This window comes from Triturus cristatus, chromosome 1_1 (assembly GCF_964204655.1).
Source record: "Triturus cristatus chromosome 1_1, aTriCri1.1, whole genome shotgun sequence".
NCBI lineage: Eukaryota > Metazoa > Chordata > Amphibia > Caudata > Salamandridae > Triturus > Triturus cristatus.
The window spans coordinates 899,296,953-899,369,041 of record NC_140579.1 but is presented as its reverse complement, the minus strand read 5'-3'; positions in this window follow the sequence as shown (position 1 = coordinate 899,369,041).

The following is a 72,089-nucleotide window of genomic DNA, read 5'->3' as shown; positions in this document are numbered from 1 at the left end:
ACCCTCATGGGAACCAAGAATGTCCACACAGATGTCAGCACACACAGACCAAACTACGTAGCATCTGGAGCACACACCGGTGCCAAAAATGGATGAGCAGGAAACATGTCTTTTAACTTTTGCCACATGCTGCAAAGCACAAACATTACACCCTGCACAACATGCCTGAATCACTGCACATTGAGTGTCTGTCCAGACAATTATCACACACAGGTCAGACCTGGCAAGGAGACATAAGGTTTGGACATGTAGGCCTTGCCTGCACAAACCCCCCCTACCGGAGACAATGTGATTGAGACAGAGCAAGTAGTTACACCTCTTAATCTGGGATTACTAAAATGTGCATCAAGAACTCCTAAATGTACTCAACATCACCTCGTGAGGCTGACCACACATATTTGTGACAAACAACCACCAACAGATAGTTGTACATAGACACACAGGCACTGGCCAGTGTGAGGATGCACAAGCCTAATGGGGTCACCATGGACAGTGGACACATGTAGCACACTTTACGTAAATAAAAATGAGGCCATGGAACAATGCCACAGAGGCCAACCTATGCTGAACACACAGTGAATGGGCACAGTGTTTGATTCCACACATGATTCCTAGGAAAAGGTGTCTCAGGGGACTGTAGTGGGCACACTGCTCCATGGTCCTGGAATGATCTGACTGTAACAGGAGCAACCGTCCCGGCACTATGCATATCTCCCACTCATGCACATCATGTCTGAGGCCACTACATCGGTCATGCAAGTCTGTTTATTTGAAACCTCACTCTCCTATGTTGAGACTCAGGACAGTGCCAACAATTATGGACCCCCAAATGAGTGAACAGGACAGGACACAGGCAAGGTACCAACACATGTCACAGACCACCCCCACCCATGATGCTGAAAGCAGTGTGCACCTTGATTAACCTGCAGCCTAGATGACCATGTGCAATAGTGATTACACACAGACCAGGGAACACATGTCAAGGAGGGGAAGGAAGGAAGAACAGCACCGGTTGACTTGGGGGAACAGGATATGCACTGCACATATAAACCCTGGCAGTGTATCCAGGCGACTGAGCACTTCCAAAAGCTGGTGACACACAACAAACACACATGTACCTACCCCCTTCCTGCTGCTGTCTCTCCTGAACCGCCTATCCATCTCAGGGAAGACCACCGCCAGGACACGCTTCATTTGGTGGGTCAGGCGCCGGCGCCCGCCGTGGGGGCGTGGTGGTGAGTCCCCCAGCAGGACCCGGGCGATCGTCCTGGTCCAGCACCGGATGTCCTGCCAGCGTTTCCTCACTTGGGGCAGGCTCCGACTGCGACCCTCCACCGTATTCACGGCCCTGACGGCCCTCTTCCAAATTCTCCCCTTCTGGTAGGCGGTTACCTGTGAGGATGACATAGTGAGACTACATCACTACACCAGCTCCATGTCACAGAGGCACACATTTTAACATCTTTGATTTGTTGAACAGGGCATAGTATGCTGCCAACTAATAGCACCTTTGTCATAGGGACATTCGCCTCTATGTAAGCGCCAATGCACTACATGGCATTGAAAGTACACAGGTGGCATGAGGGGCTCGACACACTCCCTGATCATGGCACACACTGTGCATCACAAGCAACACAAGGCTGATGGACAGCACCTCCAAGCAGTCACATGCCCCAGGCCACTGACACAACCTCAGCAGAGTACACAGACACACACAGGCACAGATCATTCACCTGCCATTGGCAACAGCGAATACAAACCTCACTCTGCACATGTGCCACTTTCCTGGGGGGTGTCACAGGCGTGGGGCTAGCCCAGCAAGTAAGACACACAGCACGGCTTACTTCTCACATCAGATGGGTAGAGCAGTTGCCTCCTCCATGCAGCTGTGGTGCACCACTCCACATAGACACTCACCCACATGACAAGGAACATTCACACACATCAATGTCCAGGGGGCGTACACATCATTTGGACACTCTCACCACAGCTCCACTCAACTCACACACATCTGTGGGTACAGTCACCTGTCACACCGGGGGGACCACTGATTCACCTAAGGACTAAAAACCAAGAATGCCCAAGAGGATTAGCCACGCTGAATGTGCCATGCAGTGAATGTCACAGTAAGCACAATGCAAGTGAGGAGTGCACACATGAACCACATCATGCTCTGCATGAGAGACATAAGCCATCCCCCCCCCCCGGGACCCACTCTAAACAACATTGCATGTCTGTCACACCTGGACACAATGCCAGAAGTGACAGTCACAGAAAAAGGGGCACAGTCAAAGGTAGTGGAGTCAGCACTCACCTGCTCCCCTGGTCTACCATACAGGCTGGGGTACTTTGGGAGTATGACATCCAGCAACGCCTCATTCTCTTCCTGTGTGAATGGCTGGGCCCTCTCCACAGACCTTGATATGGTGCCAGAGGAAGACAAGACAGCAGCAGTGGTGTCGACTGACATGTTGTGCAGGCAAGTGCCCTCTCATGGGTTCTGCCTGACTTATATCTGCCTTGCTGGCCTATTTCATTTACAGGAGTACAGAGTGATTGGTCAGACTCATTTGCATCCTACATTTCCTCCAATCCCTTTAAACATACACCAGTGACAGCATTAGCATCTTTCAAATTTTCAGCAGCATGTCAAGTCAACAACCACTTTGCAACAATGTATAATGTGGCCAACGGCTTTTTCCAGCCCACATGATGGAAAAATGTGATCTTGAAACTCGGTATCCATGACAACCAGCATGTATTTAGGCCCTAATACTTGTCCCTTATGTGTCCCCATTGTAATTTTCAAATCTCCACACAGGTACGGTGCGTTTCACACGTACCCCTAGGGCACCACTACTATAGTGATACGGCCCGTACACGCGTGTGTACGGGTCGTATCCCTATAGTAGTGTTGCCGTAGGTGTACGCCATAGTGATATGGCCCGTACACGCGTGTGTACGGGTCGTATCCCTATAGTAGTGTTGGCGTAGGTGTACGCCATAGTGATACGGCCCGTACACGCGTGTGTACGGGTCGTATCCCTATAGTAGTGTTGGCGTAGGTGTACGCCATAGTGATAAGACCCGTACACGCGCATGTACGGGTCGTATCCCTATAGTAGTGTTGGCGTAGGTGTACGCCATAGTGATACAACCAGCACACGCGCGTGTACAGGTTGTATCCCTATAGTAGTGTTGCCGTAGGTGTACGCCATAGTGATACGGCCCGTACACGCGATTGTACGGGTCGTATCCCTATAGTAGTGTTGCCGTAGGTGTACGCCATAGTGATACGGCCCGTACACGCGCGTGTAAGGGTCGTATCCCTATAGTAGTGTTGCCGTAGGTGTACGCCATAGTGATACAGCCCATACACGCGCGTGTACGTGTACAGGTCGTATCCCTATATTAGTGTTGGCGTAGGTGTACGCCATAGTGATACGACCCGTACACGCACGTGTACGGGTCGTATCCCTATAGTAGTGTTGGCGTAGGTGTACGCCATAGTGATACGACCTGTACACGCGCGTGTATGGGTCGTATCCCTATAGTAGTGTTGGCGTAGGTGTACGCCATAGTGATACGGCCAATACACGCGTGTGTAGGGGTCGTATCCCTATAGTAGTGTTGGCATAGGTGTACACCATAGTGATACGACCCGTACACACGCGTGTACGGGCCGTATCACTATAGCGTACACCTACGGCAACACTACTATGGGGATAGGACCAGTGTGTACACGTACGTTTACGACCAGTGTGTACACCTAGGTGTACACACTGGTCGTACACGTACGTGTACTACCGTAGTACACGTACGTGTACACACTGGTCGTACACGTACGTGTGTACGGTCCGTACACACATGAGTACTCCTACCCAAACTCAATATAGTGATACAACCGTACACACGCCCTCAGAGCGTGTGTACGGTGCGTTTCACAGCTTACACTGGTGATAGGAGGCGCACACGAAAGGAATGGAGGTGTCAGACTCACACAAGGCTGTACATCAAGTCATTGTCAGTGCAGTTCTTCATGTGCAGGGCCTAGGTGTGTCAGGCAGTCATGTGGCACATGTCTCCTCATGTTTTAGCACAATAGATGTGTGGTGACCTGTGTACACATGTCATGTGTGATGGGGCACTATGTTGCACACTTCCCCTTCACACTTTGCACATGTCTGCATGTAGTACAAACGTGTCAAGCACTGCATCACTGGTATGGCACAGTCCCCAACACCCGCAACTGTCCCCTGATGCCAGGTACACGGATAATTACACCTGAAATCTAACTACCAGCATGCCACGATGTGACTATGTCATATGTGTGTCATGTGTTCCCATGAGCTTGCTGTTGGTGTTCCGTCAACTGCATCTGCTGTTGCTGCATCCAACATGTGTTTGTGTGTAGATGGGCATGGCACACAATTACGCACACCATGCCACATGTGGAATCCCACGTAACGTCTGTCTGTATGCATCGAACATGGTATTTTGACCTGAGGACATATCTGCGTTGTCTCAATGTCTGTGTTATCAGTTTTGACATGTTCCCCTTCATGGCAATGTGTGTGATCTGTACTTTTTAAATGACATGTGACCTGTGCGTCTAGCTTGCCGCAAGCTGTCTGAATGAGATAACATCCTTCGAATGCAGATATGTGGATGTATGTCACTCCTGTAATGTGTCTGGCTGTTCACTTACACTGGCCCACAGCTAGTTTCATGGCATGTCATGTAGACCTTGACAATCAACGTTTGTAGCTGGCTCTTCGTAGGAGTATCACCTGGCTGGCATAAGTGTCCTGGATGTATTGCACAGACCAGACTCTGTATTTAGCAGATGTGTATTAGCTGTTGAACATGTGCTCAGTTCATTGACATTGGTGTTGTAATGTACTCAATCTTCGTTATTCCTTCCAAATTTCTGCAGGGCACCGCCTCTCCCCCGACCAATGCCAGACTTGGGTGCCATGAGGGAACGTGACTGCATACACCGTTACAGATTCACCCAACAGTTAATTGAGGACCTGACAAACAGGCTGGCACCACACCTTCAACTGCGACACAGTTATCCTACTGCGCTGACCCCCAAGATGAAGGTGATGGCAGCCCTACATTTTTTTGCCACCGGTACGTTTCAATTCACCATAGCTGATGTGGGTGGCATGTCACAGACCATGTTCAGCCGTGTCCTGCATGATGTTTTAGAAGCCATGTTGGAGCACCTGGATGAATTCATCCATTTTCCAACTTGTGAGCAGTTGACAGCTATCAAGGGTGAGTTCTATGCCCTGGGAGGGATGCCCCATGTAATTGGGTCCATTGATGGGACACATGTGGCTTTGGTACCACCACAGGCCCAGGAGGTAGCCTATCGAAACCGAAAACATTAGAACTCCATTAATGCCCTTGTGGTGTGTCTACCTAACATGCTGATTTCCCATGTCTGTGCATGTTTTCCAGGGTCAGCACACGAGGCCTACATCATGAGGCGTAGCAGGGTGCCAGAAATGATGCTGCGGCTGCACAACGAACGAGCATGTCTTGTTGGTGGGTATACTCTGTTTGTCCTGTATTTAGCGGTATCTTTGTATGTTACAGGGTCAGCACATGAGGCCTACATCATGAGGCATAGCAGGGTGCCAGAAATGATGCTGCGGCTGCACAACAAACGAGCATGTCTTGTTGGTGGGTATACTCTGTTTGTCCTGTATTTAGCGGTATCTTTGTATGTTACGGCATCTCCTGACCCACTTCTTTACATGATGTTTCCATGTAGGGGACTCTGGCTATCCCAACATCCACAAGACAGGCGGGTCCCTCCCATATGCACCGGTGAAGGTCTGCTAAATCTTCCTCGTGTGCTGCATGCTGCACAACATGGCAGTGGAGAAAGCTGTGCCACTCATCCTGGATCCGGATGAGCAGGAACATCCACCCGTGGAGGATGAAGGACTTGGTCACGAGGCAAGTGAGGAGGAGGAGGAGGAGGAGGAGGACATCCGGAGTCAGCTCATACGCAACGTCTTCTCATAATGGTGAGTCCCTGGGTCTGAGTGTGCACGCTTGGAGCCTTGTGTGGCATGTGTTGCAATGTGTGTGTCCAGCTGACTGTATGCTAAGTGACTTAGAGGTGTGTTCTGATGTGTCACTCGAGTGATGATGTCATTCCACACATTTTAGCTGACACACTCAATTTTCAACTAGCATGGTGTCAACCTTATTCATGTAGAGTACATGACCATGCATGCGGATGACTATCTTTTTCCTGACTTCTTGTGTGTCTGTCATCCCCAGGTAGTTGCGCATGCTGTCTGCTCGTGGCATCGTTGTGCTCCTGCTATTCCTCATGAGTATTGCAACGTGTGCTGAATCAGCGTTACATGCACGGACATGGTGAAAAGTCTCCTTTGGGTAAGGATTGCAGCAAGGCATTTTGGGTGTGGTAGTTGTTTGTAATGTGTGGGCACTGCTCCTGTGCAGGTTTTGTTACTATGCATACATGTCGACTCACCATGGGGCACATGACATGTAGCATGACTCACATGAATTGATAGTCACACTTCGTGACAGTCATCTGTAATGGGATTGTTGATTGTGATGAAAGCATCAATATGTGTAAAACTTCCCTCTGAAACATACGGGATGCTACGGGTGGACATAGTGTGGGACATCCCCATAAGAGGCTCAATGGGGAATTGCAGCATCTCCGTGTGCAGCAGGGGGTGTTTGGCTCACCCCCTTCACTTGTGTGCCAGTTCAATGGATTTACAGCATCTGTGGTGCGAAGGGGGTGTCCAGTGTAGGTCCCACATGTTCATCCAAAAGACCTGTGAGTCTGTTCATATTGATGCATTTCCATAGGTGTGAGCCTGAGTAATAAAGGTGTTCCTCACCCTCCAAGGTGCCTCATCTCTGTCAATGCAGGTCTCTTGCCACTGTGCATGCGGCATCTCTGGCATAGTTGTGCATATGAGTCTATGTGTAGATTAGCAACATGCATGCTGTTCTTCATGTATTTGATTATCTATTGTGCATGAAGTCCATGGCTGTGTATGTGTTTTGGCATGTTGGTCCCCACAACGGGCCGTCAACACCTGCTGAGGGTGTGTTTCCTGTGCGCAGCTCTGCCTTCAGTTTCCTGATCCGGTGTCAGTCATCTTTGGTGATTGTGCATCCATTGTCTCTGGGTGTGCCATGGAAAACCGGACACTCATTCCTTTACATACACCTGTTGCAGTTGTCCTTTCTGACATCCTTGTCTTTGTGTGCAACTTGTGGCATAGTTTCCAGGACATGCCGCCTGCTGTTGCAGCCCCTGCAGCAAGGGCACACAAAGTTTCCGGATTTGGCAACACACACACATCAAAGATGCTCCTCCCTTATTGCACGACCCTCAGGTCCTTGCATGACCCACATCACACTACAGTCTGATGTTGCAGCCACCCTCCAAGCAATGTCCATCCACAAATCTACCGCCTGCTCTCAGGCATACACTAAGCGCACACACAACACCTTTGCATGATGAGTGTGCAACTCCAACTGCCTACACAGCGCTGCCACGCCTTCCAGGCCCTGTCACACCAACCAGGTCATGTCCCTCCTACTCCCCACCGGCTCTGTACCGCAGCAAGGCCATGGGAGTGGGACTCAAGGCTTCTGCATGTAGTATGGTGTCGTCGTCAGGCACATGGCACAGGTATCATCTCTCAGCGTGTCAATCTACAATGTGTCCAGGACCCCCCTCTCCACCATCACATGTGCACAGCACCTCATCATCAGCTCGTATGCCATTGACAGCCAGGTGCTCCTCACCCTCACCAAGGACGCAGACATTACCAGTTCTAATATTCAAGAATGCATGAGATCCATTGATGAATGGCTGAACATCAGCCACCTGAGGCTGGACTTGTACAGGACTGAGGTCAACATCTGAGGATTGTCCCCTTACAGCTGGGTCAACTGCTTGTGTCCCACCCGCAAGAGCCCTGCACAAGCACCCAGTGTCCACGCACACAAGATGGTGTGCATCATGAATTGCTTGCTCACATTTGCCATGCTAATCACCAGCATCTGTGCCTCAGCCTGCAACACCCTCTGCATTATGCACATGATCCCCAGATAGATCCACTCCAAGGAAAGACGGACCATCCCCCAGTTCCACGACAACATCCGTGTCAAATACTGCCCTGCCCTCTATGGAGCAGGCACATCCAAACCCCCGGGAAACTTGTCCACATCCAGGGTGCATCTGCACACCTCAGCTTCAACATCCGGCGCACCAGCCACATCACCGTCCAGCAGAGATAGCTGCAATGGATCACTGTCTGCTGCAGGATGACCTTCACACTACAAACCCACACTCAGGAGGCAGGCCACAACCCTGAACCCAAACCAACCTTGTACCCCTGTCATCCGAGACCCCGTTGGGCCATCTCCGTGCATCCAACCTTGCCCTGGACACCATTCTTCAAATCCACCTTACTCCAGCATGCAGGACATAGTCCTCCCACCTGGCCACACATACCTGGGACTCCCTCCCCGGGAACCTCCACATGAGCCTTGACCTCTGCGCCTTAATGATACTCGTCAAAATAATTCTGTCCGCACAGTATTGCAAGCCCCCCCTCAGCAGCTTGAGGACATCACTGGTGAGTATTGTGCTCCATGTCTGCATTGAATGATACATTGTGACCCATGTGTGTCCTGTACCAGACTCAGATCCCAGGGTATGGATGGGTGGAGTTAGTTCAACACTCAGGCATAGTTTGACATTTACACACACATATGTTGTGGACTAATGCAAAATGACTGCAACATCTCATGAAAAAATTAAGAATTTTATTTACGGTGGGGTACGTGTTTTGGTAGATAAACTAAGGTGCTCTACCGGGTGCATAGAATCCAAAGTTCACAGGGGGAGATGGGATCCTTTGCTTTGGAAGTCATCAGAGTCCAGACCACAGTGTTGGTCATCATTGGTCAGACTGTGACCAGCAAGTCACGATGTGACTATGTCATATGTGTGTCATGTGTTCCCATGAGCTTGCTTCTGGTGTTCCGTCAACTGCATCTGCTGTTGCTGCATCCAACATGTGTCTGTGTGTAGATGGGCATGGCACACAATTACGCACACCATGCCACATGTGGAATCCCACGTAACGTCTGTCTGTATGCATCGAACATGGTATTTTGACCTGAGGACATATCTGCGTTGTCTCAATGTCTGTGTTATCAGTTTTGACATGTACCCCTTCATGGCAATGTGAGTGATCTGTACTTTTTAAATGACATGTGACCTGTGCGTCTAGCTTGCCGCAAGCTGTCTGAATGAGATAACATCCTTCGAATGCAGATATGTGGATGTATGTCACTCCTGTAATGTGTCTGGCTGTTCACTTACACTGGCCCACAGCTAGTTTCATGGCATGTCATGTAGACCTTGACAATCAACGTTTGTAGCTGGCTCTTCGTAGGAGTATCACCTGGCTGGCATACGTGTCCTGGATGTATTGCACAGACCAGACTCTGTATTTAGCAGATGTGTATTAGCTGTTGAACATGTGCTAAGTTCATTGACATTGGTGTTGTAATGTACTCAATCTTCGTTATTCCTTCCAAATTTCTGCAGGGCACCGCCTCTCCCCCGACCAATGCCAGACTTGGGTGCCATGAGGGAACGTGACTGCATACACCGTTACAGATTCACCCAACAGTTAATTGAGGACCTGACAAACAGGCTGGCACCACACCTTCAACTGCGACACAGTTATCCTACTGCGCTGACCCCCAAGATGAAGGTGATGGCAGCCCTACATTTTTTTGCCACCGGTACGTTTCAATTCACCGTAGCTGATGTGGGTGGCATGTCACAGACCATGTTCAGCCGTGTCCTGCATGATGTTTTAGAAGCCATGTTGGAGCACCTGGATGAATTCATCCATTTTCCAACTCGTGAGCAGTTGACAGGTATCAAGGGTGAGTTCTATGCCCTGGGAGGGATGCCCCATGTAATTGGGTCCATTGATGAGACACATGTGGCTTTGGTACCACCACAGGCACAGGAGGTAGCCTATCGAAACTAAAAACATTATAACTCCATTAATGCCCTTGTGGTGTGTCTACCTAACATGCTGATTTCCCATGTCTGTGCACGTTTTCCAGGGTCAGCACACGAGGCCTACATCATGAGGCGTAGCAGGGTGCCAGAAATGATGCTGCGGCTGCACAACGAACGAGCATGTCTTGTTGGTGGGTATACTCTGTTTGTCCTGTATTTAGCGGTATCTTTGTATGTTACGGCATCTCCTGACCCACTTCTTTACATGATGTTTCCATGTAGGGGACTCTGGCTATCCCAACATGCCATGGCTGATGACGCCTCTCCGCAACCCTAGAACAGCTGCAGATCACCATTACAACAACGCCCATGGGCAGACCAGGCGAGTGATTGAGAGGACGTTTGGCCTCCTGAAGAGCCGATTCCGGTGCCTCCACAAGACAGGCGGGTCCCTCCCATATGCACCGGTGAAGGTCTGCAAAATCTTCCTCGTGTGCTGCATGCTGCACAACATGGCAGTGGAGAAAGCTGTGCCACTCATCCTGGATCCGGATGAGCAGGAACATCCACCCGTGGAGGATGAAGGCCTTGGTCACGAGGCAAGTGAGGAGGAGGAGGAGGACATCCGGAGTCAGCTCATACGCAACTTCTTCTCATAATGGTGAGTCCCTGGGTCTGAGTGTGCACGCTTGGAGCCTTGTGTGGCATGTGTTGCAATGTGTGTGTCCAGCTGACTGTATGCTAAGTGACTTAGAGGTGTGTTCTGATGTATCACTTGAGTGATGATGTCATTCCACACATTTTAGCTGACACACTCAATTTTCAACTAGCATGGTGTCAACCTTATTCATGTAGAGTACATGACCATACATGCGGATGACTATCTTTTTCCTGACTTCTTGTGTGTCTGTCATCCCCAGGTAGTTGCGCATGCTGTCTGCTCGTGGCATCGTTGTGCTCCTGCTATTCCTCATGAGTATTGCAACGTGTGCTGAATCAGCGTTACATGCACGGACATGGTGAAAAGTCTCCTTTGGGTAAGGATTGCAGCAAGGCATTTTGGGTGTGGTAGTTGTTTGTAATGTGTGGGCACTGCTCCTGTGCAGGTTTTGTTACTATGCATACATGTCAACTCACCATGGGGCACATGACATGTAGCATGACTCACATGAATTGATAGTCACACTTCGTGACAGTCATCTGTAATGGGATTGTTGATTGTGATGAAGGCATCAATGTGTGTAAAACTTCCCTCTGAAACATACGGGATGCTACGGGTGGACATAGTGTGGGACATCCCCATAAGAGGCTCAATGGGGAAGTGCAGCATCTCCGTGTGCAGCAGGGGGTGTTTGGCTCACCCCCTTCACTTGTGTGCCAGTTCAATGGATTTACAGCATCTGTGGTGCGAAGGGGGTGTCCAGTGTAGGTCCCACATGTTCATCCAAAAGACCTGTGAGTCTGTTCATATTGATGCATTTCCATAGGTGTGAGCCTGAGTAATAAAGGTGTTCCTCACCCTCCAAGGTGCCTCATCTCTGTCAATGCAGGTCTCTTGCCACTGTGCATGCGGCATCTCTGACATAGTTGTGCATATGAGTCTATGTGTAGATTAGCAACATGAATACTGTTCTTCATGTATTTGATTATCTATTGTGCATGAAGTCCATGGCTGTGTATGTGTTTTGGCATGTTGGTCCCCACAACGGGCCGTCAACACCTGCTGAGGGTGTGTTTCCTGTGCGCAGCTCTGCCTTCAGTTTCCTGATCCGGTGTCAGTCATCTTTGGTGATTGTGCATCCATTGTCTCTGGGTGTGCCATGGAAAACCGGACACTCATTCCTTTACATACACCTGTTGCAGTTGTCCTTTCTGACATCCTTGTCTTTGTGTGCAACTTGTGGCATAGTTTCCAGGACATGCCGCCTGCTGTTGCAGCCCCTGCAGCAAGGGCACACAAAGTTTCCGGATTTGGCAACACACACACATCAAAGATGCTCCTCCCTTATTGCACGACCCTCAGGTCCTTGCATGACCCACATCACACTACAGTCTGATGTTGCAGCCACCCTCCAAGCAATGTCCATCCACAAATCTACTGCCTGCTCTCAGGCATACACTAAGCGCACACACAACACCTTTGCATGATGAGTGTGCAACTCCAACTGCCTACACAGCGCTGCCACGCCTTCCAGGCCCTGTCACACCAACCAGGTCATGTCCCTCCTACTCCCCACCGGCTCTGTACCGCAGCAAGGCCATGGGAGTGGGACTCAAGGCTTCTGCATGTAGTATGGTGTCGTCATCAGGCACATGGCACAGGTATCATCTCTCAGCGTGTTAATCTACAATGTGTCCAGGACCCCCCTCTCCACCATCACATGTGCACAGCACCTCATCATCAGCTCGTATGCCATTGACAGCCAGGTGCTCCTCACCCTCACCAAGGACGCAGACATTACCAGTTCTAATATTCAAGAATGAATGAGATCCATTGATGAATGGCTGAACATCAGCCACCTGAGGCTGGACTTGACCAGGACTGAGGTCAACATTGAGGATTGTCCCCTTACAGCTGGGTCAACTGCTTGTGTCCCACCCGCAAGAGCTCTGCACAAGCGCCCAGTGTTCACGCACACAGGATGGTGTGCATCATGGATTGCTTGCTCACATTTGCCATGCTAATCACCAGCATCTGTGCCTCAGCCTGCAACACCCTCTGCATTATGCACATGATCCCCAGATAGATCCACTCTAAGGAAAGACGGACCATCCCCCAGTTCCACGACAACATCCGTGTCAAATACTGCCCTGCCCTCTACGGAGCAGCCATATCCAAACTCCCGGGGAAACTTGTCCACATCGAGGGTGCATCTGAACACCTCAGCTTCAACATCCGGCGCACCAGCCACATCACCGTCCAGCAGAGATAGCTGCAATGGATCACTGTCTGCTGCAGGATGACCTTCACACTACACACCCACACTCAGGAGGCAAGCCACAACCCCGAACCCAAACCAACCTTGTACCACTGTCATCCGAGACCCCGTTGGGCCATCTCTGTGCATCCAACCTTGCCCTGGACACCCTTCTTCACATCCACCTTACTCCAGCATGCAGGACATAGTCCTCCCACCTGGCCACACATACCTGGGACTCCCTCCCCGGGAACCTCCACATGAGCCATGACCTCTCCGCCTTAATGATACTCTTCCAAATAGGTCTGTCCGCACAGTATTGCAAGCCCCCCCTCAGCAGCTTGAGGACATCACAGGTGAGTATTGTGCTCCATGTCTGCATTGAATGATACATTGTGACCCATGTGTGTCCTGTACCAGACTCAGATCCCAGGGTATGGATGGGTGGAGTTAGTTCAACACTCAGGCATAGTTTGACATTTACACACACATATGTTGTGGACTAATGCAAAATGACTGCAACATCTCATGAAAAAATTAAACATTTTATTTGCGGTGGGGTACGTGTTTTGGTAGATAAACTAAGGTGCTCTACCGGGTGCATAGAATTCAAAGTTCACAGGGGGAGATGGGATCCTTTGCTTTGGAAGTCATCAGAGTCCAGACCACAGTGTTGGTCATCATTGGTCAGACTGTGACCAGCAAGTCCATGTGGCAGAGAATGTCATTGGATGAGGTGCTGCTGTTGCGCCAGAGGGCCAGGTGCCAGGCCAGGTGACCTGGGAGATGTGGATGGTCCGCTGACTCTCACGGTCTTTTCCGTGGACAACCCACATTCCTGGGGGGACCCTCAGATGCAGGCCTTGATGATGCTTGTGATGCTCCGTCGGACGAATTCTCCTCCTCCTCCCTCCCTGTGGCTGGTGGTGGTCTTCGCCTGGTGGCACAGGGAGGGTTGCCCATGTTGTCGGCGATCCGACGGAGTGAACGGCTCATGTCCGTTTGCACTGCCAGGAGCTCACCCAGTCTTGCCTCCATCCGTCCTTGGTGTTGTTGTTTACTGGCATGTTGCTCGGCCTGCAGGTTCTTCATCTCGTCGAGGGTCCCCTTCATCTCTGTGAGGCTCGCCACTACCTGGCTGACGCCCCTGGTGTCACTCCGGTATGTGTCCAGGATGTGGCGTATGTGTGACATACCGGTTCCCTCAGCTGGCTGGTCAGGTTCGCACCTCCGCCTGCCTCCACTCCCACCACCCCTGCCCACACGAGCCTGGCCTGCCATGGTGGGCACATCGGGTCTACGGGACCCCTGAGGGATGGCATTTGCGGGGTTGCCTGCCTCCTCCTGGTGCCCGGAGAACCTTGTCCCTCCTGGTCAGACTGGCTCTGTTGTTCAGTGCGAGCAGGGCTCCTGGGTGTCTCCTGGGATGTGGCAGGAATGGGGGTGGGGGTTGGCATAGATGTACGTGACACAGGTGCTGCAGGGGCTTGGGCACCAGAGGGGCCAGGTTGGTCGGGGTCATCCACGGAGTGGTGAGAGTCGTCGCTGCCGGTGGGATCATCTTCATGCTGAGCCTGGGACTGTGATTGTTCCCCCCCATTGTTGGGAGGAGGTCCATGACGTTGCCCTGTGTGTGAGAGAGAGAAAATGTTAATGCTGTTTCATGCCACATCCATGTTTCATACATATTCAAGTTGTCACAGTTCCTCCAGGTAGTTGGATGTGTCTAGCATTCCTCTCAATGTACACTTGGGGATGGGTATGTTGCGGGGGACAGATTGATATGTTCTCCTGAGTGTTTGACCAGTAGAATTTTGGCTAGGATGCTTATTTGGCTATGGATTGGTCTTGTTCTGTCACATGTCCATTGTGAGAGTGGGTAAATCCGTTGCCTGCCCCGGGGGTGTGTGCTTATGTAAGGGGGGTTGTGTGACTGGGCTTGCTGTTGGGTGTAGTGTGATTTGTCAATGGGTCTCCCAGGTGATGTGTCTGTCCCCTCATGGTGCATGCTGGCATGACAGTGAGTGTGAGTTCCTGTGCTAGATATCTGAGCTTGTGGAGTTGGTGTTTGAGTGTACAGTGGTCACAGGAGGGCCTTGTGCTGCATACAGCAGGGTCAAGTGTCAGCTACCTTGTCAGTACTTTGCCAGTCCCTGTGCATTGGGAATGGTGCATGGGTATGTACCTAGGCCATATGGGCTGAGGGCATTGGTGTCTGCTTCTGAGTTGCACAATGTGTTGTGTGAGCCCCACCCTCCCAGCATCCCGGACATCCAGCCTTGGGTTTGTGGTTGGTGTGGCCTGGGACATGGCATTGCCCTTATTTGTGAATGGGGCATGGAGACGTTAGTGGCATGAGCATGGTTTTTGAGTGTGGTTGTGTGTGGTGAGGGCTTAGGGGAAGTTGCGTGCATTTGGTGTATTTGTGGTGTGGATGCCATTCCCCCCATGTTACGTGAGTTGTTTGTGTACTCACCAGGCTCTGCGACTCCTTCGACTCCGTGTACTCCCACCGGCGGAAGCAGGGCCATCACCTTCTCCTCCCAGGGATGGTAATGTACCGGTCAGCGGGGCAGCCCACCTCCAGTGATGTTACTCTGGGCGTATTCCTCGTTCATTTTCCTCTTGACTGCCCTCCGCAGATCGTACCACCTGGCTTGGCATTCATGCCTGGTCCTTCGGATGGGCGCAACAGCATTCACCTTATCGACGATCCTCTGCCACAGGCTAGTTTTTTGGGCTATGCTGGTCTGTCTGACCAATGTTCCAAACAGCTGTGGCTCGACTCTGATGACTTTGTTGACAAGGAGGTCCAGCTCCGCCCTTGTTAACTTTGGATTCTTGTCTGTGGGCATGGTGTGGGGTGTAGGTGTGGATGGATGTGGGTGTGTGGGTGTGAATGTGACGGTGTGTGTGTGAATGTGAAGAGGGGGTGTTTGTGAGGAGGTTGTGTGAAGGTGTGTAAGTTAAGGTGTAGTTAAGGTGTAAGTAAGGTGCAGTTGTTTGTCTGTGGGCTCTGGCAGCAGTGGGTCTGTTGCAAAGGCTCATGGGTTGTGTGTGTGGGCCCTTTTTATTGGTCCATTTGTGGGTGTGGCTGGGTTTGAAATTTTGGTGGATGTGTTAGAAGAGGTGGTTGTGATTTTGGGCCTCTGTTTGGATGTGCCAGGTCAGTCATTGAGATGTATTTTGTCATGTAGACATGTTTTGTGGTGTTGTGCGAGTAAAATTGACCCTCCTTGTGCTGTTTTACAGTGTCCTGGTTCTGTACGAGTCTTTTTCGCGTAGGTGAGGTCCGTACATACGCGATGCTGGGTGAGGGTGCTGGCCTGGCAGTTCAGGTTGGACTGTTCCCATTGGGCACTGGGTCAAGACTGGGGTACGGTGCGTACAAGTACGGGGCTGGGGTATAGTGCGGACAGGGGGGGTACGGTGCTGACATACGGGGGTACGGTGCTGACATATGCGGGGGGAGGGGGGCTGTACGACTCGTATCCGGGCACAAGTTTACCCTTTGTACATGTGTTGTGGTGCGGCGCGTACAGGTGCGGGGCTGGGGTACGTGCCTGGGGTACGGAGCGTACAGGTGCGGGGCTGGGGTACGGGCCTGGGGTGCAGTGCGTACATGCACGGGGCTGGGGTACGGGCCTGGGGTGCGGCGCGTACAGGTACGGGGCTGGGGTACGGGCCTGGGGTATGGTTCGTACAGGTACGGGGCTGGGGTACGGGCCATGGGTGCGGTGCGTACAGGTATGGGGCTGGGGTACGGGCCTGGGGTGCGGCACTTACAGGCACTACGGGCCTGGGGTACGGTGCGTACAGGTACGGGGCTGGGGTACGGGCCTGTGGTGTGGCGCATACAGGCAATACGGGCCTGGGGTACAGTGCGTACAGGTACGGGGCTGGGGTACGGGCCTGGGGTGTGGCACGTACAGGCACTACGGGCCTGGGGTACGGTACGTACAGGTACGGGGCAGGGGTACACGCCTGGGGTGCGGCACGTACAGGTGCGGGGCTGGGGTACGGGCCTGGGGTTCGGTGCGTACAGGCACTATGGGCCTGGGGTACAGTGCGTACAGGTACGGGGCTGGGGTACGGGCCAGGGGTGCGGCGCGTACAGGCACTACAGGCCTCGGGTATGGTGCGTACAGGTACGGGGCTAGGGTACGGGCCTGGGGTACGGTGCGTACAGGTACGGGGCTGGGGTACGGGCCTGGGGTGCGGCACGTACAGGCACTACGGGCCTGGGGCACGGCGCGTACAGGTGCGGGGCTGGGGTACGGGCCTGTGGTACGGTGCGTACAGGTACGGGGTTGGGGTACGGGCCTGGGGTGCTGCGCGTACAGGCACTACAGGCCTGGGGTACGGTGCGTACAGGTACAGGGCTGGGGTACGGGCCTGGGGTGCAGCGCGAACAGGCACTACGGGCCTGGGGTACGGTGCATACAAGTACGGGGCTGGGGTATAGTGCGGACAGGGGGGGTACGGTGCTGACATACGGGGGTACGGTGCTGACATATGCGGGGGGAGGGGGGCTGTACGACTCGTATCCGGGCACAAGTTTACCCTTTGTACATGTGTGCTACTGCGTTCGCTCCGTACGGGGCCTTTTACATGCGGTTGTGTATTCGGACGGGCAGTACGGATCGTACTTGCGCGCTAGGACTTCTGTTTTACGATTTGCACGTAAAAATGTCCGGCTCCCTCTCGTACACTTTTCCCGACGCTATTCGGACGTAAAAATGTCCGGCTCCCTCTCGTAACCTTTTCCCGACGCTATTCGTATGTATTCTTCACGTACGAATCGTACTTCGCCGTTTGTACGGTACTTGTACGATTCGTACGTGAAAATATACGGATACGAGTCGTACGCAAATTTATTTTACCGGATCGGAATCGGCACCTAAATAATAATTTTTAGGAATTATTAATTATTTTTTATTTAATTTAGCGTTTTACTTCTGTAGCGGGTTGTGGGTTTATAGGGGAATAGGGTGGGAAGTAATTTAATTGTTATTAGGTAATTATTAATTGGTATTGAAAATTAATTGGTTGTTGATTAATTATTAATTGGTAAATAATTTGTATTAATTGGTAATTAATTAGTATTAATTGTTTAATTGATAATTATGTTAATTGTATTAATTTATTATTTGTAGTGGGTTGTGGGTTTATAGGGGAATATGGTGGGAAGTAATTTAATTGTAAATAATTATTGAAATCATTTTTGTATATTGATAATTAATTTATTATTAAATAATTATTAATTGGTATTATTTGTATTTATGAATTTTTGGTATTGAAAATTAATTGGTTGTTAATTAATTATTAATAGGTAATTAATTTAAAAAAAACATTGGTATTTATAAATAATTAATTATTAAATATTGTGTGATTGGTAATTAATTTAAATACTTTTTTTGTATTAATAATTAATTTATTTTTAATAAAATATTAAATTATTATGTTCCCTACTATTGCACTCACTGGAGTGGGAATATTAAATTTTACCCCCACGCTATCCAACGCTTTCCCTACTATTGCACTCACTGGAGTGGGAATAATAATTTTTACCCCCACGCTATCCAACGCTTTCCCTACTGTTGCACTCTTTGGAGTGGGAATAGTAATTTTTACCCCTATAGCATCTGACGTTTTCCCTACTGTTGCACTCACTGGAGTGGGAATAGTAAATTTTGCCCTCCCGCTATCCAATGCTTTCCCTATTGTTGCACTCTCTGGAGTGGGAATAGTAATTTTTACCCCTACGCTATCCAACGCTTTCCCTACTGTTGCACTCACTGGAGTGGGAATAGTAAATTTTACCCTCCCGCTATCCAACGCTTTCCCTACTGTTGCACTCTCTGGAGTGGGAATAGTAATTTTTACCCCTACGCTAGCCAATGCTTTCCCTATTATTGCACTCTCTGGAGTGGGAATAGTAATTTTTACCCTCCCGCTATCCAACGCTTTCCCTACTGTTGCACTCTCTGGAGTGGGAATAGTAATTTTTACCCTCCCGCTATCCAACGCTTTCCCTACTATTGCACTTACTCGAGTGGTAATAGTGAATTTTACCCGCCCGCTATCCTGCGCAAAAAATATTGAATATTTTTTAATTAATATTATGTTGATATATATGTATTAATTTTTTTTTTTTTACTTACATTAATTATTTATTAATTTTAAAGTTATTTAAGTATTTGTAAGTATGTTTTATTTAATTATATGTATTATTTCATTAATTTTACATTACTTTCAAGACATTTAAAAAAATCGATATTTTGACCAACTATATTTTTTACAACGATATTTTGGATTCTATATTTTTGTACTTACCTGTTTGGAGATAGGGATTCGATATTTTGACATTCTATATTTTTTCCTCGATATTTTTGTAGGTCGATATTCTCCTTCTCGATATTTTGTCAGTGATCCTCCATTTGGATTCTTCTCTCTTCCAGAGCCAGCTTTTTGCTTTCCAGCTCCAGTTGCCCATTCAATTTGAGCTTTCCAAACTCCATCTCATGCATCCTGGTTTCTTTCCTGTCTGCCAACTCTTCTGGCGACAGGCCTCTGCCAAAGCTATGGACACTTTCTGCTGGTTCAACTACTACCACATCTCCAGGCGACCTTGACTCAATCCAGGCCCTCAGCGCCTTGAGTAGGTCTGCTTTGACTTTACATCCAACATGAGGAACTTTGAATTTTTTGCAGAAGCCCTTCAGCTGGGCCTTGGTGTAGCTCTCTAGTCTCTCTTCTTCCCATTCTACTTCTTCGCTTTCAGAGACTACAGATGGCATTTTCTCAACAATGACTGAACCAGGCATGATTTTTCCAAAAAATGGAGATTCCTTGGCAAACAAAAATCAAAAAGTATGTGGCTATGTTATGGTCTGAACTCACTACGTGGCGTTCACCAATCACTGTACATGAACCACAAATGCAAATACAGAATCCTCACCGCTGACCACCAATGTTAGAATTGGGGATCTCTGTTTGGCACAGGTGGGTACTTGTGACAAGCAGGGACCCTCTCCTCTAGTCAGGGTAAGGGGTTACACTCCTAACACAACCCCGGCTCACCCTCTAGGTAGCTTGGCGCGAGCAGACAAGGCTTATCTCAGGGCGCAATGGTTAAGCATTTGTGACCACATACAGTAATTCAATGATACCCCCACAAATGAACACCACACTGGGTTTATCAAAAATAATCGTTTTTATATAATAAGACTTAGCACAAGACCCAATAACGATCAAAAGGCCCACAATACTGTTGGTAATAAGCAGTTCTTTGATTCAAGCGTATTTAACAGTTCTGTGCGGTTCGTTCTTCTTCATACGGGGCGTACGGGGATGAAAGATGCTTACAAGCGGGTCTCACAAGCGTTGCAGACGCTCCGGTGTGGAGCGTACCCCTGCGGTGCTTACGAACGGGGCTCACAAGCGGTGCAGATGCTCCGGTGTGAAGCGTACACCCTGCGGTGCTCACGAACGGGGCTCACAAACGCTGCAGGCGCTCCGGTGCGAAGCATACACCCTGCGGTGCTTACGTACACAGTACCTTATCTTTGAAAGTTCATCACGGACGATGCGGTGAATCCCAGCGCGTTGTACATTGGGATGTCCTCCTGTTACGGTGCGAGCTACGGCTCGTAGGGGGCTTTAGTCTCGATGTTCGAGGGGACGGTGCGTAGGTACGGTGCTCTGGCTGTTCGTTGCGGCGTACGAGCCGTACCTTGAGAGCGGCGCCTTTTCTTTAAGCGCGATGCGAAGCAGGCAGTACGCTCCGATTGTGAGCAACGTACCAACCACTCTACGCGCCGCAACCTGCCCACAACAGGGGTAGGGGGGGCACGCTTGAGCAGTACAATGCGTAGAGGGGGAATCAAAGTGCGGCACGAAGTCCTTCCTTTACGGTGCGAGCTACCGCTCGTAGGGAGGCCTTAGTCGCGTTGTTCAGGCCAGACAGCTTGGCACAGGCTTTCCAGTGTACACGTCGATCTATGAGATGCACACTTCTCTCGGCTTCGGCGCTACGGGGAGGAAGGCGGTTCTCAGCGGCGTTTCTCAAGGCGGTTAAGTCCACTGGTCCTGGGACTTCGTTCAGGGGGCAAGCTCGGTCACAAGCCCTTGGAGATCTTAAAAGCACAAGTTGAAATAAAGTTTCTTTAGCAATCTTTCTCCTCTCCTTCAGCAGCAAGGCAACCACTGCAGGCCAATCCCCCAGGTCAGGGACAGTACTCCTCCTTCAGCTTTCCCGGTTCCTTCTCCTCAGGCAGAGGTTCGTCTTGTCACCAGGATCTCATTTCTTAGCCGCAGGGCTCCTATTTTTATACTACATTTCTTTTGTTCTTTGCGGCCAGGGGGGCCTTTCTCCTCTCCTTCAGCAGCAAGGCAACCACTGCAGGCCAATCCCCCAGGTCAGGGACAGTACTCCTCCTTCAGCTTTCCCGGTTCCTTCTCCTCAGGCAGAGGTTCGTCTTGTCAGCAGGATCTCATTTCTTAGCCGCAGGGCTCCTATTTTTATACTACATTTCTTTTGTTCTTTGCGGCCAGGGGGGCCTTTGCCTAGTTCAGTCCGGTTTCTGAGCACTTTGTTGACATGATGCAGGCTTCTGCTTTCAGTGTGCAGGGCAGAGACATCAGACGCTCCACAGGAGGTGGAGCCAGCATTGTGGTGGCAGAGCACAGCCCTATTCAAAGTTCAGGGGTACTCCTCCCACCCATCCTGGTTTAATCTTCCTATTCACCACCTGGCTGCCCAGCCTGTCTCCAGGAATTCCCCAGCCATGTCACTCACACAAACCAGACAGAAGATACACATCAGTGCAGAGGCGGGCTGAAATGGTTAGGCAAGCAAATGGCAACTTTCTAAAAGTGGCATTTGCAAACACAGAACATTAAAATAAACATTGCTAAAATATGTATTTTTTTATTCTGAGTTCAGGCATACTAAACTCGAATTCCTACCATGTTCCCTGAGTCCGCTAGGATTATAGAGTGTAATAATTCCAGCAGCCGATTCTGGCCTATGGAGAACAGGTAGCCTTACAATAGTGAAAAACTAAAATGGCTGTAATTCACTATTAGGACATGCCACACACATCAGGGCTTGTCCTACCTTATGCTTACAATGCACCCTGCCCTTGGGCCTACCATAGGGGTGACTAATAGGAAGTTAAGGGAAGGTTTAGGGACTGGCAAGTGGGTGCACTTGCCCAGTCAGCATGACGGTACCAGACTGCACGCAGGTTCTGCAATGGCAGACCTTAGACACATTTTACTAGGCTGCTTCTGTGGGTGACACAACCAGTGCTGCAAGCCCACCAGCAGCATTTGTATTTACAAGCCCTGGGCACTCCTGGTGCACTTTACTGGGGTCTGACAGTAAACCAAATAAGCCAATCATGAAATCCAACCAACATATACATTTTATATAGGGAGCACTTGCACTGTGGAACTGGTTGGCAGTGGCATAGTGCTCTGAGCAGCTAACACCAGCAAAACACATGAGGCGCAATGATAAAAAGTGGAAGGGAGACTCACGCCAAGGTGCCAGGTCTAACAGTTCTGAATTGTACATAATGTATCAACCAATCAATCAATCAATCAGAACATTTGTAAAGTGCACTACTCACCCGTGAGGGTCTCAAGGCGCTGGGGGGGAAGAGTGGTGCTGCTACTTCTCGAATAGCCAGGTCTTGAGTAGCCTCCTGAAGGTTAGTAGCTCCTGGGTCTGCCGTAGGGGGATGGGGAGGGTGTTCCAGGTCTTGGCAGCGAGGTGGGAGAACGATATGCCGCCGTTGGTCGCTCTTCGGATGCGGGGGACGAGGTCAGCGGAGTGGAGCTGGCGGTTCGGGGTGTAGAAGATGAGTCGTCTGTTGAGGTATGCCGGTCCGGTGTTGTGGAGTGCCTTGTGTGCATGGGTGAGGCGCTTAATGGTGATCCTCTGGTTGATGGGAAGCCAGTGCAGGTCTCTCAGGTGGGGTGTGATGTGGCTGCGGCGAGGAATGTCGAGGACCAGGTGTCCAGAGGCGTTCTGAATGCGTTGTAGTCGTTTCAGGAGTTTGGCCGAGGCTCCTGCGTAGAGGGCGTTTCCGTAGTCTAGCCTGCTGCTGATGAGGGCCTGGGTGACCGTTCTTCTTGTTTCGGTGGGGATCCACCTGTAGATCCTGCGGAGCATGCGGAGGGTGTTGAAGCAGGAGGACGAGACGGCGTTGACCTGCTTGGCCATGGAGAGTGTTGAGTCGAGGATGAACCCTAGGTTGCGTGTGTGGTCGGTGGGTGTTGGTGCTGCTCCCAGTGCAGTCGGCCACCAGGAATCGTCTCAGGCCGAGGGGGTGGAGCCGAGGATAAGGACTTCCGTCTTGACAGAGTTCAGCTTCAGACAGCTGTTCTTCATCAACTCGGCAACGGCTTACATTCCTTCGTGGAGGTTGGTTTTGGCGATGAGGGGGTCCTTGGTGAGGGAGAGGATCAGCTGGGTGTTGTCGGCGTAGGAGATGATGTTGAGGTCGTGCAGTTGGGTGACGTGGGCGAGCGGTGCCATGTAAATGTTGAACAGTGTCGGGCTGAGGGATGAACCTTGGGGTACGCTGCAGATTATCTCAGTGGCTGAGGATCGGAAAGGGGGTAGGCGGACGCTCTGGGTTCTGCCAGAGAGGAAGGAGATGGTCCATTCCAGTGCCTTGTATCGGATCCCTTCGTTGTGGAGGCGTGTGCGTAGGGTGAGGTGGCAGACAATGTCGAAGACGGCTGACAAGTCCAGGAGAATGAGGACCGCGGTTTTGCCGTTGTCCAGCAGGGCCCTGATGTCATCGGTGGCGGCGATGAGGGCAGTTTCGGTGCAGTGGTTGCTGTGGAACCCGGACTGGGACGGGTCCAGGATGCTGTTCTCCTCGAGGTGGCGGGTCAGTTGTCTGTTGGCGGTCTTCTCGATGACCTTCGCCGGGAACGGGAGCAGGGAGATGGGTTAGAAGTTCTTCAGGTCTTTTGGATCAGCCTTGGGTTTTTTGAGTAAGGCGTTGATCACGGCGTGTTTCCAGCTCTCCAGGAAGGTCACGGTCTCAAAGGAGATGTTGATGGCCTTGCGGAGGTGGGGTGCGATGGTGGCGCTTGCTTTGTTGAAGATGTGGTGTGGGCATGGGTCTGACGGAGTGCCGGAGTGGATGGTGTTCATGATTTTGATGGTGTTGTCGTCGTTTACGTTGGTCCAGGTGAGCAGGGTGTCTGTGTGGATGGTGGCCGTGAGGTCGGAGGTCTCGGTGGCTGTCGGGCCAGACAGGGTGTTGAAGCTGGATGTCTGTGATCTTGCGATGGAAGAAGGTGGCAAGGGAGTCGCACAGGTCTTGCGAAGGTGGGATGTCGTTGATGTTGGAGCTGGGGTTGGAGAGTTCCTTCACGATGTTGAAGAGCTCTTTGCTGTTGTGTGCGTTGTTGTCTAGGCAGTCTTTGAAAGAGGCTCTTTTGGCGGATCTGATGAGGTCATGGTGTCTGCGAATGGCGTTCTTGTGGGCTGTGTAGCTGTCCGGTGTCTAGTCGAGGTGCCATTTCTTCTCTAGTTTCCGGCAGGTTTGCTTGGAGGCCTGGAGGTCCGCGGTGAACCAGCTGGCTTTCTTGTCGGTGTGTCTGTTGGAGGGTTTCTTGATCGGGGCGAGGGTGTTGGTGCAATTGTCGATCCACTGTCTGAGGTTGCAGGCAGTGGTGTCGGGGTCAGTGGGGTCGACGGGTGGGCTTCGGGCTAGGGTGGTGTTTAGCTGGTCTTTGATGACTTTGCTCCAGCAGCGGCGGGGGATCTGTTGAGTGCGGTGGTGTGTTATGGGTTTCCGGAAGGTGAAGTGGACGCAGCGATGGTCGGTCCAGTGGAGTTCTGTGGTGTGGCTGAAGGAGACATGGGAGATTGCGGAGAAGATGGGGTCGAGCGTGTGTCTGGCAGAGTGGGTGGGTGTTGTGACGAGCTGTCTGAGTCCGAGATTGTCAGTCAAGGTGGTGGAGTTGGTGTCGTTGTTGTTCTCGAGGTGGAAGTTCAGGTCCCCGAGGAGGATGTAGTCTGTGGAGGCGAGGCCGTATGTACTGATGAAGTCGGCGATGGAGTCGCTGAACTGTGGCCAGGGTCCGGGGGGTCTGTAGACAAGGGTTCCTCTCAGGGTGGTGTTGGGATCAGTGTGGATCTGGAAGTGCTGAGGGTGTCGTAGGTGCTGGTCGAGACTTTGAGAGTGTTCCTGTGGACGATGGCGATTCCTCCTCCTGTTCCGTTGGTGCGGTCCCTGCGGGTGATCTTGTAGCCGTCAGGGATGACTATGGCGATGTTGGGTGCCGAGGAGGGGTTCATCCAGGTCTCTCTCAGGAAGGCGACATCCGGGGAGGTGGAGTGGAGTAGGTCCCAGAGTTCGAGGGTGTGCTTGCGGGCGGAGCAGGTGTTGAGTTGAATGCATCTGAGGTGGTTGCAGCCGTTCTCGGTGGGTGGTTTGGCGGATCAGATGCTGGTGAAGCTGCAGCTCTGGCAGGAGAAGGGTCCTTGGGTGCGCTTCGGGGTGGCCAGGACGCAGGTGTGTGATCGTCCGGTGTTGAGTGCATGGAGGGTGCTGGCATTGTAGCGGTGACGGGCGATGGAGTTTTCAGGGGCCAGGGGGTCTGGTGCTGGGCGCGGTCCAGGTGCGGACGGGCGCAGACGGGCTTGCCTCAGGCGCGCCAGCGGCGCGGCCATATAGTGGCCGCCATACAAGAGGAGGTGGGAGGGAGAAGCAGCTGGGAGGCAGGAGCGGGGCGGCGAGCTGGGGGGTGGGGACGCAGGGGATGCAGCAGCGGGAAAATTGGGAGGGAGAGCGGGCGGGGGGGATACAGAAGGCAAAACGGGGCAAAAACAATATAACAGTGCAAAAAGAAAGGAATAAAAAGGAAATACAACTAAATACAATTAAACACAATACAGGGCAGAAGCACAGTTGCAGCAGTGCTGGCAGAGAGAAGGGGGCATATCGAGCGCAGAGAGCTGCGGTCTCGAACCTACAAGCAAGCAGCAGCAGCGGGCTCTCGGGGACACGGACACATAGGTGGTGCTGTGCGGCGTGGGGAGCGACCTGCCTGACAAAACAGGGTCAAGGGTTGCTACATGTTTGCTGATGTCAGTCCCTTTCTGCAGCACTCCTTGGCAACTGGGCAGACCGAGCTCCGCTCTGTATCAGAATAAACATATATTGGTTTGTATTCTCTACTGTCTGACTGACTCTTCATTTGGTACAGATGGCTGAGTGGTGGTCGCGAGTGACCCAGGTGACCCTAATCGGGTCACTTCCTTCAGTTGACTCCTGAACAGGGACTCCATTGGGCGAGTGGCCCATCCCCTCCTGAGAAAGGGTGGGGAGGTCGAGGCTACTGTTGGATCGGACGGACGTATCAGGGATCCCTGCATGAGAGAGTTCCTGTACTCGCAGCTGCTCTTTCTGTCCTGCCGGAAGGTGCCTTGCCCAGTGGTCATCCAGACTGGAGTCTTGAACAGCGAAACCCTTGGATCTGACCATTTGGTCCAAAGAGTCAGCAGTGGAGAATAGATTTGTTTGCCCTGCATGTATCAGGTGAGTTTGTTTGATCCTTAGTGGATATGGCACCATTTTTGATTTGTATTTGATTTGGTCTGAGGACCGTTTTTGGAAAAGCGCTTGAATTTGTTTTGGTTCTTTGAGAACATGGTACCAATTTGGTTTGTATTCGATATGGTCTGAGGACCGTCTTTGGGGAAAAAGCACTTGCAACTGCTTTGCCAGGCAAAATAACGAATTTGGTCCCCTTTTGAAAATGCCTGGGATTAGTTGATTCTTGGTTTCTTGTTGTTGTTCTGCAGATGCTCGATTAACAATGCCGAGTTGCAATGGCCGCTGACTGGCACTTTTGATGAACAAAAAATTGTTTTTTCCTGGAAAAAAATATTTGCGAAACGAAGTAGGTAGTCTATGTTCAATTCTCCTCGAACGTGACAGAAGGAGGCTAAACAGAGATGATTAAAGATGGAAAAGGATGCGCGAAAGGGGAGAATGCCAACATTGACTCGGAAAGCTGTAGCGCATGATAGAGAGAAACAAGAGATAGGCATTGAACGTGAAGATAGGAGGCTTCGACTACAGATTTATAAATCTTATGCGGCCCGAGAAGAGAATGATACTTTTGTGGAAGAATTGTTGGATACCCGACCCCCACCTCCATATACCCCGCAGAGGACATATCCTGCTATTCCCTCACAGTCCCAGTTGCCTGTTCCTTCTGTCTCTGTTGTTTCCGCTCCTGCTACTGTTGCTCAGACTGCTTTGGCCATGGCACCTCGTGGCCTTTCTTTATCCTCGCCGTCTGTGGCAACTATTACTGTTAGTAATCCTGCCACACCTATTGTTTCAGCATCCCTTTTGCCAGCTCTTACACCTGCGACACAGCCTGCAGCAACTTTAGTGTTCATTACTTCCATTGCTACTCTCACTCTGTTTTTCCATCCCCGACAATAGTGAGTAGTGGGACACCAGAATGTGGATTTGAGGATAGAGACTGGACCAAATTTAAGGAGTGCATGGCTCCGTATGTGCGATCTGAAGTGGGAGATGCAGAGAAAAAGGTAGTGGCTAATCAGGCTGTGCAGTGGGGCCCAAACTCCATTTATAGTGTGGAAGATGTGTGGAGTGTGATGAAAGATTATGAGCCTTTTGTACAACAGCATGACCTTAAACACATGTCTGCTACTCTGATTAGTCTTTGGGAGCGCCACAGATTTTATATGATATTAAAGATCATGTATATGTAACTAATATGGGGCCTGATCAAGTGTTTGGTAGTATTACGACATTGGTTGCTTATCGGGGTAGACTACTCAAGAAGAGCCCCACTCCTGTATCACAGTTCCTGATGTGAGAGGTCCATCCTATAAATCACCCCAAAATACCAGAGTTAATGGATCAGCATGGTATTGTCACTAGACCAGGTGTGGCAGCTTGTTTCCAAGAACAATGGGTTTATACTCCATGGAAAAGGAGGGAAGTTTTGTCTCTTAAGACTCAGTTACCTGATCCTAGGAAGAATCCAACTGCATATTATGAAGAATTGACTGAAGCCGCCTCCTCCACTGTGATGTCTGATATTGAAATGTTTTTTGGTCTTCTTGTTCCGGTTGATATTTGGAAACAGGTGCATACTCAAGACCCTGTTGCAGAGTTGGAGGGGTACATGGGACCAAATTAAGGTATGAGATCAGGAACGGAAGTCAGGTGATAAGCCTGGAGCAGAGATACTTCCTTTCCCGGCCGTATCATTATGTATATGCATTCTCTTATTCCACTGATGAAGGTAGATTGGGATAAGTTGTTGGCTTGTCTGCAAAAGGAGGACAAGAGCGTATCTGATTTTTTTCACTTGGTTTGAAGTGGTGTTTTTGGATTATAGAGGACAGGATTTGTCTATTGAGGGAGGTATTCGGTTGTTAATAGATTTGTTTCAAATTTGTTTCCTGAAATTGCGACTCGATTGCAGGCTTCTGAGAGCACATGGTCAACCTCTTCCCCTTCTGTTGTATTTAATATTGCACAGTATTATGAACATAGGGAGAATGTGGAAAATAAAAGGACAAAGAAGAAGCACAAATATTTGAAGATGAAGGTGTTGGTGCAGCAGGCTTCTAGAGGGAATGGTAGAGGACGTGGTGGTTTGGCCTGACAGCTCCTACGCACTAGTAGGCAGCCAAACACTTCGCCCCTGGGGCCGAATGAGTGTGCGTACTGTAAAGAGGAGGGACACTGGCGAAGTGAGTGTCCGGTATTGCAGAAGTTAGCAACCCCCAGGGGACGAGGTTCTCGTGAACGGGCCATGGAGCTGGTGGGGCTGATAGGCCTCAGAGCACTGCGGCCTCACTGGGTCGTTCTGATAATAATTACTTTGATGATCCTTGGGTGGTCAGTATTATCATGATGATTATGACACAGATGGGATGAAGGGAATGTCTTACAGCTCGGACAGCCAAGGACAGAGTGAAGGACCAGTTCCGATACCTGTAGATCAATGCGGTCCTTACATTACTGCGGATTGGCATGGCGCGGCTAATGAATTTTTGGTGGATACAGGTGTGACAAACAGTTCTATTTCTTGCTCTTTGGATCCTGGGGCTTTGGATCCTGGTCTGGCCATAATAATAATTTTTCGGTAGGTTTCTCTGGTGTACCGGTTGAGAGCCCCATTTCAAAACCTCTAGCCTTGACTATTTGTCCTTTCACTGTGGACTCACCGCTCTTGTTGACATCCAATTGCGGAGAAAATTTGATGGTTTTGGATTTGTTGAAGAAATTGCATGCTACGATTTATTGTTCCCCGGCAGGAGTTTATATGACAATGGGTCCAGATGTGGCATGTGCTAAACAGTGTCTGTCCAAAGATGCACCCCTTCCTGTTGAATTTAAAGATGTTCCACCCACTCTGTGGGCCGCCAGCAACACAGATGTGGGACTGTTACAGATATTTCCCATTTCGATACAGGTTAAAGACAATGCCATTTTGCCTCGTATCCCTCAGTATAAAATACCATAGCCAGGTGAGTGAGCCTTATTGCAAATCTTACTGGATTTGATTGAGAAAGGAGTGGTTGAGGAGACGACTACTAATACTTGTAATAACCCTATTCTCCCCATTCCTAAATGGACTCCTTCAGGTTCCTCTGACGACCATGCAGATGATTATCGTTATGTGATTGATTTGCACAAAGTTAATAAAATAGTAGTTCCCCGGTTTACTGTGGTTCCTGACATTACTACCCTTCCGACAATAATTCCTTCCACTGCAAAATTCTTTTCTGTCATTGACTTGAAAAATGCATTTTTCAGTGTTCCTGTCCATCCAGATAGCAGGTATTTATTCGTTTTTAATCTAGCTGGCAGAAGCTTTAGATTCTGTTGAGCTCCTCAGGGCTATACTGAGAGTTCAAGTATCTACAGTCAGGCTTTAAAGAGATAATTGGATTCCCTTTCGCTTCCTACAGGTAATGTATTGCTTTAGTATGTTGATGATCTCATCGCTTCTGACACAGAACAAGGTTGTAGGGATAGTACAGTTAAATTGTTGTTGCATTTGACACAGCATGGCCATAAAGTGTCCCTTTCCAAGTTTCAGAGTTGTCGACAGGAGGTCACCTATTTAGGTCACCTACTGTCAAAGAAGGGTAGGAGATTGACCCCTGAGCGCATCAGTACTATTGTTAAAATACCTATCCCACAGACGCAGAAAGATGTGCGCCCTTTCATTGGAATCGCTTCCTATTGTAGGCAGTAGATACCTAACTATTCCTTACAAACCAAACCCCTGCTTGCACTAACCACTAAAAATGTGCATGAGCCCCTGCCTTGGACGCCTGAATGCTAGCAGTCTTTTGAGCATTAAAAACTGCGCTTTGTTCGGCTCCAGTGCTTGGTACCCCTAACTACGCTAAACCCTTTGTGTTGTACGTCCACGAGGCAGTTGGTTGTGAGCTTTCTGTTTTAACACAAAGATTTGGAGATAAGCAATGGGCGTGTGCTTATTTCTCCGCTGTTCTTGACCCTGTCGCAAGAGCCCACCCGAGCTGTCTAAGAGCCGGTGTGGCTGTGGTCGTCTCTATCAGACGATCGGCTGGACTTGTGCTTGATACTGACCTCACAGTTATGGTACCCCATGCTGTCGACACACTTTTGAATAAGACAGACACAGCACCTCACCAGTGCACGTCTTACTGGTTACCTATTGACTCTGTTTGCAAAACACAATCAAAAGATGTGCCACTCTGAATCCAGCCACGTCACTGCCCATCCCTTCTGAGAATGAAGAAAATAAGAAACATGATTGTATCTTCCGTAAGGAAGAAGAGATGAAAGGACGGGTAGACTATACTGATGTTCCCTTATCTTACCCGCAAGAGGATCTATATGTCTATGACTCTTGTTTCGAATTACCAGATGGCGCTACAACTGCTGCTTAAGCTATCACCACACTGCGTACAGTCGTAGAGACATCAAGTGTCCCCTATCAGTCAGCCCAAGCAGCTGAGTTAGCCGCCCTTATTCGAGCTTGTGAATTGAGCGAGTGTTGGACCTGGCCCTTTTGGCAGGTTCACCACTAAACTTTTTGCAATTATCCTGGCCTTTTTCCCTATGTAGTGTTAGTAGTTATAGGCCTCTAGGCACTTTTAGCACTGTGTCCCAGTGTAAAGTGCGTGCGCTCTGTGTTACATGTAGTGAGACTGGCCTGCCCTCCCATAGGAATGCATGGGGGATATGTGTGTCCATGGTAGTTCCTGATGTGAGAGGAGAGCAGGGGCGAGTTTGGTATGTGCGAACTCGTGAGAATAACATTTATTCAATAAATGCTAGGCAATGATATGCACGGATTTATTTTAACTATAGGAGAAGTGCCACTTCTAGAGGTTAGCATGTCTGTGTGCTGTATGATGTGAATTGCCTGTCTTGAGTTTGAGTGACAGGGCTGGGGAAGTCCAGTAGCCAGGGTGAGTCTGCCCGGTGGTGAATGGAGAGATCTGCATGTAGATGGGAGGGAGGAGTTGCACCTGGGACCTGAATAGGGCTGGGCCTTCCCTCCACAATGCTGGCTCCACCCCCCGTGGTGTGTCTGATGTCCCTGGCCTGTCCTGTGAATGGAAGAGAGGGGATGAGCAAAACAAAGTGCTCAAGTGCTCCTGAACCAGTTGTATCTGTTTCCCCCTTACCTGTGCTGTGTCGCAAAGGGAAATGTGTGTATAAAAGAAGGGGCTGTGACCCCAAGAAAATGTTCTTGTTCTGGACTTGAATCTACCAGGGGCGTGCTGCTGCTGGGGCTCAGGGGAAGGCTTGCCTCCCTGGGCCCTGCCCTGCCCCTGGACGCCTGGAGGACTTTCCATTGCTGGGAGCTGTTTTGCTCCATCTTTGATGCCCAGTACTTCTGGGACCTGTTGCCTCCTTCTGTTTTGCTTTTACCAAGGCTTGGTGCCGCCTTGGAGCCTGGGGGATTGAGCAGCGCGAAGCGGCAGCCCTTGCCGAGGTAATCCCCCTCGTAGGGATCCCCCCTCCTCGTGAGCCTTGCGGGTGCCCACCCCGTTTCTTTCGCTATAGTTATATGCAGGTGCCCACCCTGCGTCTTTGCGTGCCCTTGCAATCGATTGGCGGGAGCCCACCCCGCGATATTTGCCTTTTAGCGGGTGCCCACCCCGCTTATTTTTATATTTTATGTACCTTAGCGGGAGCCCACCCCGCGTCTCACCGCCGCGGCACGAGCCGTGAGAGGAATCTCCTCCGGGCCGCTGCCTAGCACGACCCGGAAGTCAGGCAAGCTTTGCCTGCGATGTGGGCGGGCCTGTTGCCTGCCGAGGAGTCCGGAAGCTGGGGATGCAAGACGGGAGGACGGGAGCCTACCCCGCCTCCCCGAGTGGCCCGGGTGAAGGCAGGGAGATGTTGCAGCAATTCAGAGGGGCTCCCCTGTGCGAGGGAGAGCCCCGCCTACATCCTCAGAAGTCCTGGGTCCCAGGAGGGGGCCCGGGTGAAGAGAAGTGCCGGCGCAGGTGAAGTGCTGCCGATCCTGGTGAGGAGACCCGGAGAGCAGCGAGTGGAGTCCTGCGAAGCCCCGGTGAGTCGGGGCTTCATCTATGTTGTGGTGCCTTGTGAGGCACAGTATTGGGTCCGTGTCGCCCCTACATGGGTGGCCCTTGCCCTGAAGGGGCCCAGAAGGGCCCTTTTTTTTCCCGCATTCCCGCCTATTTCCAGAGCGGCCCCCGCCAGATAGGGGTCGCTCCAACGTGGGGGCAGATATGTTTTTGAGCACCAGCCGCTCCAACGTGGGGGCCAGTTCTTTTTAGGACATGATTTTGTTTTAGGAGCCAGCCTGCTCCACCGTGGCCATATTTGTTTCAAGGGCCAGAGGGGCCCGTGTTTGCTCCACCATGTCCGCAGATGTTCACAGCGCCAGTGCGCTCCACGTTTTGGTGGCAAGTTCTTTCTCTTGATTGTGGCCTAATTATTTCAGGAGCCAGTGTGCTCCATGGGACATGTTTATTTTCAGAGCCCGATGGCTCCAACGGTTGGCACATTTATTTCAAGGGCCAGTGAGAGCCCATGCCGCATTTTGACTTTCACAGCGGCCCAGCAAGTAGTGGGCAGCTACACCGTTTAGGTCTTTCTTGTGCTTTGGGGGACATGCCTGAGTTAGGAGTGAGATGCACTCCTTTACCCCTGACATTCACAGCTGCGCAGCACTTAGTGCCAGCTTCCACGTTTAGGTATTGCGCAGTGGCGCACCCTTGACCTTCGCTGCCTAGGCAGCAGCCCTGACCTGGTGGACATAGGGCATTTGAGCCCCCTTTCTGAGATGGCCAGTTGTCTAGGGGGGGATGGTTAGATCTATAGGGCGCCAGGCCCTAATGGGATTTATGTTAATGTGATTATGCCTACTGTGAGTAATGATTAGGATGTTAGTGTCTAATGCGTTAGACTTCTAATGTGAGTGTAGTGCTAGGAAAAGTAATCAATTTAGTATGATTCACGCACCTGTGTTGATACCTTTAAAATGTGCATCATGATTATGAGGTGGGTTTGCATATAATGGTTTATGCTAGTGAAAGTTATTCCCTAAAATGAGTTATGCTTAGGAGGTTAGGGTCTAATGTGTTCAGAGTTGTGAGAGAATTGTATAAGGTGGTTATGCGGATGAGGTTGGCGTACAATGCGTTTGGCGCCTAATGTAAGACTGAGCCTAATGTAGTTGATGTTACAGGCTGATGCTAAGTGCCGTGATTACCAGTAGTACTGGTTGTGTTCTATGTTTATGTGAAATTCTACCTCTACTAAGTTCACTTTGTGATGGTTCTGACAGTGGTCCAGGTGGCCCTGTCATTTATTTATAAAATCTGTTTATTGGCATTTCTTATAACAGGATACACAGAACACTCTGGAACCAGAGCTTCTCACATTTGCAATAGTTTGAATGACATGTATCTAGCCAGGTGCGTATTAGCTAATAGGGATGGGGGCATCTCCCAATTTCGTAACAGCATTGAGAGCCTCCCAACTGTAACCACTGTCACAGAATCCCCCTCAACATCCTGCCACTGGGAGGCCTCCCCAAGATGAGACGTTAGCATGTCCCCCCCCACCTCCTGCATGTTTCCCATAAGCAGTTAGCAAACTTCGTAACAGTAAGGCAGAACATCAAATGCCTAGATGAAACAACAACAGCAAACTCCGGCCTATAATTCATCAACCCCTCATTCCTTCCCCTGTTCCGACCCCCCCCACCCCGATGTCCCCTGTGCATGCTGTTTGTTCATCATGGTCACCTTCGCAATACGTACCCCCCGAACAACCATACTCCCCAGTACGCCACGTCATGTCTCGCCTCCGGATTGGCCCGTGCCTGGTCCCTCTCGAGGGGCGTCCCCATCGTGCTCCCGGCTAGCCACTGCGCCATCCCCGTCTAGTCGCACCAGGGCCTGCACCATTGCCTCCCACTGACTCGCTATTGGTGTCTTCCTGAGGCCTAGTGTTTCTTCCCGTAGGAGTGCCGTGCCCTCCGCCTTTGCCCACACCAACATGGAGCCTCGCCACACCCGCACAGGGGGCAGATCAGTCGCCTTCCAGCGCTTGGTAAGTAGCCGTCTTGCCACCAACAGCCCCAGATCGATGAACCGAGCGGCGACTTTCGTGGAGGGGGTCCTGTGAAAGAGGTGTAGTAAGTAGACCGGCCATTCAAATGGTAGCCGACAAGTCGTGCACGCGCGGAGCGCCCCGTGTACCACCTGCCAGTACGGGTCCAGTATGGGACAGCTCCACAGCATGTGGACCAGGCCAACATCTAGCTCCCCGCAGCGGGGACAGCCCACATCCACTCGATGAAAATACTTGTTGACGGATTCAGGCGTAAGATACGCTCTGTGCAGAATAAAGAGTTGTATTTGGCGGAAACACATATTCCGGGGGATTCTCGTCGGACTCTGTAGCACTTTATCCCACTCCTTGTCGGTCATGGGTCGGGTCAGGTCCACCTCCCATTTATGATGCAGCGGCGCCAGACTAATTGCCGCATGCATGCGCAAGGAGGCAACGAACCACCGAATCATGTGCCTCCCGCGCCCCATGACGTGGAGGTATTGCATCATGAGATGCTGCTCCGGTTCCTCTCTGAGGTCACCCCAACTACTTGTCAACGTTGCCACCAGTGACCGATGACGGAGGAAGTGGCCAGGCGGCAACCCCGACTCTTCCACCAACGTGGCGAATGGGAGGAGGGCACCGTCTCGGTATAAATCCCCCAGCGTGTGAATATCTGCCGCCTGCCAGTCTGCAAGTTCAGTCGAACTCAGTACCCTCCGCCCACTAGGGGAACCCTCTATCGGGATAGCTGGGGCATACGGTGTGTGGACCCGGGTGAGGTAGAGAGAACGACTATAGCATTTCTTCGCCACCGACACCAGGAGGGGCACCGGTTTCGACACCTTCGCGGCCGGATGAAACAATTTGGTGACGTCGGCCAGGGAGAAGGGAGGCGCCATAGTCGCCATGTCGTCTCGTCCCTTGTCTGCAAAATACCGAGCTACCCATTGCAACTGTGCCGCTAGATAATAATGTGCAAAGCACGGCATCGCAAGTCCCCCCTGGCCGGCGGGAAGGTACAGCTTGTGTAGCGCCACTCTATGACACGCATTGCCCCATGTAAAATCCCGCAGCGATCGCTCAAGGGCGGCGAAAAAGGATGCCGGTATATATATGGGCATGTTGGCGAAATAGTACAGTAGCCGGGGGAGAACCACCATTTTGATTAAGGCGATGCGCCCCGTAACCGTGAGAGGAAGCGTGCCCCAGAACCGCATCTGTGCCCTGACGGCCGCCACCGCCTTGCCCAAGTTGCCCTCCACGAGGTCCGCCGGCTGCCTATAGATCTGGATACCCAGATAACGAAAGGTGTCAGGTTGCCATTTCACTGGTACGCCCCCAAGATGGTAGTGCGGATCTCGTGTATCAGCCCAGAACGCATACAGGCAGGACTTGGCAGCATTCACACGGAGACCAGAAAGAGTAGCGAATTCAGACAAGGTGCGCTTAGCCTTTGATGCATGAGGCTTAGTGCTGCACTCTTGACTGCTGAAAGTGCCTTAAAGTGCTCTAAGGCGACCGTTCGGTTTCCTCCTGGCAATCTAGTCCCCGCCGCTTGGGATTCGACACAGAGCTGCAGACAGCCACCTCTCCTCCTGGGCAATGAACCGGGGCCTATGGCAGTCTTCCAGGTTCATGGAAGTTAAAGCATTGGTTTTTCACATAATATGTTGCCAGATTTATAGAAAACGTAAGATTTGATTAAAACTTTATAAGCTAGACAGGATGCAAAACTATTTTATGACCGCTGTCTGAATCTACTTCTGTGAGTCAAAACAAATGGGCAGCCTGAAGTACTAAAAGCATTGCTGGTGCTCAGGTTCATTTCGGATTTCGGGACATATTTAAAGGCACCGGGCTGCGAGTTAGGACAAAGTACTGATTGTCCTTGAATATCATGGACACATGGTGCCCTTCCTTAAGTAACGCTTCACCCCAGCGTTTCCTATTGATATGACCCCGCACAAGCCTCCCATAGCTGCAGACCTACTGATGTGCACAGGGCCATGGGGGCTTGTATGCACCTGCTGTGTACGCTGAGCTTCGAGTTGTCGCAGGCAAAGCAGGAGGCACGCATTAGCAGGTTGTTATGGGGACTTCATCAGAGGTTTCTGGCTTGAAAGGAGTTTATTTGCTGGGTTCCTGCTGTCCTTATTAACATATCGCGTGAGGTCTCCTCCTCAATAGTTGGCAAAGCCCCTCCCGGCGGCAGGATGCGACGATAGGGAGGCTACTTTTTTAACTGTTTGGTCATGGCGGGAGTTCACTCGCAATCACACACGACTTATCTCTGCTGGCCCAAATGCTGTTTGGTTGTAAAAGGTGCCTGTGCCGGGTAATTCCACAGTGATGTGCTTTTGACGCATTGTATTCTATTTTAGTTCCCCTTAGCTCCACCAGTCCCATCTGTGACAGTTGTTTTTGTTGTGTACCTTATAGACCATATTTGGGGAATAAATTGCATCCTGCCTGCCAGTTAACAAATGCAGTACAGTAGCTGTTTTAGGGGTGTTTTGATAGGTTGCAAAAGGCAATTGCTGTTTTCTATAAGCGTAGCCTAACCCCTGCAGTCACATTCACAATGTGTCAGTGTTTGTGGCTTTGCGGCCTCTCTTTAGGGACATGGGTCACAGTGCAGGCAGTTCGCAGTCCTGCTTCATGACTCCACTCTTTACCTGATCCCTCCCTTGGCCATATTATCAGGCACATCCTGACCCTCATACCTGAAACACACCCCTCACCCTTCTGCCTCACCCCCTCCATTGCCTGAGCTGCCCCACGAGGCTGACAGTGGGCGGGGCACGCCACATAATTACACTCTACTGAATACAATATAAATACACTCCATATAACACAACACAGTACCACATAATTACACCACGTACTTACACTCTATTAAATGCACCATACACTCCTCATAATACCACTCAGTGCCATATAATGACATGCCACGTAATTACACTCCACTCAATGCAACATAAATACAATCCACATAATATCACTCAGTGCCACGTAATAACACGCCACATAATTATACTCTACTCAATACAATATAAATACACTCTACATAACACCACTCAGTACCACATAATTAAACACCACGTAATTACACTCTACTCAATGCAACATAAAAACACGCCACAAAATACTACTCAGTACCACATAATTACACGTCACAATTACACTCTATTCAATGCAACGTAAATACACTCCACATAATACCACTTAGGGCCACATAATTACACACCACATAATTACACTCTAATCAATGCAACATAAATGCAACATAAATACACGCAATGTAATACCACTTAATACAACATAAATACACATCATAATTACATTCTATTCAATGCAACAAATAAACTCCACATTATACAGCTGTGCCATATAAGTACAAAAAAATAAAAGACATTTTTATATTAAAATATTTTTTTAATCAAGTTCTTCAGTTGTATATAATGTCGTCTTACTTTTGATAAAGGTAACAAAAATGCTTAACACTTTTTATTATAACTTTTAAACATAATGCACATCAGCCACAATGCTCTACAACATAGCCAAAACTTCAGGATAAACACATAAGGTCCCAAATGAGAGACCTATTGACTATGCCAATGCTTGTTTTTCATGGGTGTCACCTGCGTTTTTGGTCCTGGGCTCAGCGGCCATCTAGGGAGACCTAACAAACCCAAACATTTCTGAAAACTAGACACCTAGAGGAGTCCAGGCAGTGCGGCTTGCATGGATCTCCCAACATTTTCCTACCCAGCATCCCCTGTAAACCTCAAATTTAGCTAAAGAAAAACATGTTTTCCTCACTTTTCTGTGTGGCAAAGTTGTAGGACCACCGAACCGCCCCAAATTTCCTACCACCCAGCGTTCCCGATAAAAATGGTACCTCACTCGTGTGGGTAGGCCTAGTGCCCGCGACAAGAAACACCCCAAAATGTACCGTGGAGACATCAAAATTACCTATCACAAAACAACCTGGTTTTGCAAGGGAGGGGGTTCACCTGGGATTATGGCCCCGGGCACGGCGTCCATCCAGGGAAATCTACCAAACCCACACATTTCTGAAAACTAGACACCCAGGGGAGTCCAGGGAGGTATGGCTTGCATGGACTTACCAACGGTTTCCTACCCAGAATCCCCAGCATACCTCAAAATTAGCTGAAAATATCACTCAAATTTCTCTCAAATTTCTGTGTGGAAAAGTTGTGGGATCACTGGGCTGACATAAATTTCCTACCACCCAGAGCTCGCCAGGTCTCCCGTCAAAAATGGTCCCTCACTCGCGTGGGTGGGTCAAGTACCCACTACAGGCAAGGGCCCAAAATGTATTGAGGAGACATCATAATTACCCATCACAAAATGACCTGGTTTTGCAAGGGGCTCTTTAGTCAGAAAACACCCCCTTTGGGTAAATGGACAAAACACAAATACACACTTGCAATAGGAGCCTTATGTCACCAATATAACGACAATAAACAAAGGAGTAAAGAAACAAATTCAATTCTAAATAAGCAATACAGATTTAATTAGTATTTATATATATATGCATAACAATATACAGTGTTTACACTTAATAAAACGTACATTGAAAATTCATCATAAAAACAATTTAAAAAACCACATGGAAAGCAATATCTCGTAACAGCAGCAATTGAAATTGGGAGAACAGGCAGGAAAATAATTCCTAATCACAGAAAGAACTACTAAATCTCGCATAGATCAAATGTTAAGGAAATAATTAATCTTTTCTTAATAACAGTTGTCCACATAGATTCACAGTAGACTTCCCTTTATCAGTGCATCGCCGCGTTTCGGTGGGCACTATATTTTGACCATCACCTTCTTCAGCTCCCAAAAATGTAAAACCGATTCTGTAACAAATATAAAAAATAACAAAATATAAATATTTAAACTACTTCATTCTTCACCTCCTTGTTAAAACATATTGTCAAAACACTGGTGACAAAGGTTTCCACATTCATTCTACACCTCCACTCATATCACTATCCATACATCCAAAATGCCCGATAGACACTATGAAACGAAGAAAACAAATACCTTAATAATGTTCAAAAATTGGGCTTGATCAGCCTCAATTGAAACCAGAAACGATAATTCTTCTTTTCCTTGCTCATACATGTATCTGTAATGATATGTCCAAATTTGCTTATTAAACTTATAGATTCACAGATATTCTATTCTTTTACTAATATTGGAATCAAAGAGGCATCATACAACAATTACCTCAAATGTAATATCAGCCCTAATACCAGAGCGCGACTTGGTTCAGAATTCCATATATATATACACACATACAGTCCAAATGGATGTATAAATATGACCCGTGCCTATTAGGAGAGAGACAATCATCACTCTTACTATCAAATGGGCTCATGGCTTTCATTACAAGACGCAAAATGAACTGTTGATGGACAGAATGCAGAACAATGTCATACATTCACCCCAGTACAGAGATCTGGGCCTAAATCCATCGTTTTTTTGCTCACCATGCCATTCCAGTTTGGACCCAGCCATATGCAAATCAGTCTTGACCCTGTGCCCAATGGGAACAGTCCATCCCGAACTGCCAGGCCAGGTCCTCCCTGGACTGGAAACAAGAATCCTAGGACCGGTTTCGGGGTTTCACCCCTCTTCAGCCAGGATAGCTTGATTCCAGTGGCATGGAGAGCACGGGACTCACGTCTGAGCATACCCGTCCCACTTGGGGTGACAAATGCAAAAAGAACTGTTGATGGACAGAATGCAGAACAATGTCATACATTCACCCCAGTACTGAGATCTGGGCATAAATCCATCGTTTTTTTGCTCACCATGCCATTTCAGTTTGGACCCAGCCATATGCAAATCAGTCTTGACCCCGTCCTAGGATGCTTGATTCCGGTCCAGGGAAGACATGGCTTGGCAGTTCGGGCTTGTGAGAAGTTGGCCTGGCGTATGCTGGTCACTAGTTATAGTGGCCACCTTGCACCAGTCCAATTCGACTCTTATGGTAGATAGGTTCAAGACAACCTTTTAAAGAAAGCTATCCTAGTGGTAGCTGTGGAGAGCAGCCTTCAGGCTAAGTCTCAGAGGAATGTAAAGCAGCTTGTTTTTATCTTATAATCTCTTGAATTACCAAATGAAAGGACACCATACAGGTATATATATCAAATATATATGTATTTAATACTAGACACACTCTACTAATCTGTTTATGAGATTAGAAGTCAGGAACATATGCAAATATCAATGTTTCACAATAAGTTAAGCACAAATATGGCTGGGGCCCTAGGGGCGTACCAGACCATATACTAAAAAAGAGGTTTAGGAATGTCGACTTGCAAGGGGAGAAGGCCTAGGGCCTGTAGAATCGCTGGGGCCTCACTAATCCACCCAAGGCAGGTAAGTAAAGGACCCACTGGAGACACGTGCAGTGTGAGAACACAGCCGCGGGTTCCCCATTGATTTCAATGGAGCAAGTCGGGGTTGGAATTTTAAAGTTTTAGGGTACTTCTAGAGAGTCTACAAGCAAGCCACTTACAAGGTAAGTAGTTCAAGGGCCAACACCCACAGGAGCACCGGAGTGCACGAGTTACCTCACCCAGGGAATCCGGGTGCATAGGTGTCTTTTGGTGTCGGGTCGGGTCGCGTCGTCGTTTTCAATGGAAGCCGAAGAAGTTTTGCTGCTTTTGAAGACTGGTGAAGTGTCCGGTGGAATCCAAGGCTGGATTCAGGATGAAGAAGACCTGAAAGCAGAATGGACAGTGTTCACAGTCACTTGCCAGTGACCTGGGGCCAGCAAAATGGATGCCCACGGAAGTCGGTGATTTCAGGTGATCAAGGGTGTTTTGACTCTTCAGCCATGAGGTCCAGGAGGCGTCGACAACAACCAGGAGCTGGATTCGGAGTGTCCCACACAGTCTGCAACTTACTGATGTGTCGGCAACCGGATTGGAGCCAACAAGCCTTGGTAACAGCAAGTCTTGTGGAAAGCAATGAAAGTCAGCGGTGCAGACCAGCAAGGTCTGAGGTGCTCACCCAGCAAGGGTAAGTCAGGGCAGACCTGGAGCAACCAGGGGAGCCCTTTGGTTTGATGAGAAAGTTTTCAGGGGACCCACAAGCCAGCTGGCAAGGGATTGCAAAGACGCCTCGTGAGGATTCGCTTCACAGGAGCCCACGGTAACTCAGGATGAGGTAGGCCTCTGATTTTCAAGGGAAAACTTGCTGGAGGCTTGGACCACACGTGGTCCAATGCACACGTTCGTAGAACGTCGTGAAGGGGTTGCACTTGACAATAGTGCACTGTACCCGGGTATTGCTGTTCCTCATCACTCTTGGGGTCCACTCGCCTCAGCTTTGCTGGGGACTCACAATGGCCGTTGAGAAGTCAGGAAATCTACTTTCGGGGCTGCAGGGACTTCGGACTCTAGCGGGAGCGGGAAAGTTTGCAACCGTTGATTCAAGTTTTTGGTGCCTGCCAAGCAGGGGAGTCACTCCTAGACTCCAAGGGAGATTCTTCAGTCTTCCAAAGGTAGTGGAACGTCGAAGGGCCAGGATTCTTCTTGTAGAGCGTCATCCAGGGATATCTAACTTGCAATGGCAAGGGTTCCCTAACTTATACTAAAGGAAAGGGAGGGACTAGCTCTATGACCACTCCTCTAGGAGGGTCAGGGGAGTGGGCGGTTACACCCACTTCCCTTTGTCCAGTTTCATGCCAGAGCAGGGGCAGGTAGCCCCTGAACCGGTTTGAGCTGGTATATGCACAGAGTAGCCTACTGCTCCCCCAGTGCAGGATTTCAAAGCACTCTAGGAGTGCACCCACCCAGCCCCAATACACTAAATCCTGTCTGGAAGGTAGTTACACCTCCCTGTGACAGGATGCCTATTGTTGGGCCTCCTCCACTGCGAGTTTCAGTCAGCAGCAGGAGGGCAGCCCAGTGTCTGTGCTGGTGGCATCCATTTTGTGATGCCAGGGCTCTTTCAGATTTCTACCGTGTTTCCACAGTAGGTACATGTCTTCCCCTCTAGAAGGGTGGGATAATACTCCCACACCAGTCACTGGTGTGGTGGTATGATTCCAAGTTGTTTGACACCAAACACAACATGATGCAGTCATTCCAAAGTTAGCATTTACCGATAGGTTATAATGCACTTAAGAGTACATGGTTTAACCGCATCCACAAACAGCCACAGAGAATAGACTCTGCCAGCTGCAGAGGGGCCCTGCTCATGCAGAGGCACCCCCTCATATTGTAAACCAAGCCTCAGGATTGATAGGGCCTGCCTTAGGGGTGACTGATAGGTGTATATGTGTGTGTAAGGTGAGATATAGGAACCTATACCTCAGTGAGGAGTGCTAACACTACCTTACCAAGGCTGAAGTAGCAGGCCTGTGGTGTCAGATTTAGTCTGCTTCCCAGGGGTGGCATAATACATGCTTCAGCCCCTGGTAGGCCTGTGAAGTACCTATGCCCTTGGTACATAAGGTACCATATTCTAGGGGTTCATAAGATACCACAGTATCCAATCACTAGTGCATCTAATATGCACTCCAAGTTTTTAGAAAGAACAGAGAGACTGGGGCCCTGACTAGCAGGGACCCAGCCAGACTATAGCCAGAAACCAGTGTAAACATCAGAAAAAACAGTGGGGGCAACATAAGTGCAGATCCTACTCTCCTACACACCCCCCCCCCCAAACGCAGGGACACTAAACTAACCTTGACCAGTTGAGTCTTCATGTTCTAAGTGGAAATACCTTGAGAGTCCATCTGCATTGGCATGTTGGGTCCCAGGTCTATGTTCCACTGTATGGTACATCCCCTGTAGGGAAATGGACCACCTTAATAGTTTTGGTTTTTCACCTTTCATCTGTTTAATCCATAGGAGGGGTTGTGGTCAGTTTGAACTATGAAGTGAGTGCCAAACAAGTATGGCCTCAGCTTCTTCAGGGCCCACACCACAGCAAAGGCCTCCCTCTCTATAGCTGACCAACGATTCTCTCTAGGGATCAGCCTTCTGCTTATAAAAGCTACTGGCTGGTCTTGACCTTCATCATTCAGTTGAGACAGTACAGCTCCCACACCCAGCTCAGAAGCATCTGTTTGGACAATGAACGTTTTGGTGTAGTCTGGACTCTGTAAGATGGGGGCAGTGCACATGGCCTGCTTTAGGTCTTCAAATGCCTTCTGACAGCTAGCTGTCCACTGAATCTTTTTTGGCATTTTCTTTGAGGTAAGATCATTTAAGGGGTCACTATAGATCCATATCCCTTAACAAACCTCCTATAGTACCCAGTCAGGCCCAAAAAGGCTCTCACCTGTGTCTGGGTGGTTGGACTAACCCCGTCCATGATGGTTTGGATTTTGCTCTGTAAAGGTTGAACTTGGTCTCCACCTACAAGGTGGCCCAGGTACACAACCTGATACTGCCCTATCTGGCACTTAGTGGCCTTGATAGTGAGGCCTGCTTTTTGCAGGGCCTCCAAAACATTTCTGAGGTGGACCAGGTGATCCTGCCAGGTGGAACTAAAGACAGCAATATCATCTAGATAAGCTGAGCAATAAGTTTCCATACCTGTCAGAACTTTGTTCACCAACCTCTGAAAAGTGGCAGGTGCATTTTTCAAACCAAAGGACATCACCACAAAGTGGTAGTGTCCACCAGGGGTTGAGAATGCAGTTTTGGCCTTGGCATCCTCAGCTAACCTGATCTGCCAGTAGCCAGCTGTTAGGTCGAATGTACTAAGATACTTGGCTGAGGCCAAAGTATCAATTAGCTCATCTGCCCTTGGTATGGGATAGGCATCAGTCCTGGTGACTGCATTGAGGCCTCTGTAGTCTACACAAAACCTCATTTATTTCTCACCACCCTGGGTATGAGGTTTGGGGACTAGGACTACTGGGCTAGCCCAAGGGCTATCTGAAAGCTCAATTATACCTAACTCCAACATTTTCTGGACTTCAGTCCTGATACAGTCCATGACATGGTCAGGTTGCCTGTAGATTTTACTCTTGACAGGCACACTGTGTCCAGTGTCCACCTCATGGGTGCACCAGGAAGTCTGACTAGGGGTCAGGCTAAACATATGTCTAAACTGTTGAATACTTGTCTGCATTCAGTCTGCTGAGGGTCAGTGAGGCTGCTTGCCGAAGCAACACCATCTACTGACCCATCATCAGGGTTCTGTGACAGCAGGTCAGGGAGAGGGTCACTCTCCTCCTCCTGTTCCTCATCAGTTGCCATGAGCAAGCCCATGTCAGCCCTGTCAACATATGGTTTCAATCTGTTGACATAGAGCACCCTAAGGGGGCTCCTGGGAGTTCCAAGATCCACCAGATAGATGACTTCTCCCTTTTTCTCAACAATTGTATAGGGGCCACTCCACTTGTCTTGGAAAGCTGCTGGGGCCACAGGCTCCAACACCCACACTTTCTGTCCTGGCTGGCACACAGTCAGCACAGCCTTTTGGTCATGCCAAGTTTTTTGTAGTTCTTGGCTGGCCTCCAGGTTTTTAGTTGCCTTCTTCATGTATTCGGCCATCCTGGAGCGGAGACCAAGTACATAGTCCATCACATCCTGTATGGGAGGTTTGAGAGGTAACTCCCAGCCCTCCTTCACCAAACATAATGGACCTCTTACAGGATGCCCAAACAGAAGTTCAAATGGGCTGTAATGGGCTGTAACCAACCCCCTTCTGTGGAACCTCTCTGTATGCAAACAGAAGGCAGGGAAGTAAAAGGTTCCATTTTCGCCTAAGCTTTTCTGGGAGACCTTTAATCATTCCCTTTAGGGTTTTGTTGAAACGTTCAACTAACCCATTGCATTGTGGGTGATAGGGAGTAGTGAATATATATTTACACCACACTCCTTCCACATTGCTTTTAGATATCCTGACATGAAGTCGGTAGCTCTGTCAGATATAACCTCCTTTGGGAAACCCACTCTGGAGAAAACTCCAATGAGGGCTCTTGCCACCACAGGGGCTGTGGTGGTCCTCGGGGAATTGCTTCTGGGTACCTGGTGGCATGATCCACTACCACCAGGATAAACCTGTGCCCAGATGCTGTTGGAGGGTCAAGGGGACCAACAATGTCAATCCCTACCCTTTCAAAGGGTACCCCCACCACAGGTAGTGGTATCATGGGGGCCTTTGTTGTGCCACCTGCCTTGCTACTGGCTTGGCAAGTGACACAGGAGCGACAAAACTCCTTGGTGTCCTCCGACATATGTGGCCAATGAAAATGTGGAACAAGCCTCTCCCAGTTCTTGCTTTGGCCCAAGTGTCCTGCTAAAGGGATGTCATGTGCTAGGGTCAAGAAGAACCCCCTAAACTTCTGAGGTATTACCAACCTCCTGGTGGCTCCAGTGGTAGGATCCCTAGCCTCAGAATATAGGAGTACCTCATCCCAATAAACGTTATGGGACCCACTAGCACTCCCAGCAGCCTCAGCAGCAGCCTGCTGTTTGAGGGGTTCAAGAGAGGGGCAGCACTGTTGCTCCTTGCTCAGATCTTCCCTAGAAGGGCCCCCTGCCCCCAAGAACTCACCCTGATCAGGCTCAAGTCCCTCTGGGGCAGTTCCTTCTTCAGGATCTGCTTCTCCTCCCTCAGGAGGGGAATCTGTGATCTGAGACAGAGGGGAAGGCACTGCCTTAACCCTACTGCTCCTCCTCTTGGGTAGCATCTGGTCCATAGATTCAGGATCCAGAGCTGGTTCAGCTTTATGCATTTTGGCCTGTGACCTGGTCACAGCAAATACCTCTGCAGGTATGCCCAACATCTCAGCATGAGTCCATAACTCTACTTCAGACCAGGCTGAAGTCTCTAGATCATTGCCCAATAGGCATTCGACAGGGAGGTCTGCACTGACTAGTACCTTCTTGAGGCCAGTTAACCCTCCCCAGGAGAAATTCACAACTGCCAGACTATGGTTGATCCTGGCATTGCTTGCATTGGTAACCTGGTACATTTCACCCAGGATGATCTGCCCAGGGTCCACAAGATCCTCTGCCACCATGGTGACACTAGCACCTGTGTCACTGAATGCCAAAGCCTGTTTACTATTTATTATAGGCTGCTGTTTGTATTTGCCCAGATTACTGGGGCTCACTAGGAAGGACATGTCAATGTCTCCCTCACAAATCAGCAATGCCTTTGTGGGTACTCTGACTAGGCCAGAGTCCACTTCAGAACCCAGGGTCAACCCTACTACACTCTTATTCTGATTACCACCTCCACCAGTAGCTGTACTAGGGGGAACAGTTGCCTTAGGGGAAGGAGTCGTGGTGGTTTGGTCTTTGGACTTGCTACAGTCAGAAGTCCAGTGCCCTTTCTGTTTACAGAATTTGCACCAGGGCTTCTTTTGGCCTTTCCCTTTGTTGGACTGTGAATCCCCACCAGATGCAGATTTATGGGGCCCTAGTGAAGACTTCTGGTCTTTTGACTTATTCCCACCTTTCTCAGAGCCTTTAGGATCTTGCTTCTTAGTGTCACCCCCTTGGTTCTGGGTTTTCTGCCTCACCCTGGTTCTGACCCATTTGTCTGCCTCCTTTCCCAATTCTTGGGGAGAGGTCGGATCAGTGTCCACCAAGTATTGATGCAACAACTGGTTTTGACAATTATTAAGGATCTGTTCTCTCATCATAAGATTATACAATCCCTAAAAATCAGTAACTCTACTACCAACCAGCCAACCCTCCAGAGCCTTGGTTGCACAATCAACAAAGTCAGTCCAGTCCTGAGTCTGTGCTTTCTGGGTGTCTCTGAACTTCAGCCTGTACTGTTCAGTGGTTACGCCAAACCCATCTATTAATGCACTCTTCAGGACTTAATAATCATCAGCATCCTCTTCTCTAACAGTGAGGAGCTTATCTCTACCTTTATCAGAAAAGGAGAGCCACATGATTGCTGCCCACTGCTTCTGGGGGACCTGTTGTACTCTACAGGCCCTATCCATAGCAGTTATCCATTTGTGGATATCATCCCCACTCTGGTAGGGAGGAACAACCTTGGACAGGTTCCTATGGTCTGGAATGTAATGTCTGACTCTAGGGACACTGTTGCTGCCACCAGGGGGTTCTAACCCCTCTTTTCTAGAAGCTCTCTGGAGCTCAAAGGCTTCTCTACCTAATGCCAACTGCTTGGCCTTGAGGGCAACTCTTGCTTCCTCATACTGTAGCAGTTTGTACATTCTCTCAGAGGATGTTTCTCTTCTAGGAAGATATAAGTTCCTCTGGTGGACAGATTCCCTGCCAGAGTGATATGAGTGGTCAGAAAGGGACCTAGGCCTCTCCTCCACTCTGTCAGTTCTCTTAGGGAGAATTCCTCTGTCCTTTTCAGATCCATGTGGATCTGGCCCTTCAACCACAGAGTCCAGGTCATCTTGATTTTCATCATCGGACCCAGAGACTATATCTGACCCACTCCCTGATTCAGACCCCTTAGTTGCTAGAGCTAACTTAAGATCATCTGCTGTCAGCAGATCTATCAGGTGTAGTGTGGAGGGTCTCTGTCCTATCCTCAGGTGCCTTGCAGCACACATGGCTTTCAAGTCAAAGAAAGTCATGTCCTTATACTGAGGCTGGGTGGACCCACTGGCTCCAACCCTTAAGGACATTCTAGTGTTGTGCAGTGTTGTACTACCTACACTAGTTTGTGGCCTACTAATCCTAGCTTGAGCTGTAGCAAGGGAGTGCTATCCCTTCACTCGCAGCTCTAAGTTCAGTAGAATTTGTTGATACTAAGCTTGACTTTATATGTACCTTGAGTACCTTTAGTGGTTTTCAGTTAGTAATTCAAATAGAGATTTTCTGGTAAAACAATGGCAAGCTGTAATCCCACACGCTGCCCATCAATGTGAGAAGTTGGCCTGGCATATGCTGGTCACTAGTTAAAGTGGCCACCTTGCACCAGTCCAATTCGACTCTTATGGTAGATAGGTTTAAGACAACCTTTTAAAGAAAGCTATCCTAGTGGTAGCTGTGGAGAGCAGCCTTCAGGCTAAGTCTCAGAGTAATGTAAAACAATATGTTTTACCTTATGATCTCTTGAATTACCAAATGAAAGGACACCACACAGGTATATATATAAAATATATATGTATTTATTTCTAGACATACTCTACTAATCTCTTTATGAGATTAAAAGTCAGGAACATATGCACAAATCAATGTTTCACAACAAATTAAGCACTTATATGGTTGGGGCCCTAGGGGCGTACTTGAGAAGGGAGAAGGCCTAAGGTCTTCAGAAGCGCTGGAGCCTCACTAATCCACCCAAGGCAGGTATTTAAAGGACCCACGGGAGACGCATGCAGTGTGAGAACACAGACGCGGATCCCAATAGACTTCAATGGAGCAAGTCGCAGTTGGAATTTTAAAGTTTTAGGATACTTCGGGAGAGTCTACAAGCAAGTCACTTACAGGGTAGGTAGTTCTGGAGCCAAAACACACATGAGCACCGGAGTACTCGAGTTACCTCACCCAGAGAAGCCGGGTGCATAGGTGTCTTTTGGTGTCGGGTCGCGGCGTCGTTTTCAATGGGAGCCAAAGAAGACTTGCTGCTTGTGAAGACAGGAGAAGTGTTCGGTGGAATCCAAGGCTGGATTCTGAAGAAAGAAGACCTGAAAGCAGTGGAGACAGTCTTCAAAGTCACTTGCCAGTGACCCGGGGCCAGGAAGCTGGATGCCCACAGAAGTCGGGTGTTTTCATGTGATCACTGGTGTCTTGACTCTTCAGCCACGAGGTCCAGGAGGTGTCGACAATGACCAGGAGCTGGATCTGGAGTGTCCCACAATGTCTGCAGCTTACAGAGGAGTTGGCAACTGGATTGGAACAAACAAGCCTTGGCAACAGCAAATCTCGTGGAAAGTGATGAAAGTTAGCGGTGCAGACCAGCAAGATCTGAGGGATTCACCCAGCAAGGGTAAGTCAGGGCAGGCCTAGTGCAACCAGGGGAGCCCTTTGGTTTGATGAAAAAGTATTTGGGGGACCCACAAGCCAACCGGCAAGGGATCGCAAAGACGCCTCAGGAGCATTCACTTCACAGGAGCCCATGGTCACTCGGGACAAGGTAGGCCTCTGATTTTCGGTGGAAATCCTGCTGGACACGTGGTCCAATGCACAAGTTCGTAGAATGTCGTGAAGGGGTTGCACTGGACAATAGTGCACAGTACCCGGGTATTGCTGTTCCTCATCACTCGTGGGGTCCACTCGCCTCAGTTTTGCTGGGGACTCACACTGGCCACTGAGAAGTCAGAAAATCTACATCCAGGGCTGCAGGGACTTCAGACTCTGGCGGGAGCAGGAAAGTTTTCTACCATTGATGCAAAGTTTTGGTGCCTGCCAAGCAGGGGAGTCACTCCTTGACTCCAAGGGAGATTCTTCAGTCTTCCAAAGGTAGTGGAACGTCGAAGGTCCAGGATTCTTCTTGTAGAGCGTCGTCCAGGGATATCTAGTTTGCCATGGCAAGGTTTCCCTATCTTATACTAAAGGAAAGGGAGGGACTAGCTCTATGACCACTCCTATGGGAGGGTCAGGGGAGTGGGTGGTTACACCCACTTCCCTTTGTCCAGTTTCACGCCAGAGCAGGGGCTGGTAGCCCCTGAACAGGTTTGAGCTGGCATATGCACAGAGGAGGCTACTGGACCCCCAGTGCAGGACTTCAAAGCACTCTAGGAGTGCACCCACCCAGCCCCAATACACTAAATCCTGTCTGGAAGGTGGTTGCACCTCCCTGTGACAAGATGCCTATTGTTGGGCCTCCTCCACTGCGAGTTTCAGTCAGCAGCAGGAGGGAAGCCCAGTGTCTGTGCTGGTGGCATCCATTTTGTGATGGCAGGGCTCTTTCAGGATTCTACCGTGTTTCCACAGTAGGTACATGTCTATCCCTCTAGAAGGGTGGGATCATACTCCCACACCAGTTACACCCCCTCACATGGAAACCAGGCACCCTGCCCTCAGGATTGATAGGGCCTGCCTTAGGGGTGACTGATAGGTTTATATGTGTGTGTAAGGTGAGATATAGGAAACCTAGACCTCAGTGAGGAGTGCTAACACTACCTCACCCAGGCTGCAGTAGCAGGCCTGTGGTGTCAGATTTAGTCTGCTTCCCAGGGGTGGCATAATACATGCTTCAGCCCCTGGTAGGCCTGTGAAGTACCTATGCCCTTGGTACCTAAGGTACCATATACTAGGGGCTCATAAGGTACCACAGTATCCAATCACTAGTGCATATAATATGCACTCCAAGTTGTTTAGAGAGAACAGAGAGGCTGGGGCCCTGATTAGCAGGGACCCAGCCAGACTATAGCCAGAAACCAGTGTAAACATCAGAAAAAAAGTGGGGGCAACATAAGTGCAGATCCTACTCTCCTACAGTCGGAGACTCTATGAGTGCAGAATGGCTGAGTCTGGCTGCATTGGTATGTGTGTGAGACTGTATGAGTGCAGCATGGCTGAGTCTAGCTGCATTGGTATGCGTGTTAGTAGACTGAATGAGTACAGGATGGCTGAGTGAGTGATTGCATTGATAAGCGTGTTTGTGTGAGACAGCATGTGTTCAGCATAGTTAAGTCACATTGCATTCATAAGTGATGCGTGTGAGTGCATGAGTAAAGCATGGCTGACTATTATTGAATTGGTATGTAAATGAGAGTGTATGAGCAAGCATGACTGAGTCTGACTGGAGTGGTATGTGTGTGAGGCTGGCTGCAAGAGCACAGCATGACTGAGTCTGACTGGAATGGTATGTGTTTGAGACTGAGAGTGCAGCATTGCTGAGTCTGGCTGCATTGGTATGTGTGTGAGGCTGTATGAGCACAGCATGACTGAGTCTGACTGGAATGGTATGTTATTATAGTGTTTGTATGCGCTGTACTTAGCTGCAGGCGGCCTGGCATTGTTTTTTATTATAGTGTGTGTATGTGCTGTACTTAGCTACAGGCCGCCCGCCGTACTTTTTATAGTGTTTGTATGTGCTGTACTTCCCGGCAGCCGCCGCTGCCTCAGGGCCCCAACAGCGCTGCAGCGGCATGGGCTAACGCTCCTAGAAGTCTATCTTTTGGCAGACAAAGTGGGTTGGGGCCATGTCGGAACCTGGCTGCCACAGTCGGACATCGACAGTGTTCTCTGCTCTCCCTGGAGCATGTGACATGCGAGCAGCAGGATCAGTTAAACTTTCAGTGCCCAAACCCTTTGGAATTTGATAACAAAATGAGCATTGTCATGAAGCTGAGATTGCGCTCCACAAGCTCCTTGAGTGCAACAGATGGCGCTTGGTAAGTTCCTCTTTACATACCTTAAGTTCATTTTGTATCATGTGTTATTATTTCTCTCAAATTAAACAACTAATGGAACCGGGGAACAGAGCGATAAGGTGACGTGCCCAGGATCACACCATTTCCTGAAGCGAGGAAATGATTATGACAGTTTGGTGCAGCTTTTCAGTGTGAGACCCTGCCTTCTGTTAATGGCACAAAGTGTTTGTAGCTCCAGTTTGCACTTTGGCAACACTTTTTCAGTCTAACGCATATTGGAATGCACATAAACGTCCTAGGTTTGCTTTTGACTCGGAACAACATTGCTTTTAATGTCAGGCCTCAAGGACAAAGAGCCTTCCTTGCTATTTTCCCGTCACCTTTACACTACATAGCATACCCATTTTCTTTGCGCTGGAGTCTGCTGATGTAAACCAAGTTGTTCTCAAATATAAAGCACTAGATTACTTTTAGGAATGAGAGCACAATGTAAAAAAAAACATGTAAAAAACGATATATTACATGTGTGCTCAATGCTGGAAATCATTAGACTGGAATTAGCATTAATGGAAGCAACGACAGCTGCTCTCTGCGATTCTGGGATGATTGCTTTATCGTATGCATTCTGTGGGTCCACCTCTTGGGCTATTGGCCTTTGCTGAATGGATTAACCTGATGGGGCAATATGGTTTTCTTGGCGCATGGGCAATCACGATTAATGCAAAGCTGATGGGGAAGTATGATGCTTATATTTTCAAAATTATGTGCATCCAAGCCATAGTTGTTGCTTATTTGTCTAATGCAACTAGCAACCATTGACAAAGCCAACAGTCCTGGCTTGTTGTAGGTGTAATGTTACTTGTTGTATCTGGATGGAATGACCAAGCAGCAAAATATCAGTGGGGCAACGCACTATGCTAAGCACAGGTTTTCAGTTCGTGGTTTTAAGCAACGCCCTTCATTACATCGGACACGTCCCTTTCAGAACCCCCCCAAAGCCTTTTCATTCCACTTAAAGCCCTGCCTCCGTTATAATGACTTCCTGCTGTAGAGGGAGAACAAGTTCACTCAGGCCATCATACCTGCCAACTTGTTATGAATATTACAATTAATATTTTAACAACAAACATCACACAAAAAATAACACTAAACAATTTCTTATTCATGAAAAGATTAGACAACTATTACCATACCCAATACGTATCACCTTCATATTCTTAATTATTATTATTATGGAATTTTGTAAAGCGCATGGTTACGCGCCCCGGCATGTCCCCGCGCTGAGTGAGAAGTATGAAGTGGCCAGAACAGGGAGGTTACATCAGTACTGAGCGAAAGAGGTGAGTTTTTAGAGCTCTGCGGAACTTGGCCTCAGAAGGTTCGAGGCGCAGCTCCATCGGAAGCATATTCCAGCTCTTGGCTGCAAGAAGCCTGAAAGATCTGCCCCCCATTCGAGCTTTATGATTTTTGGGGACTTCTACCAGTCCGGTGCCAGAGGATCTGAGCATCCGCTCCGGTCTGTAGGGGGTGATGAGGCTGTGTAGGAGAACGGGCGCCCTGCCCCCAATAATGCGGTGACACATGCATAGTGCTTTGAAGGTAATCCTTTCTCTGATCGGAAGCCAGTGTAGGGACTTCAAAGCAGCTTTAGAGGCCGTTCTCCTAGGAAGCCTCAGCACCAGCCGGGCTGTGGCATTTTGAAGTACCTGGAGACGATTGAGGCTTCTAGCTGTTATTCCCGGATAGAGGAGGTTAGAGTAATCGTGTCTAGATGTGACCAAGGCATGCACCAGAGTCTGCCGGGCACTAACTGGAAGTAGGTCCAGGATCTTCCTTAGACTCTTGAGTATACCGAAGCACATTCCGACAACCCGATTAATCTGGGGAGCAAATGACAGGTCGGAGTCAAACATCACCCCAAGATTTTTGGCCTGTTGACAAGGCACTGGAGTGGAGCCCAGGCATGCTGGCCACCATGCCGAGGACCACACATTCGGACCACCTCCCCCCACGAGCACTTCAGTTTTGGACCCATTCAGCTTCAGGCATTTGTTAGGCATCCAGGATGCAAGCTCCTGCATGCAAGCACTGAAGCTGGATGCCGCAACATCAGGTGCCCGTGACAGCGAGATGACCAGCTGTGTGTCATCGGCATATGACACTACTTGGATGCCATGACTTTCCACAATGGTGGCTACAGGGGAAGCATATAAGTTAAACAGGGTGGGGCTCAGGGCGGAGCCCTGGGGAACCCCTTGATCAAGTTTGAACACACGAGAGTAGTGTTCTCCCTGTCTGACCTGAAAACCCCTATCGGACAGGAAAGATTGGATCCACCTCAGCGCTGACCCAGTGACTCTACCTTTGTTGAGACACTGTAGCAAGGTGAAATGTGCTACAGTGTCAAAGGCTGCACTTAGGTCAAGTAGAATGAGGGCCATAGTATGCCTCTCATCTACCCCTTGCCTGATGGTCTCAGTGGCCATGAGCAGCGCAGACTCCGTGGAGTGGCGTGCACGAAAGCCAAACTGAGTTGGATGGAGCAGGTTGGCTTTCTCCACAAATGCCATAAGTTGAAGATTTGCCACCTTTTCTGCTACTTAAAAGTATTGCATAACTGTTACAGTATTGAAATTACAACTAATTCCATGTTTTTTCAGATATTTAATATCATCTGCATAACCTGCTATATCTATTTGCATTTCTGACAATTTTTAATAGGTTGCTTTGCTTATAAGTACTGCATTTCTTAATGCACGTACAAATAAAAAAATAAAAAATCTCATTTTCAGTGCCAACAACTCAAACTTTAATAATGCGAGACCTATTGCATTGAAAATGCTTGTTGTACTAAGATAGTGACGAACCTGAAAAGATATGGAGAGGTAGCGCTATTACATTCTCCTGTGATACTAGCCACTATAAAATGGCGTACAGATTGAGAAATGGATCACGTGACCTACATAGCCGGGATTTTTTTCCGGAATAGAGTCAGGTGTCTAATTAGTAGAGGGTTTATTTATGGCACCTCCGGTAGCCGATCTCTATCTACCGACGGAGGCATATACCCATGTGTTGTTCAACAGGATACAGGTGAGTCCCAGGGTTGATTTGAGGATGTATGGGCCTAAATAGCTAAATTTGATAGGGGGTGGTTTTATCCTGTAACAATAGACGCAGGAGGTTGCGAAAGCCTGTTTTCTTTAGCACGATTTTACTTATCGGCTTTAGTTAGTTTCCTCTGCAGGATGCTGCTAGAACTTGCTTTCCTTAGCACGAGTCTAGCTTTCGGCTATGGTTAATTTCGTCTGTAGGATTCTGCTTTCCTTAGCATGAGTCTCCTTTGTATGGGGTTATAACTTTCTGTCTGGCCAGAATTTAGCTGGGACCATTAGCTATTGCGAGATGTTCCGTTCTTGAAATATATATCGAAATTAGAAATGATTTATTATCATAATTAGCATTGATTCTGTCCCGTTGGGCATCTTTACAGATATCGGCACTGGACTACTATAACCGAATTACCTACGGGTTTCGGAAAAGTGGATGTTATTACAAATGAAGACACCTGTTAAGCCCTTGAGGTAACTATTAAGAGCAGGATATTTATTTTGACAAATAGCCGGTAGGTTTTTGAAGGAAAGGAGAAATTAGTATTTATCTCTTTCACATCAGGCAGATTAGGGTTACTGGATTCTAGAGAAGAAACGAGCCATTACTGCCGCACATTTGGGCCATTTAATTGGAGATAAATACAGTACCGCATGGTGTCTTGTAATGAAAGCCATGAGCCCATTTGATAGTAAGAGTGATGACTGTCTCTCTCCTAATAGGCACGGGTCATATTTATGCATCCATTTGGACCGTACGTGTGTATATATATATATGGAATTCTGAAGCAAGTCGCGCTCTGGTATTAGGGCTGATATTACATTTGAGTAGGGTGAACAGATTCTCAAAACAAACAAGCATTGGCATAGCCAATAGGTCTCGCCTTAGGGACCTTATAAGTGTTTAGCCATGCAACAGTTGATGTTGTTTCTTTAAGGATATTGCGCTGGATAACTAAACACTTATAAGGTCCCACGTCTCTCTTGCTCTCTGCTGGTGAAGACAGAAGAAGCATTTAGACAAAGCCATAGCTTGAGCTATACTGAGAATTATTTCTATAGACGAGGCTGCGCAAAAAGTAGACAATCAAGACAATGAAAGATTGCTATACTAAGATCAAAATAAAATAAGATGGAGCTTATCATTTCAGAGTTGTGTCATATATAAATAAAATCAGCATTTATGGGGATATAACTGCGAGAATGGGTATGTGCTTTAAATTCCTTAGCTGAACTCCATCAACAATATATCACTGTTGTAGAGCCACTTCTAACCCAATCACCTCCTTGATTTAATCTTGGCTCATCTTTTGGTAGTGCAGACCGGAATCAAGACTTATCTCAAGGCAATGTCATCTCAGAGCCTCTGCTGGGCGGTAGCATAGATCTAAAAAATTAGTTGCACCTGCTACTATAGTGATGAAAAAGTAGAAATATCTGGGCAGCAATTGCCTGTTTATCAATTAATTTACAGGCAATAAATGCTTTTGCAATCGTTCCCTGTGAAAAGACAATCAGTTATTTGAATTGTAAAAGAGGGGATACTACGTGCAAAAAAAAAAAAAAAAACGCATCAGCTGTGGGACACTCACTGGAATCTTGCGACATATTTGGCTACAACTCGATAAGTGATGTCATATATATCACAATGAGTCGAGGAATTAGGCATCAAGGATGGTGCGGGGTTTCATTGTGCACTGGCAGGGCTTTGATTTTCAACTGAAGTTGTGGACAACACAGAACAATACTCGTGACTGGGGGTAGTCCCACTGATGAAGTATAACAATGATTTTTTGCATTACATTATAAGATGCTTCATGTTTTTTCTATATGGATTGTTATTTTGAAGCATGCTCTGGGACCGAATGTCCACAAAGATCTGTTGGCGATGCAATTAACCATTTTTATTAATGACATTTTTAAGTAAAGTGTTACGAGAATAGATTTTCCACGGGCGGACTATGTGACTGAGTCGTGTGCGACAATAGAAAAACAAGTCTTTCCGGAACTTCCTCTAATACAGTTAAAACAAGGGGTGGGGGTACAGTACAGCCTCTGTGTAGTTCCGCAACGGCCATAGGGGCGGCTGGCATGGTGTGGAAATAGTCGCACTTAAACGGCGAAAGAGACTTGCTCTGTGTGGTAAATCACAAACGGTTAGTGGGGTGTAGCTCAGTGACAGAGCGCATGATTCAGAGGTCTGAGGCCCCGGGTTCAATCCCCCGCATTGCCAGGCTACGCCAGGTTTTAAAATGATTGTACAGCGGGAGAGAGGCGGAGAGAATTGTGCGCGCTCGCGTGATATGATAAAATAAACAAAAGCACGCGAGTGGTGGCAGGGAGAGAGGCGTAGGGAGTTGTGTGCGCACGCGCTAAAATAAAATAAAACAAGCATTGGCCGCACGCCTCGCGCTCAAAAACAAGCTGCGCGACACACTCTGTGCTGGGGGAGGGGCATTGAAGCGAGGCGCGCGCGCTTGGCCGAGCGAGAGGAAAGCCATATGGCGCCTCTGCTCATGCCTGTGCACGTGAATGCAGGCAGAATGCCAGAAAAAAGCATGCGGTCGCACTTTTAAAAGCCCTGTTTACTAAATGTCTCGCAGAGCAACGCATGCGCTGGCTCAGGCGAGACCTAAAAATGGGGACAGGTCATAGACATAGGAGTAGGACTACGATATGCAGTAACCATCGACATAAAATTAGGACTATTTGACAGCTGTCATAGACATAAAGGACTACAATGAGAGCTTCCTCCACAGACCGAGATAAAGCATTACAGACGGAAAGAGCATGTTGAAGCTTTCTGTTAGGCTGACGAATGCCATGCTGCTTGAGCTCTTGGGTGTTTTGAGTAACCGAATTTTGAAAAAGCTTAATGTAATTCAATATTGTTTGGCATCATGAAGGCCTGAAACGCCCAGAATGCACCAAGCTGTCCCAAGAAAGACCCTGACGGTGATTGATGTGACCACTGTACAGGCACAGACCTCCCAAACCACTCTATTTGCCTGTGTGCCAGTCTGCCTCTCCTGCCAATGCACCACTCCAAGCCCAGCACTTGCATGAAAGAGGTGCAGAACAGCATTACCAATGAGCGGATAAGCCAATTAGTACCAGAGCGACAACAGAAGGTGTAAAAGCACCGGCAAACCCATCAGGGTTTGAAGCCTCCTCTGTTCTGTTCTTTTAAACCCTTTCAGCTGGAACTGTGAGATCTGAAGATTCACTCTTTGAAGGACTCAGAGCCACAAACCACCCTCCCTCCTCCTCGTTGGAGGTGTTCACCGACCATCCAGCGCCTAACAAAGCCTAACTGAAGCCGGTAAGGTAGCTCAGTGGGTGGATGTACCCACTGCAGTGACCTACGGATAACATTCAAGGTGCTGTTTCAGATCAAGGAGGGCCTGTCTCAGACGTTCATCCATCCCATGATAAAGAAACCATAATTCTTGGGAACCAGTGGCTCTCAATATTTGCCTTGTTTTCCCTTTGTTTTGAGAGTCACTCACAGCAGGTACAAAGAGAAGGGAAATCCCGAGAGAAAATGACTCTCTTCAAAGGATTTCCCTTCCTGCTACAGCGCTCACCTAAGTGACGTCACACGCCATGTTCAACCGTAAAAATAATAAAAACCAGGACATTTCTATGTTTAGCCCGGACACTGTTCGAAAACCGGGACATTTAATTCACTTGTAGAAAAGTGTCGGGACACCGGGACACTTCTCCAAAAACGGGGACCGTCCTGGGAAAACCGAAACGTCTGGTCACCCTACATTTGAGGTAATTGTTGTATGATGCCTCTTGGATTCCACTATTAGTAAAATAATAGAATATCTGTGAATCTATAAGTTTAATAAGCAAATTTGGACATATTTTTACAGATACATGTATGAGCAAGGAAAAGAAGAATTATCGTTTCTGGTTTCAATTGAGGCTGATCAAGCCCAATTTTTGAACATTATTAAGGTCTTTGTTTTCTTTGTTTCATAGTGTCTATCGGGCATTTTGGATGTATGGCTAGTGATATGAGTGGAGATGAAGAATGAATGTGGAAACCTTTATTGTCACCAGTGTTTTGACAATATGTTTTAACAAAGGGGTGAAGAATTAAGTAGTTTAAATAATTATATTTTGTTATTTTTATATTTTGTTACAGAATCGGGTTTTAAATTTTTGGGAGCTATTGTTCTTTCCTGAAGAAGGTTGTGGTCAAAATATAGTGCCCACCGAAACGTTTCGATGCACTGATAAAGGAAAGTCTACTTTGAATCTATGTGGACAACTGCTGTTAAGAAAAGATTAATTATTTCCTCAAAAATATAACATTTGATCTATGCGACATTTGGTAGTTCTTTCTGTGATTAGGAATTCTTTTCCTGCCTGTTCTCCCAATTTCAATTGCTGCTGTTACGAAATATTACTATTTTGTTTGGATGTTCTTTTAATTGTATCGACCATATTGCTTTCCTTTTTTTTTTTAATTGTTTATATGATGAATTTTCAATGTACGTTTTATTAAGTGTAAACACTGTATATTGGTACGCATATAAATATACTAATTAAATCTGTCTTGCTTATTTAAAATTGAATTTGTTTATTTACTCCTTTGTTTAGTGTCTTTATATTGGTGACATAAGGCTCCTATTGCAAGTGTGTATTTGTGTTTGTCTATTTACCCAAAGGGGGTGTTTTCTGACTAAGGTCCTTTCTGGTACCCTTCTCCTTTGGTTTTTTAGGTCCCTCTCTCATTTCTTGAGATATATTTGCAAGGGGGGCACCTGGGTTTTTGTCCTCAGGCTCGGCGGCCATCTAGGAAAACCTACCTAACCCACACATTTCTGAAAGCTAGACACCCGGGAGTGTCCAGGGAGGTATGGCTTGAGTGGATCCCCCAATGTTTTCCTCCCCAGAATCCCCTGCAAACCTCAAATTTTGCTGAAAAAATCACTTTCTCAGAACATTTTTGTGTGGAATCACAGTGCCGGCACAAATGTCCTACCACCCAGCGTTCCTCTTGGTCTCCTGATTAAAATGATACCTCACTTGTGTGGGTGTCCAATGCAGAATCGGCTATAAACATATTGTTTTTAAAAAATGTAGCGCTTAGAATTCGCTGTGCTATACCCTTAATCCCTATTTTTGTGGCCCTTCCCAGTCACAGGTCCTTGGCCCACCCACACAAGTGAGGTATCATTTTACTCGGGAGAACATGGGAAACGCTGGGTGGTAGAACATTTGTGGCAACACGGTGATTTCACACAAAATTGTGTGAAAAAGTGATTTGTTTTTCAGCTCAATTTAAGTTTTGTAGGGGATTCTGGGTTGGGAAACTTTTGTTTAAAATTATTTTTATTCATCAACAAACATACAATACACTGCATTACAATGTAAATCGTCACCTTAGCCCACCCATACCACACTTCATTGCTTTACATGTACAACCATAGATAATATTCTGTTCTACAGCACCAAGTCTGGGGTATTTAATCACCAGTGCCTTATTTCTCAATGTCTTTCCCGTAAGTATTCATTTAGCGGCCCCCATATGTCCTTCAGTCTGGACATTGTCGGAAGTTCTTCTGCATATACGGCCAGTGTCTCTTTACAGTATACCAAGTCTTTTACCCATTGTTCCAGTGTGGGGGTTGATCTTCTTTCCGAGTTCATTGCCACATGTCTCTTGGACATTAATATCATTATTGCTGTAAATTTGTAGACACCCCCCTTTATGTTTGGGATTGGTCCTCACAAACTGGTGTGTGGAATGCATTGTATCCTGTTTCCATTTATTTTGTTGACACTTCTACCACCTCCCTTCAGAAGCAGTATATCCTGTCACAGTCCCATGCTAGATGCATAAAATCTGCATTCTCTTTCCCACATCTTTGGCACGATCACTGTCTCTAATACCATATTTGTACAACCTTACAGGTGTGTAATACACTTGCTGTATGTATTTAAAATGTTTAATGCGGGGATTGCAATTTGAATTTAACAACTCAGTTTGCCTACAGCATCCTACCAATTCCTCCTCTGTGAGCTGTGGTCGTAGTTGTGTATTCCAGCGTTCTAATGAATGGTTTGTGTGGTTAGTTTCTCTTCTTGTGCAGCTTGGTATAGCTTGGCCACCAGCCTAAAGCATGTGTGTGTCGCCAGCAGAGTCTGTAGTGTAGTCAGTGTTGGGGGTTTCTCTGGGAATGTCGGGTATAGCTCCTTCAGTGCCAGTCGAAGCCTGTGGTATAGAAAGATGAATAGTGGTGTCTTGTTTTGTATGTATTGTAAGTCTAGTGAGATAAACCGCGCTTCTGGTAACAAATCGGCCATCTTCACAATGCCTGTTTGTTTCATTATATTTGGAGCTCCCTGTTCCTGCAATACTGAGATCGATGGATGGTGCTTGACTGGTAGTGATGGGGCGTATAGTGGTAATTTCCTTGCTCTGCTCCCCAGCTTTTGCCACGCCACAGTAGTGCATGGTATTGTATTGATTTCTGTGCACGGTGTCATCCTTTTGTGATGTAACCAAACCTTCCGTAGCCGTACAGGGTTTGCATCTTCGTCCTCCACCGTTAAATGCGGCGTATACATATGTGAGTTGTACCAGTACTGTGCAAAATGCGCCTGGGCGCACAGATAGTTCAGGTTGAGATCCAGAACCTCAAATCCTCCGCATTTATATGGCATAGTGAAGATTTCCAACGTAATCCTTGGCTGCTTCATCGCCCATATTAGTCTCAGCAGTTGAGATCGTATTTTTGTGAAGAGCGTGCCTGGAAGGGTTTTGGGAATGTTTGTAAACAGATACCAGAACCCCGGGAGTATTATCATTTTTATCTGCGCTATCCTATCTGCCAGCGATAGCTGCATTTTTATTCATTTTCTACCCTGTTTTACAATTTGGTGCGTGTTCTGCCATAGTTTTCAAGTATAACTAACTTTGGGTCCCTATGTACCTATATTTCTAGGTATTTCACCGGTTGTGTGGACCATTCTAGTGGGTATTCAAGTTAATATTGTGTTGTGCGTACTGTGAGCGGTATTATAGTTGATTTTTCCCAGTTGATACTGAGCCCTGAGAACCACTCAAACCGAACATGTTCTCGCAGCACTTCTGTCAAATATGTTTCTGACTTTCGCACGTACAGCACCATATCATCCGCGTACAGGGATATGTTGAGCGGTCTTTGAGTGAAGAGTGGTGCCGAGTCTCTGTGCCGTTGTCTTATGATGCATGCCAAGGGTGCTATCATTAGAGAAAACAGTTACAGTGATAGTGGACATCCCTGTTGTGTGCCTCTCTTTCTTTTTATCAGTTCTGATGTGTACGCCTCCATCCGTACTCTTGCAACAGGGGACCTGAATAAGAGGCGTATCAATAAATTCCCTGGGGAGTCCCATTCTTTGATGTATCTGAAACATATAGCCCCATTCTATTGAATCAAATGCTTTAGCGGCGTCCAGGATAACTGCCACCGCTTTAACCTCTGGATTAAGGGGGTGAAATAGCGCAAACAGTGTGCAGAGGTTATGATTGGTGGACCTAGTTGGAATAAATCCTGATTGGTCTGGGAGCACCATCGAGTTCATGAGGGCTTGTAACCAAGTGGCTAAAACACGGGCCAGGACTTTGGCATCTATATTAATAAGAGAAAGCGGCCTGTATGAGTCGCATCTCATTGTGGGTTTAACTTTTTGAGCAGGGTTGTTAGGGCTTCACGTAATGTTTCCAGTAAAGTACCTTTTTCATATACTTCCCTATACATCTCTTACATGTGCCGAGTTGGCAGGTGCCCACATGTTTCTTAAATCTCGCTACTTAGTCCATCTGGACCTGGTGCCTTACCATTCGGTAATGCATCTATCGCCTCTTTCAGTTCCACTTCCTCTATAGGATATTCCCTCTGACCGTCAGACAGCCATGGGACGGCTATATCTGATAAGTAATTTTCCAGCTCGGATGGGTGGACCTGACTGCGTCATGCATATAGGCTCTCATAGAAGCTTTTAAAGTCCAACATTATTCCCTTTGGGTAGTTGTAACTATTACCTTCCTTGTCAGTAATCTGTGTGATGGGGTGGTGACTTTTATTGATTGCTATTTTGGATACTAGATTATGGCCTGGCCTTCCTCGCTCGCCATATGCTTTTGCTGCATGTCTTTATGTCAAGTATCGTGCTTCTGTTTGAGCTAGATCATTATATTCTGTTACGTGCTGTCTTATATTTGCTAAGGTGGCTTGACGCAGGTTTGTGTCCTACTCCTACTCTAAGTAGTCTAGAGTCTGCTCTTTGCGCTGCATTTGCACCCGAATGTCTTATGCCAACATTTGTGCTGATACACACCCGATAGTGACTTTGAATGCCTACCATAGTGTACAGGCTGCGCTAACCGAGCCCTTATTTCTTGTGAAATAGTTAATGATTGCTTCCCCAATTGTTGCTTTAAAGTTCGGGTCCTGCAAAGCCTCCGCTCTGAAACACCATGTATATTGTCGTGGAAGGCTGTCTGGGATCTGCGAATTTATCCTGACCGGGTTATGATCTGATAGCGTCCTTGGTAAGCGTTCCACTCCCTCCAACCATGCGTGTACACCAGCTGTCACCAGCCAGTATTCCAGTCTAGACCAAGATTAATTTGCCATTGAGGCATGTGTAGCTTCCAATCGGTCTGGGTGTCGGACTCTTCAGGGATCCACAAACCCCATCTCTTTCATCCCATCTCTGATGGCTCTCGCTGCCCTTGGGTTTTGGCCCCCACGTTGGCTTGAGTTGTCCTTACTAGGGTCTAGATGTGTATTTAAATAAACCTACATAGAAAGCTGGGTCATCCACGTTTGGCCCATACACATTAACCATCGTTATTAATTTCCCATGCAGACTGCCCTGCAGTATAGCATATCAACCTGCCTCAACCGTAATGGATTCTGTTACCTTAAACAGTGTTCCCCTTCTCAGCAACGTTAGCACCCCAACGCATATGAGGAATGGGTAGGGAAACATTGGGGGATCTAAGCAATCCATACTTACCTGGACTCCCCAGGGTGTCTAGTTTTCAGAAATGTGTGGGGTTAGTAGGTTTCCCTAGATGGCCGCGAGCCCGGGGCCAAAAAAAACAGGTGCCTTCCTCCCCTCCCTCCTGCAAATCCAGGTCATTTTATGATAGTTAATTTTGAAGTCTCCACAATATGTTTTGGGCCCTTGACTGTCGCGTGTACTTGCCCACCCACACGAGTGAGGTACCATTTTTATCGGAAGACCTGGAGGGACGCTGGTTGGCAGGAAATTTGTGTCAACCTGGTGATCCTACAACTTTCCCACACAGAAATCTGAGAATTTTTTATTTTTTCAGCTAAATTTGAGGCTTGCAGGGCATTCTGGGTAGGGAAACGTTGGGGTATCCATGCAAGCCATACCTCCCTGGACTCCCCCGGGTTTCTAATTTCCAGTATTGTGTTGGTTTGTTAGGTTTTCCCTAGATGGCCGCGAGGCCGGGACCAAAAAACCAGGTGCCCCTGGCTGCAGGATACACCGGGATTCTGCTGGAGCAGGTTCGAGGTGGGGACAGGCTGGTAGGGCTAGCGCCAAGTCAGTGGGTGTCAGCCTCTTCTTAGTTTCAGCATGGCTCTTCGGTCCTTCATCTTCTTGGTCTATTCCTGTCTGAGATGCAAGGTTCAGGGTTGCCCCTAAATACTAGATTTAGGGGCTTTGCAGGTAGGTAAAGGTTGGGGCCAATGGGTCCCTTCCTTGGGGTGGGTACACCCCCTATTATGCCACTCTCTAATTTGAGGGGGGCATATGCCTCACTCTGGTTGGCTGGGTCCCCCCATCTGCAAGATGGCAGGGACTGAGAGTTGTGCTTCAGCTCGCCTCCCCCACCTGAGGGGTGGGGTTGGCAAAGGTGGGCACACCTCCCTTCCTCATTTGGTTTTCCCGCCAATTCTCCATCTGGGGTCCGATTCAGACCTTCCTCCTCCAAGGGAAGGTGGAGGACACAGACTCACCTCCCGCAGGTGGCTCATAAATATTGTGTGATATGTGCGGATCCATTTGGAGCCTTAGCAGTGCCTTTCAAGACAGTTGGTGCTCCCTTTTTGTGGATGTCTGGAGATATAGTAACAATGTATGCTCTGCTATTGATTGATAATGGACTCCTATGTTGGCCGTTTATTTTCTTATTTTCCTCTATTTTATTCTCCCCTCCTTTTTTTTTCCTTATCAGTATTCTTTAGGCTATCAACACATCATATTTGGATATGTGCTAATGGCAAGCTTGAGCAATATATATGAGACATGTTAATTGTGATGCAAATAAGAGGAATGTATAGAGAGCCACATTACAATTTACTGCAAACTGCTATGTGCATGTCAAGCTGTAAGGTGTGTTCTATGAAAAAATTATAAATGAAAGGATTAAAAAAAAAAAGTAATATGTGACGTCATCAGCAGTGCATTGCAGGCGCGCGAGTTATAGTTAGCTGAACTATCTATAACGGGGAAATTTCAATGGTTTTGTACGAGTAAAATGTCCAGCTACCTATAACGTCCCTGAAACCTATGGTTTTTCAGTGAATTTCTAAGGTTTTTTAAATGCTAATTTCTAACTATAACGTGCCTGAAACCTATGGTTTTTTCAGTGAAGCTATATATATATATATATATATATATATATATTATCTACTGGCGGTCGCCAGTAGATAGTTATAGTTAGGACCGAGTTCCCATAGGAAATCTGAAAATTCTATTTTGAATAACTTTGGCGCCGGTTGACTTATGTTCGTGAAATTTTCAAAACTAATGGGGCGCTCCGCTCCGCTCCTACCCTGAAAGTCTCGGGGTGATTCGTCAAGCGTGGCCTGAGAAAAAAGGGGGGTCCCAAAACGCGTTTTCCCCATGCATTTTCCCATAGGACCTTTAGTCGAAGGTACAGCCCGAACGGCTGAACAGAATTACTTGAAATTTGGCAAAGAGGTAGTCCTCAGGTCAGGCATGTGCCTTTTGCATATATGGTGTAAATCCGTTCAGTAGTTCCTGAGAAAATCAAAAGTAAAATCATATACATATCTGGGCGGAGCCTAACCACACATCTCATTGTGAGATCTGATTGGCTGTCAGCACTTCATCCAAGAAGTTTTGGCAGCCATCTTGGGACCAATATACATGATAGCACCTCATTAAAAAGCATTGCAGTTAATAGAAGGTTTTAAGACTTTAGTTACATTATAAATCATTTGTTGATGGTACCATACTCATTTTAGGAATTGTGGTATGTTCTAAGGTGATTTTACCATGTGAAAAAGCCTTCTGCTGGGATATCATGAATCATCTTTGAGAGAAAGCAATTTTCTCATGCTTTTCCCACAGAGGTTTGGAAGGTGATCTATAAGCTAAACTGAGAGCATATTTTCTGTAAATTCACATTATCTTTCTCAGTCATGTGAGAATGAAGTCTGACATTCTCAGTAAAACATGTACATCCAACAAGGGCAGAGACTGTCAGTTGATTCCTTTGTGTTCTACTGCAGCTTCCCAGAGTGTTCCAAAGAACAGCTAGAGCGCTAACAGTCTTACTTATGACAAAGGTATGGCACACCTGAAGCCATCTTGATTGGAATAAAGTGGTAACATTTAAAACATTTAATTTAAAAAGGAACAAAATGAGAGGGTTCATTTTGCCATAGAATGTATGATTAGTGCTGCAGAAAGAAAAATTAGGGCACATTTACAGTGACTTCTCAAATCCTCTTCTATTTCATTAAAGAATTCTGACATGCAGACTGAAACATGCACTTTGAATACCAGCAGCAGACTTCCCTGGTGAGCAGTAGCTTTACTACAGTGATCTAATGAGCAACTAGAGTGCTAACATTCTGAATTTATGGCAAATGTGTGACACATCTGAATGCCTTCTTCATTGAATCAAAGTAAAAAACTGACAGTATGCCTACTGAGGAGACTGCAGTAAATGAGGAAATTAGGAAACTTCATAACAAGTCTCCCAAGATGGCCACCAGAGACAAAAGAGCCCAAATGTAGCACAAATATCACCGAGATGTAGCCCAAGTATAGCTCAATGACAGAAATCCCAGAGTGTTTTAAAGAACAACTAGAGCGCTAACAGTCTTACTAATGACAAAGGTATGGCACACCTGAAGCCATCTTGATTGGAATAAAGTGGTAACATTTAAAACATTTAATTTGCAAAGGAACAAAATGAGGGGGTTCATTTTGCCATAGAAATTATGATTAGTGCTGCAGAAAGAAAACTTAGGGCACATTTTGACTTCTCAAATCCTCTTCTATTTCATTAAAAAGTTCTGACATGCAGACTGAAACATGCACTTTGAATACCAGCAGCAGACTTCCCTGGTGAGCAGTAGCTTTGCTACAGTGATCTAATGAGGAACTAGAGTGCTACCATTCAGAATTTATGGCAAATGTGTCACATCTGAATGCCTTCTTGATGGAACCAAAGTAAACAAGCATTGAAAATGCAATAGGTCTCGCCCTCGTTTAAGTTAAAGCAATTCTGTTTGTAATTAGGTGGCTTTTTAGTTTTGCTTTTATTAGTGTTTTTCCAAATTTCATGTACATAACATGCATATATGTATATGTATGCATGCATTTATATTTGTATTTATATAGATATGCAGATTATATATATGTTTATATATGTATGTATATATATATATATACACATACATATATATAAATGCATATGCATATATGTGCATATGTGTGCGTGTAGAGAGAGGTAGAGAGGTAGAGGTGTAGAGGTAGAGACGTAGAGGTAGAGAGGTAGAGGTAGAGAGGTAGAGAGTAGTAGAGAGAGAGGCAGAGAAAGGTAGAGAGGTAGAGAGTAGAGGATGAGTAATAGAGAGTAGAGAGAGTAGTAGTAGAGAGTAGTAGAGAGAGTAGCAGAGAGTGAGTAGGAGAGAGTAGTAGAGCGTAGTAGAGAGTGAGAAGTAGAGAGTAGTAGAGAGTAGTAGAGAGTGAGTAGTAGAGGGAGTAGTAGAGAGTAGTAGAGAGTGAGTAGTAGAGAGTAGGAGAGAGAGTATTGGAGAGTGAGTAGTAGAGAGTGAGTAGTGGAGACTGAGTAGCAGAGAGAGAGTAGTAGAGAATGTGTAGTAGAGAATGAGTAGTAGAGTGAGTAGTAGAGAGTAGTAGGGAGAGTAATAGAGAGTGAGTAATAGAGGGTAGTAGAGAGTGAGTAGTATAGAGTAGTAGAGAGTAGTAGAGAGAGAGTAGTAGAGAATGAGTAGTAGAGAGTGAGTAGTAGAGAGAGAGTAGTAGAGAGTGAGTAGTAGAGAGTAGTAGACAGTGAGTAGTAGAGAGTAGTACGGAGTGAGTAGTAGAGAGTGATTAGTAGAGAGTAGTGGAGTAGTAGAGAGTGAGTAGTAGAGAGTAGTAGAGAGTGAGTATTAGAGTGAGTAGTAGGGAGTAGTAGAGAGTGAGTAGTAGAGTGAGTAGTAGAGTGAGTAGTAGAGAGCAAATAGTAGAGAGTGTGTAGTAGAGAGAGAGTAGTAGATAGTAGTAGAGAGTGAATAGTAGAGAGTGAGTAGTAGAGAGAGTAGTAGAGAGTAGTAGAATAGTAGAGAGTGAGTAGTAGAGAGTGAGTAGTAGAGAGTAGTAGAGAGTGAGTAGCAGAGAGAGTAGTAGAGAGTAGTAGAGTGAGTAGTAGAGAGTGAGTAGTAGAGAGAGAGAGTAGTAGAGAGTAAGTGGTAGAGAGTAGTAGAGTGAGTAGTGGAGAGTAGTAGAGAGTGAGTAGTAGAGAGAGTAGTAGAGTGAGTAGTTGAGAGTGAGTAGTAGAGAGTGAGTAGTATAGAGTAGTAGAGAGTAGTAGAGTAGTAGAGAGTGAGTAGTAGAGAGTGAGTAGTAGAGAGTAGTAGAGTGAGCAGTAGAGAGGGAGTAGTAGAGAGAGAGTAGTAGAGAGTGAGTAGTAGAGTAGTAGAGAGTGAGTGGTAGAGAGTAGTAGAGAGTAGTAGAGAGTGAGTAGTAGAGAGTGAGTAGTAGAGAGTAGTAGTAGAGAGTAGAGTACTGGAGAGTAGTAGAAAGTGAGTAGTAGAGAGTGAGTAGTAGAAAGTAGTAGCGAGTGAGTAGTAGAGAGTGAGTAGTTTAATTTAAAAGGAACACAATGAGCAGGTTCATTTTGCCACAGAAATTATGATTAGTGAGGAAAAAAGAAAAATTAGGGCACATTTTGAGTGACTTCTCAAATCCTCTTCTATTTCATAAAAAAATTCTGCCATGCAGACTGAAACATGCACTTTCAATACCAGCAGCAGACTTCCCTGGTGAGCAGTAGCTTTACTACAGTGATCTAATGAGCAACTAGAGTGCTACCATTCAGAATTTATGGAAAATGTGTGACACATCTGAATGCCTTCTTGATGGAATCAAAGTAAATAAGCATTGAAAATGCAATAGGTCTCGCCCTCGTTTAAGTTAAAGCAATTCTGTTTGTAATTAGGTGGCTTTTTAGCTTTGCTTGTATTAGAGTTTTTCAAACTTTCATATACATACCATGCATATGTATGCATATATGTATATGTATATGTTTGCATGAATTTATATTTATATAGATATGCAGATTATATTTATATGTTTATATATGTATATATATATATACACATACATATATATAAATGCATATGCATATATACGCATATATATATGTGTATATGTGTGCATGTACAGAGAGGTAGAGAGGTAGAGGTGTATAGGTAGAGGTGTAGAGGTAGAGAGGTAGAGGTAGAGAGGTAGAGAGGTAGAGAGTAGTAGAGAGAGAGGTAGAGAGGTAACGAGCAGAGAGCGAGTAATAGAGAGTAGAGAGTGAGTAGTAGAGAGTAGTAGAGAGTAGTAGAGAAAGTATCAGAGAGTGAGTAGTAGGGAGTAGTAGAGAGTGAGTAGTAGAGAGTGTGTAGTAGAGAGTGAGTATTAGAGAGTGAGTAGTTGAGAGTAGTAGAGAGTGAGTAGTAGAGTGAGTAGTAGAAAGTAGTAGAGAGTAGTAGAGAGTGAGTAGTAGAGAGTAGTAGAGAGTGAGTAGTAGAGAGTGAGTAGTAGAGAGTAGTAGAGAGTGAGTAGCAGAGTGAGTAGTAGAGAGTAGTAGAGAGAGAGTAGTAGAGAGTGAGTAGTAGAGAGTAGTAGAGAGTGGTAGAGTGAGTAGTAGAGAGTGAGTAGTAGAGAGTGAGTAGTAGAGAGAGAGTAGTAGAGAGTAGTAGAGTAGTAGAGCATGAGTAGTAGACAGTAGTGGAGTAGTAGAGAGTAGTGGAGTAGTAGAGAGTGAGTAGTAGAGAGTAGTAGAGAGTGAGTATTAGAGTGAGTACTAGAGAGTAGTAGAGAGCGAGTAGCAGAGAGCAAGTAGTTGAGAGTGTGTAGTAGAGAGTGTGTAGTAGAGAGTGAGTAGTAGAGAGTGAGTAGTACAGAGTGAGAAGGAGAGAGAGTAGTAGAGAGTGAGTAGTAGAGTGAGTAGTAGAGAGTAGTTGAGAGCGAGTAGTAGAGAATCAGTAGTGGAGAGTGAGCAGTAGAGAGTAGTAGAGAGTGAGTAGTACAGAGTGAGTAGTACAGAGTGAGTAGTAGAGAGTAGTACAGAGTGAGTAGTATAGAGCAGTAGAGTGAGTAGTAGAGAGTGAGTAGTAGAGAGAGAGTAGTAGAGAGTGAGTAGTAGAGTAGTAGAGAGTAGGAGAGAGTAGTAGAGTGAGTAGTAGAGAATAGTAGAGAGTGAGTAGTAGAGCGAGTAGTAGAGAGTAGTAGAGTAGTAGAGAGTGAGTAGTAGAGAGTGAGTAGCAGAGAGAGTAGCAGAGAGAGTAGTAGAGAGTAGTAGAGAGTGAGTAGTAGAGAGTGAGTAGTAGAGAGAGAGTAGTAGAGTAGTAGAGAGTAGTAGAGTGAGTAGTAGAGAGTGAGTAGTAGAGAGTAGTAGAGAGTAGTAGAGAGAGAGTAGTAGAGAGTGAGTAGTAGAGAGAGAGTAGTAGAGTAGTAGAGAGTGAGTGCTAGAGAGCAGCAGAGAGTAGTAGAGTGAGTAGTAGAGAGTAGTAGAGAGTGAGTAGTAGAGAGTGAATAGTAGAGAGTGAGTAGTAGAGAGTGAATAGTAGAGAGTGAGTAGTAGAGAGTGAATAGTAGAGAGTGAGTAGTAGAGAGAGAGTAGTAGAGAGTGTAGTAGAGAGTGAGTAGTAGAGAGAGAGTAGTAGAGAGTGTAGTAGAGAGTGAGTAGTAGAGAGTAGTAGCGAGTGAGTAGTAGAGAGTAGTAGAGAGTGAGTAGTAGAGTAGTAGAGAGTGAGTGGTAGAGAGTAGTAGAAAGTAGTAGAGAGTAGTAGAGAGTGAGTAGTAGAGAGTGAATAGTAGAGAGTAGTAGAGAGTGAGTAGTAGAGAGTGAGTAGTAGAGTAGTAGAGAGTGAGTAGTTGAGTGTGAGTAGTAGAGAGTAGTAGAGTAGTAGAGAGTAAGTAGTAGAGAGTAGTAGAGAGTGAGTAGTAGAGAGTGAGTAGTAGAGAGAGAGTAGTAGAGTAGTAGAGAGTCAGTAGTAGAGTAGTAGAGAGTAGTCAGTCAGTGTCAGTCAATGTCAGTCAATGTCAGTCAGTCAGTGTCAGTCAGTCTGTCAGTGTCAGTCAATCAGTGTCAGTCAGTGTCAGTCAATCAGTGTCAGTCAGTCTGTGTCAGTCAATCAGTGTCAGTCAGTCAGTGTCAGTGAGTGTCAATCAGTGTCAGTGAGTGTCAATCAGTCAGTGTCAGTCAGTCAGTCAGTGTCAGTCAGTCAGTGTCAGCTAGAGCAGCTCTGCTGACCTGGTTCTCTGGCTCTAAAGCAGCTCTGCTGACATGTTTCTCTCTCTCTCTAAAGCAGTTCTGCTGACCTGGTTTCTCTGGCTCTACAGCAAGTCTGCTGACCTGGTTCTCTGGCTCTAGAGCATCTCTGCTGACCTAGTTCTTATGCTACAGAGCAGCTTTGCTGATCTAGTTCTCTGGCTCTACAACAGCTCTGCAGACCTGGTTGTCTGGCTCTAAAGCAGCTCCGTTGACCCAGTTCTATGGCTCTGAAGCAGTTCTGCTGACATGGTTCACTGGCTCTATAGAAGCTCTGCTGACCTGGTTCTCTCCCTCTAAAGCAG